This window comes from Cucumis sativus, chromosome 6 (genome assembly GCF_000004075.3).
Source record: "Cucumis sativus cultivar 9930 chromosome 6, Cucumber_9930_V3, whole genome shotgun sequence".
Classification (NCBI taxonomy): domain Eukaryota; kingdom Viridiplantae; phylum Streptophyta; class Magnoliopsida; order Cucurbitales; family Cucurbitaceae; genus Cucumis; species Cucumis sativus.
In genome coordinates this window covers 13,260,307-13,332,395 of record NC_026660.2, presented here as the reverse complement: position 1 = coordinate 13,332,395, position 72,089 = coordinate 13,260,307, and the positions used below count along the sequence as shown (strand labels likewise).

Genomic DNA, 72,089 nt, shown 5'->3' with positions numbered 1-72,089 from the left:
ATACATCACTAAGAGGGCTCACTGCATACTTTGTGCTCACCTTATCTTTCTGTACTGCGTAAGCAATTCTAGGCAATACGTCATGGGTCATGATTATAGAATGGAAATGCTCACAATGTACCTCTTTATCATGTGAAACCTAAGTCTACGTTCATTTCAAGTTTTTCTATTGCTTGCCCAAGTGCAAGCGAAACAGTAGGTTTTCTTGGGTGATCCAAAATCAAACACGGGGAATTATGTCAAGACATTAGTTCTAGCATCTACTTATCAGTTAGGCATTGTAATGATTGCTGTAAAAGAATGTAAGCAAAGAATTTGAACTATTTACACTTACGTAGAGATTCGTACAGGAGGATAAATTATGCTAAAATGGAGGATAAAGTGAACTAACTTGTGTTAAGAAGGTGGTTAAGGAAAGTTTCATGTTATCATGTGAGCAAGATCTATGACTACTTCACTGCGATATAACTCATCAAACTATCCTATGTTTAAGACGCGCTCGTTTCGAAGTCATTGATCGTCACAATTGGTTTTCTCTCAGAATCCAAATGACTAGGAATGGCCAAATGATTTGTATTTAGTAACTACAAGAAATAGGGTCTTCCCAAACGTAGCTCCACGTCAGCAAAAACCCCAAAGTGCGTCGGAGAAGGTTACCTCGACGTCTCAGTCGACGTCATCATGTACGTCAGGAAAAGCACGTGGAGATACTTTCCTCAATGCATATCACATCGACGATGGGGAAACGTTCACCGGCGCACATTGTCAACACATTGGGGAAGGGTTTCTGCGACGCCGCAGAACTCTTCCACAACGTCACGTCAAGGAAAGTCTAAACTTATTTTCTTTTCTTTTATGTTCTGTTTTCTTTTCTTTGTTTGTCATCATCATTGTCTTCTTCATCTTTTTCTTCTTCTAGCTTGTTACGTTCTATTTCAATTGCATACTTCTATTATTCTTGCAATTTCTTTGTGTTTTTTTTTTAATCTTTATATTTCAATGTGGCTATGGCTCTGGATTCTAACTCTGCTATGATTTGAAAGGTTATAGTTAAGTGAATAAGTTGAAATAGAAAAGAAAAAGAGAAGAAAAGAGGACACTCCTAGCGGTGGTGGCGGGAAAGATGGACGACGACGGCAGCACAACTCTTCTCCTCTCCCTATCTCTCAACCGATTTTGGGTTTATTTTCGTTTTGTATTTTGTTATGTGTTGAAGGGGGAATAAATAGTATGGACTTTTCCCGACATCTTGAAAAACGTCAAAGAAGATACATTTCATCAACGTATGAAGTATGCACGTCAAGGAAAGTTTAAATAATAAACTCATTATTTAAACTTTTTCCGACGTGTCCACTACCACACATTGAGGAAAGGTGACCATTGTCACTTCAATATGGACACTTTCCGCAAAATGCGACAGGTTGCACGTCGGAAAAAGTTTAAATTAAAAATCAATATTTAAACTTTTTATGAGATACAAAAATAAGACGTCACGAAAAGTCTAAAATTAAATTTAATGCGAACACTTTCTGCGATGTTTGACAAGGTGCACGTCGTGCAAAGTTTAAATTAAAAATCAATATTTAAACCTTCAACAACGCACACAATGTTACGTCGCGAAAAGTCTAAAATTTAATTTTCAACTTTTAGCGATGTCTTATTCTTGTACGTCTCGGAAAGAGGCTTTCTGCGACGTAACATTGCGTGCATCGACGAAAGGTGGTCAACAACGATGCACCTTTCACCGACATTGTTTCTAGCATCGCAATTATTTTGATTTCTTGTAGTGAGTAATACTTATTTATTCTACTTAGAGTACTTCTCATTTAAGGACAACAACCTCTTGACGTCTTGGTCCACACTTTTTTACCTTTCGAAATACAAATGAAGGAAGTTATCTTGCAAGGTTGAAAAAGTGCTTCCTTACATGTGTAGAATGTAGCTCAACTGACACACTAAACAATATAAATATATACTACTGAGTGAAAATACATCCTAGACCTAACTACAAATAACATAAAGATAGATGAACAGAGGAAATAAGATGAAACAAAAATTGGAGCCTAGAGGAAATAAGATGAAACAAAAATTGAAGCCTAGTGGAAATAAGATGAAACAAAAATTGAGGTCACAACAACCAGAAGAACTCTCAGAAATTCCAATCTAGAAGTATGGTGCAATTTGTGTGTTATAATTGTAATAAACTGGGCATTTAGCTAGAAACTATGAAACAAGAATCGTCTTGTTGTGTAGGAAAACCTGGTAGAAGAGGATTTAGTGCTATGATCACATAAATAAATGTGATCGGGGGTCTGAAGGTTGGTGGCTAGACACTAGTGCATCACATTAGGTTTGCCATGACCTTAATTTATTTAAAATATATAACGAAACTAAGGATAAAAATATTTTTCTGAAAAATCACTACACAACCATAGTAGCTAGCATCGGGGAAGTGGAGCTGAAGTTCACCTCCGGCAAGACACTCATTCTGAAAAAGTCCTGCACACTCCTGAAATTTGGAAGAACCTGGTCTTAGGCTATCTCCTCAACAAGGCGGGTTTCACTCAAACTATAGGATCTGATCTCTTTACTTTAACGAAGAATAATGTTTTTATGGGAAAGAGGTATGCAACAAATGGGAAGTTTAAATTAAATCTTAATATGAATAAAAAAGTATATTCTGCTTACATGTTGTCTTCCTTTAATGTTTGGCATGCTAGGCTTTGTCGTGTGAATAAAAAGTTATTTAGCCACATGAGTAGATTAAACATGATTCCAAAGTTATCTATGCATGAATTTGAAAATGTGCATGTTGTAGTCAAGCTAAAATAACTAAAGTTCGCATAAATCTATAACTAGGGTAGCTGAGCCTCTAGAGTTAATTCATTCTGATTTATATGAGTTTGATGGCATGTTGACTAGAAATAACAAAAGATATGTCCTAATGTTTATTGTTGGTTGTTCTGACTTCACCTTTATTTACTTGCTTAGAAATAAAAATGATGCCTTTGACATGTTTAGGGTGTTGGTAACTGAGGTAAAAAAACAGTCTAGTAAAAAGGTTAAGAGACTTCGTAGTGATAGGGAAACTGAATATGATTTAGTTGCCTTTAATAAGTTTTACAACTCGAAAGGAATAATTCATGAGAAAATTGCACCTTACTCTCTTAAAGTGAATCGAAAAGCTAAAAGAAAGAATAGAATTCTAACCAAATTAGTAGTTGTTATTCTTCTTGAGTTAGGAGTAGTACCATCCTAGTGGGGTGAAATAATTAAGACAGTAAACTATGTCCTTAATAGGATTCCCAAATCAAATAACTCAATCTCACCTTATGAAGTCCTTAAGAATAAAACATCAAACTTGTCTTATCTTAGAACTTGGGGTTGCCTAGCCTATGTTATAATTCCTAATCCTAAGAGAAAAAAGCTAGCCAGTATATGAGTGTGTCTTTATAAGATATTCTAAGTCTAGTAAATCCTATAGGTTCTATGACCTAAATAATATGGTAATCATATAATCAAATGATGCAGACTTCTTTGAGGATAGGTTTCCTTTTAAATCTAAGATTAATAAGGGTCTGGTTAGTCAAACTAGTGGGGGCTCAAGTTCTAGTAGCTTACCTTCAGTTAGGATCCAATCCCAAAACAAGGAATTAGATCTCAAACCTAAAAGAAGCAAGAGAGTAAGAATAGCCAACGACTTTAGAGAAGACTTTGAAATGTATAATGTGGAAGATCCAAAAGATCTTATCAAAGTTTTTTCCCCAGTTGATGCCAACTTATGGTAGGAAACGATTAATGATGAAATGGGCTCTCTTGAATCAAATGGAACTTGGCACTTAGTTGATCTTTCCCCTGGCTACAAAGCAATGGGCTGCAAGTGGATTTTAAGAAAGAAACTTTATCTTGATGAGTCAGTCGATAAGTATAAAGCTAGGCTAGTAGCAAAAGGTTCTTTGACATATTCTCCCTAGTAACTAGAATCACCTCAATTGGAGTCTTATTTGCAATTGTTGCCTTAAACAATATCTTAGTACATCAGATGAACGTTAAGACTACGTTCCTAAATAGTGATTTAGAAGAAGAGATCTACATGGAACAACCTGAAGGTTTCGTAGTCCATGGTCAAGAATCCAAGGTATGTATGCTAGATAAATCCTTTTATGACTTAAAACAAGCTCCTAAGCAATGGTATGAAAAAGTTGATAACCTAATCATGTGTAAAGTATTCAAAGTTAACGAAAGTGATAAGTGCATCTACTATAAGTTTGATAATGGCTTATGCACTATTGTATGCTTATATGTAGATGACATGTTAATCTTTAGATCAAATTTGCATGTCCTAAACAATGTAAAATCAATGTTATGTGCAAGTTTTGACATGAAAGACTTAGGAGAAGCTAATGTTATCCTGGGTATTAAGATCACTCGGTCTGAAATAGGAATTTCTTTGGATCAATCCTCTTACATAGAGAAAATTTTGAAGAAATATAACTACCTTGAAAGTAAACCAGCTTGTACACCTTATGATCCTAGTGTTAGTCGTAGAAAGAGTCATGAGATACCTTAAAAAAACTCAGAACCTAGGATTACATTACCGAAAGTTTCTCGTTGTTCTAGAAGGGTACAGTGATGCTGAATGAAACTCCCTCTCGGATGACTCAAAGGCTACAAGTGACTATATTTTTAATATATCAGGAAGGGTCGTTGCATGGAAATCCAAGAAACTGACTATTTTAGCACAGTCTACGATGGAGTCAGAGATGATCGCATTGGCTACTGCTAGTGAAGAAGCAAGCTGACTTCGAAGCTTGCTATTAGAGATTTCCACATGGGAAAGACCAATACCAGTTATACGGATCCATTACAATAGTATTGTAGCTATTGCAAAAGTTCAGAATCGTTATTACAAAGGGAAGAAAGGACAGATCTGTCATAAGCATAGTACCATTAGAGAGTTTCTCACTACTGGTGCAGTTATAGTGGATCACGTATAGACTAATGATAACTTGGTTGATTCTTTGACGAAAGGGCTAGCTAGAGAGAAGGTTTACAGAACCTCGGAAAGAATGGGACTCAAAACTAGAGAAAAAATGAATTGCTTGTGAGGCAAATCCAACTTGAAAGACTGAAGATCCCAAGAATCAAGTTCAATGGGTATAGCTGATCACAAGGGATATGAAGAGAATCATGTTAGAACACCAAGGAGTTCCATTTTTATGGTTACAATGACATCTTGAAGCGAAAGAAAGAGTTGAACTTAGTTCTTAATGAATTATATACTTCATATCAAGTGGGATACCTTGCTACATGAGTTCTCCTGATAGATTCACCTTTGTGGATGTCGAAGGGAGGGTCACTTCCTATGGAATTTTAGAAAAAATTTCTAGAGCATCCACTAAAGATATACGTGCGAGGCCTTAAAGCACGGACATTTTAGAACTTCACTCGAATAATGTTGTGTGTTCAATACTACTAGAGGTAAAGTTCAAAACCAAGTGTTACTTTATAATATTCTGACTTTTGTCACTACGTAAAGGTTCAAGTCGTAAGACACATTTTCTTAAACACAATATTACATAGATTGACATTACTTGATGAAAAACTTTTTATTTAAAATTTTTCAAGTGAGGGATTGTTGGTAAAAAATAATTTTAAAAAAAGGGAAATAATAATAAAAATAGGAAGTAGCCAAAAAAAAAGGAAGTAGTTGAGTCTTCATCAACTTAAAAAATGTGAAAGTCTCCATTATTTCATCTCCTTAAAATAGTGGGTAATTTATGGCCACATATTATTTTCTATTATTACTCCCTTACCTCTCACTATTCTCCTATAAAAACCCCATCTCTCCTCCTCTTTTTAACAGACAAGCCTTCTCTCATATTCTTCTTCTTAACAAAAAATATATTTTTTTTATTTCTTTATTCTTTCGAGTGCAATAAGTTTTCTTTCTTGAGTGTTGGTATTTTGGTGGGTCCCAGTATTATTTGCAGGAGATGACGAGATTGTAACAACTGCTAGGACCTAGAGCAGAGCCGAAAAACATCTTAAAGAAAGCAAGTTTCGCGACTCAGCCCAACAATTGACGAGCTTCTGTTTTGCAAGTTTTGTTGTTCTAACGAAGTGTACCAGTGAAGCAGTTTCAACACCATATAACAAAAACACCATTTGGATAGGCTCTCCAACAACCCTTTATAGGGCTATCACTATAAAAAAAATTATTATTCAGTGATGAAGTTTTAGTGACACAAGTAATTTTTGTCGGTAAAAATTTGTTTATAGTGACGCAAAAAAAATATATCACAAAGATCATATTAGCGACACATTTTTAATCTGCGTCACTAAAAGAATTAGTAACACACAACAATAATGTCACTAAAAATTAAATAGTTTTAGCAACAAACTTAAACGTTGCTAAACTTTCAAATTTTCCCCATTTTTTCATTTTTCCTCCAACTTTTCATTAAATAATTTATTAAATATATATTCCTTTTTATTTCTCCTTTCTCTTTACCATCTTCATGAAAAACCCTCCCAAAATCCCCAACTCAATCTTTTCTATCTCTATTGGTCGACCACACATCGACGGCAACCCATGACTGATTCGACCAACGACCCTGATTCGACCAATGACCCACAACCAAGGAAAAGCCCTCCTTTTTGCTAGCCACATATTCATCGTTTCAAACAGCTACACATATTTCAACGGAGACACACAACCATTTCTGTTAGTGACCCACCACCTCGAAGAAACCTTTTTGACCCACGACCATTTCCGTTTCGTTCGATGACCTACAACCACAAAAAAGTTTTTTCCCTTTCGACTGGCCCCACCACATTTCAAGTTTTCTTTCTCCTTAACCTCATGGTTTGTTCAAGTTTTTCCCCCTTTTTTCTTCGCTTTCTTACCATGTTTATACGACAAATTAATCTTTTATTCTTTGCACATTGGTCTGTTTATAATTTTTTAACTATCTCAATTTTGGCATTTCTTGAGTTGTAGCGATGTGTTTGATTCACTTGATTTTCACTTCTTGTGGTGTTTTGTTCTAGTATTGTAATTGTACTAAATTTTTTTGGTGCACTGGATAAGAGAAAAATGATGTGCATACAATCTTTAGCAGAAACCAAACGTCAAACTCTGCCATCCATTTGTTCAATATATTCAAACAGGCAGAAAACAAAGATGACCAACAATAATTATATTCTCAGAAAAAATAATAAAATATTTCTACCAAATAAATAGAATATATTTGACTAATTATAAATTCTAAAATAAATAAATAATTACGTAGTTGGAAATGGTAGAACTCTTGAAGAAGATGCAGAAATTTCAAGCAATAGCTTCATGAAAAGGCCTCTCCAAAATGATCAAATTTAAACCTCTGCAAATAGAAAGACAAAGAAAACCCTATTTGTTTTTCAAAATAATTGAGAAAAATAGAGATATTTTTTCTTTTTTACGATCTGTTTTTGTAGAAGAAAAAAAAATGGAGGAACATTCATGAAAGTTATCTATGGTTTTCTAGATGATTTGTGTCATTCCATTAACCATTGAATATTCATGCTTGTTTATGTTACTTGAGTCTATCATAGTAATTTTTGAATCAGAAAAACTCGCTTGAACTTTTTTATAGTGTCCTCGAGTTATGATGATCTTTCTATGATAAGATTTTGAGGTAAAAATGCCAATTTGGTCCTTGTTCTATGATAAGATTTTGAGTCTGCATGCATTCCACAATTTGTAAATATATTTCATGTTCTTTTTTATGAACTTTCTACCTACTTTTCCTTTATTGATGTTATCATGTTTTTTAGTTAATTTTTTGGTGGTGCTTGCTTCAACCCTACTATGGTGGTTGATTGGTTAGCCTTTGTATTTAGGTTTTACTTTTTTGACATTTTTTTTTTCTTTTAATTTTCTGTTTAGTTCCTCTACTCTTGGTTCTTTTTCTTTTTCTCTCTCTTTCCTCTCAGAGAGGGTTTTTTTTTTTTTTTTTTCCTTTTTCTATGTAATTGAAGATTTGAGTAAGTATGATTTACCCATAAATGTGTCGAACGGAAATCTTATTGTGAAAACTTACATACGTGTCCATCATGAGAGAAAGATAATTAGGTTTAATCATGCTCACTATAACAAATTTGTAGTTCTAACGCTTAGGTGAGCAATTTTTATCATACTTTTTGGTTTCTCATCATTATTAGATTTAGATCTCCATTTGTGATTCTTTACGTGATTCGCTTGCTTTATGGAAGTGTTGACTGTCGAAAGACTTGGTAAAATTTTAGATCTGAAGACTTTGTTTACTGTTGTTGTATTTTGTGTTGGTTTTGATATAGTATCTATAGATATGTTGTTGAAGCTTTAGGTTTTATGAAGATTTTTTAGATGATAAGAATCTTTGTTGCTTTTTTGTAGCTACACTAGTACAAAAGTGGTCTACTATGACAGTTGTATACATCCCAAATTGAAAGGAGAAAAGAAAAAATTGTCACAAAAGCTAAAAAATCGCGTTTTTGGTGGGAAAAGACGGAATTTTTTGGATTTTACTTTCTGCGACAGTTATTTGGTGTCATAAAAGATACAAAAAAATATTTTATTTAATTTATTAAAATAAAATTTATTTTAAATAAAAAATTTATTAAAATCAGATTTTTTCCTAATTCTAAAAATATTAAATAATTTATTTATTAAAATAAAACATTTCCAAAACTCTTTCTCTACCTCCTCCTCCTCCTCTTCTTCTTCTTCTCTTCTTCTTCTTCTTTGTGGAAGATCCACACGTCGCCCCTCTTTGATTTTTCCTCCCTTCTGCTATCCATCTCTCTCCCTCTCTCACACACGTCGGAAAAGACTAGACTTTTGGTCAACAACGCGTGAAATCCCTCTCTTTCTCTCCTTCAGCCGACGCAACCACTCAACACCCCTTGCACCGCTGAACTCACTGGTGAATCTCAACAATTATTTCTATTGTTTGTATTTATACAGTATATTAACTTCAAATGTTTTCATTTTACCCACAATGTGATATATTGATGGTTCTTTTTATGAAAAACATCCATCATGGTTTTGCTTTTATATGAGATATGTGTTTGTTTTGTCTACCATCATATTCAATATTGTTGTTTACAATCATTTTTCTAATTTGAATCGACATTTTTTCTTTTTGGTTGGTTATGTAATGAAACATTTTGGTAGTTTACAATGTGTTTGATGAAATGCCTCAATGAAGCATTTGGTTGATTTTTGATTGATTTTTGTTCGTTCAAATTAGGAAATCAAGGCCAAGGGAGATGTCATGGCTATGGGCTGAAGCTTTGAGAAAAAGAGAATGAAAAATGAAATGTGAGATTTTAAACTTTGATGGTGTGTAGGGTCTTTTTGTTTGTCTATGCATTTTCCCATTACATTTTGTTAAAGCAAATTTGATCTTTAATTATATGGCTAGGTTGATGAGTTTCCAATTTCAAAAGTCTACCTAAAGCTCTATTGTTTGTTTAACTCAAAGGTAAAAAAAAGTAAAGTATGTGGACTTGCACCGAATAGAGCCATGGTAAGTTTCCAATTTCAAAAGTTTACCTAAAGCTCTATTGTTTATTGATGAGTTTCCATAGAATTTTGAAGGTTTGAGAAGAGTTGTGGAAATTTGGGACAATACCACCCTCCTTACTTGTATTTATTCTCATTCTTATTAAGTTTTTCTAACTACGTTTCTTTGGTCCCTCAAGGATATGTCAAATTGTTCAACTTTAAGGACTACAAATTGTCATACATGTATTGTCGTAGTGTTTTTGTTGTAAGGACTAGGAACGACCCAACTTTAAGGACTACAAATGGTCATTTTGCTCTACTTTAAACATTGTGAACTTTTCATTGATGAAATTTGCATACCTTGGACATTTTCTTTTTGAAGTACCTTTCTTACCATGGACAACAGTGCAGTAAGCCTAGGGAGGAGGAAACTTCTTCTTTGGTCGGTCTCACATTTTTCAATGTAATAAGTTTTAACTTAAGAGTAGAGTATGTACAGATTCTCAGAGCTAGTATTTACAATGGGATAATAAACTAAATTTCATCGGAGAAGAGTTAACCAAAGAATAGCTAATGTTTGTTACTATATTTAATTTTGAGAGTTTTATTGCAAGAAACAGGGTGAGAGAGTGCTTTGCATTCTTATACTTGAAGCTTCGATCTCATCTCACTTCTCGCTTATCTGCTTGTCATGCTAAGCTTCGATCTCATCTCACTTCTTCCATCGTGTACATGTCTGAAGAAACCTCAACTCAAGTAACTAGGAAAAAATAGTTTGTGGGAATTACTTGTGAGAACAGGATTATATATTTCATGGTTGACATTTTGCACATACAAATGAACACCATCATTTCTATTCATGAAAAATATTCAAGAGTGGTTGTATATATATTGGTTTGATGTGCCCTAAACCTCAACCCTATCTAGTGCTTTATGCACACATACACACACACTTGAACTCTCTGTATTTGTCTCTTTTTGTCTCCATGAATAATGAGAAGCCAATACAAACAGATGAATTCTCTGTTTGGTTCTCTTTCTCTATCTCGATGTTGGGGAAAAGCTAAATATTTGAGGCATTGATTTCAGGAATTGGTGCAAGGATTTGATCAAGAGGCTGCTGCAGTTGTTGTGGCAAGATTAACTTCATAAAAAATGGAGATGGAGGTATTCTTAAATGCTTATATCCCTAAAAATGCTTATATCACTTATATTTATTCGTTTACGTCACCAATAATTCTCTTCAAACATTTTAAACTGCATTGTTTTGGCTTCGGAAACTTAAAAAAGAAATTGGGAGACGACTCCAAGGTTTAGGGAATTTTATATAGGATTCCTACCTTCAAAAAGTTTACTTTGTCATGTGTGCTGAAATTCATACGTTCCTCTATTATATTTATTCTAAGGTGTTCTTTTACAACATAAGCTCGCTCTATCTTGAATTAGTTTATAGATTTTGGTTGTTGATATTAAATTCTACAAACGCTCATCAAGTACATGGTTAGGAAATAAGTTCTTGATTAGAAACAAGATTCATAATATATATAATGTTTCTTTTACATTCAATTACTACATGGTAGTCCTCCATTTTCTTCTTTGTTGTGGTAATGTTGGTTCACAAATGTATGTGTTATGGATGCTTATATTCATGTTGTCTTTGTAGGTTCAACCGGAGTCGACAACTTCATGAGTTTTCTTTCAAAGAACATTTTCAGAGACGAACATTCTCGGTTGGTCGTTTATGCTTCTGCAAAAAATCTTGTTAGATGTATTCTAATGCTATTTAAAATATTTTTTGATTAAGGGTTGGGATTTTGTACTTGTAAATTGTTGACACTTGATTGGAAATGTACGAATATTATAAATTGTATTATATCGTATATATATTAAAGTGTTGGCTACTTTTTTCTATATGGGTGTCAATATTATAAATTCAAAATTTTCATTCTCAGCTACATTGTTGTCATTCAAATGGTTCGTGTAATGGTGGAGCGGCAAGGAGAACAGGAAAAAACTGTAGTAAATTGAGAAATTTGCAACATAAAATAAATGATGTAATAAATGAATTTGTGACAGTTATTAATTGTTGTCAATCCGAAAATGATGACAGTTGTTTAATAAAATAAATTGTCACGATTGCCCTATATGTGACAGGAAAAAAATGTCGTCAATAGCAAAACAATGACATTTTTATACAAAAAAACTGTCGCGATTAACATATTCATGACAATTAAAAAATGTCACAATAAATGAATTCGCGACATTTATTTAACTGTCGTTAATACACAAATGATGATAGTTATTTGTTGTCATAAAATAAAATATGACAGTTATTTGACGTCGTTGAATTTTATTAACGACATTTATTTCATGTCATAAAATAATTTATTGCGACAGTTTTTAAAAACTGTCATCGAAGGACTTTCCATGACCCCGCTTCTATGACTGAAAATAATTGTCGCGAATTTCGTTTACGACAGTAAATAACTGTCGTCGTAGACCACTTTTCTACTAGTGCTAATTTGCTGATTTAGTTGGGAGTTATTTGATTATGTTTAATATTTTTTTTATTGTTTGATGCTCTCCAAATCCTGAAAACAAATGGTTTGACTTTTTTTTTTATTGCTAGAAAATCAAAAATCTTAAGATCTGGAAACTTGTAAGTAGGTTTAGACTGTTATGCATAGACTACAATTCTGTTTCTTACTCTTTTATGTATGTATTAAAAGCAAATTGGCTATGGGGATTTTAGTGTTAGTTGTTGATTGTAGATGAGATTTTGAAGTGCAATCTTCTAAAGAATGAACTTACATGTAATTTGAGCTTGATATATTTTGGTTAATAATGGTTTTGATATAAAATATGTATATCTATATATCTATTGTTAAAGATGCATGTTTTATGACATTTTATAGATGCTAAGAATCTCTGTTGCCTTGCTTTTATTCGAAGAACATGATCTTAGACTTTAAAGTTAAAGTTCTTAATTTTAATGCTATTCTCATTTTGTTTGTAGATTTTAAAGAGTTGAAGATATCAATCGATGAGACTTTGAGTTTGGAGTTATCTGAGAGTTCTTTTAACTAAGGTAACTCTATCATTTGTTTCTTGATTGATTAATTATGATTTAATGGGTCTGCTAGTGATTTAGTATGCTACAAGATGAATACTTATTTGTTCTAAGTTTGCTCTAATTAATTGCTTATTTTTAACTTGACATGGTTGTATTTTGGTTTAGGTTGTGGAATCCAAGTTTGTACTTGAAGCCAAGTTCTACAAGGTCATTGAGTTTCAAGCTTCTTTAATTAAGTTTGTATTTCTTGAACTAGAATTGTAATGACCAATTATACTTATGTTTAGGATATATATGCAATTTGTTAGTTTGTTTACTTAAAGTTTAGGTTGATTCAAGAAACATAAATAGCTTAATTGACGGAAGGCTTAAATTATTGCTTATGTGTTGTTTGAGTTGATCATGGATGCAATATAATTATATTTGACATTTTATAACAGGTTTATATAAAAAATAATATCCAATTTATTACAGTGTCGGGCTATAATAAATTGATGTTTAAAAAAAACTGCATAAACTTTTAGTGGTGCACTTCAATATGTCGCAAAAGATGTTTGTAACAGTTCCAAATTAACTTTTAGCAACAATATTATTATTTGTCACTAAAACATCACCTTTACAACAAAAACATATGTTACTAAAAGTAAGATTTTAGTAACGCGAAAACATCACTAAAAGTATCTCTTTTGCGGCAGGTAATGTTGCGTCGCTAAAACTTTTAGCTACGCGAATACAATAACAATCCTAATGACGAACGGCTTTGTGTTGCTAATACTTTTAGCGATGTTTTTTTGCATTTTAATGACGTTTTTGGTGTGCCACTAAAAATGAAATTTCTTGTAGTGATACAGACACTTTTTGGCATTGCATCACACGAAACGGCTTTTTCTAGACCGTATACTGTATGGATTTTATTAAAATATATTAATGAATATTTTCTTCCCCAATTTGACATGGAACTTTGAAGAAAGGAAAAGTTAAAACCATTTTTTGGATGGATAAAAATATAATCAGTGATATATGAACCTGAAGATTCCTATAAATATCTAGGAATAATACAGGATGTATCAGAGTCACCAAAACATTTCACAACCACCTTCTTTCTTCTACTTTTTCTTCTTGCACTTTCATCTTCTTCAACGTGCAACTTGTGCATAAATGGCTAAAGCTCCTGGCATTTCAACCATGTTGTTCCTGCTTTTCTTCTGTGCTTTCTTCTTCCTTATCCATAACTCCACTCAGGCCAGAGTTCTGCCAAACAACCATGTCATTGCAGCACAAGTAATTCCACCGCAAACAAACCAACTTCTTCTTCATAAATTGTTGGCCTTTCACCTCCACAACATCCACCACCGGACCCAACGATCTCTCGTCGGCTCTGAGAGGATCGTCCCCGGTGGACCTGACCCCGAACACCATGCTTGAATTTGGAACAAACATGGTTTTTTTTTTTAAATAACTTTTAAATCAATGTCTCTCTTGCTCCCTACTGATCATCATAATAAAATGGAGGAAACTTTTTTAAGTTTGTTCCTATGCAAACTTTTTATCAACTTCTAAAATTAAATTCTACCACAAATTCCATCGTCTTTAGCTTTTTTTTTTTTTTTCCTATTTTTCTTTAATGTATTTTGGTTCATTGGATTACCATTACAAATACAACTAAAGTCTAACATTGGTTAAATAAAAGAAAAATACAAGCATCTAATACAAAAGATCTAAAATTAAATTTTACTCAATATCCCATTGTTCTTTTTCTAGAAGTACGCCGGTGGTGGGTTTTTTTTTTTATTATTTCTAATTATCAACCCATACAAAAAACTTAATTAATAAGAATAATTTAGGTATAAACCCAAATAATATAGGTAAGGTTTAAGATTTTAACGAATGGGTAAAATAGTTTTAAAAAAAGATTCTTCTCTTGACCACTTTTAAAGATAAATTTGTGTTTTTTTTCTTTGAAAAATGGATAAATATAATCGTGGATAACAAATTAAAATATCAAGTTACAAAATTCAAGGTCTTATTGGACTTGACTTCACAATTGACAATATATTGTATATCATTTTTTTACTCTCTTACATACAAAATTCAATATATTGTATATCATTTTTTTACTCTCTTACATACAAAATTCAATGGTTGTAATTATGTGTTACAAATTAAAAAAAAAAAAACTAAAAACATTATCGGACTTGATTTTACAAAATTGACATTACGTCTTTGTTTTTTTTTTATCCCATTACATGCACATCTTTGAGTCTTTCCTGACGTTACAAAATAGTAACAATACTCCAACATAAAATTAAGCAATGTTAGAATGGTATTAGATTTAAACAATTATAGAAATTATAAGGCTAAGAGTGAGTTGTAATGAGAAGAAATTTAAAGAAAGACTACGTAGAAGTGAATATTCAAACGTTTACAAGAAATTTATATTGTTGATAGAAATAGAAGTTGCAAAATGTTTTAAGTTTATATGAATTATTCTATAAATTTAACCATGGAAATAAAGTCATAGAATTTCCATGTTTTAATCTCTTTCATCTCTTAAAATTTTATAGGTTAAGAAGGGTTGGGAGACGTAATTAAAAGATAATAAATAATAAAATATTTTATGTTTTATGTTTTATGTTTTACTTTTAAATAATAGTAATTAAATCATTTACACTTTAAGGTAGTAAGATGATAAATTGGTACAAAACAAAAGTAATACTAAAATTGCATATTTTTCTTCAATAACTTTTTTTACAAATGAAATTTTTTTTATCCAACAAATTCATATCATAAAACTAACACCAAAGAAAAAACAATGAAATTTTCTTCTGTCGACTTTCCACCTATAATATAAATATATATTTTTTTAAAACAAGAAATTGAATATAAGATTGCAATACCTTGAATCAAAGTGATTTGATTCAATTCTTCTTTTGCTTACCAACAAAACTTCTTAGAAATATGTGAAATAGACGTAGGAGAGAAAATTGAAATGTTTATAAAAAATTTAAGAGAGTTCTTTATGTAGATTTAAAATATAAAAGTTACAAAAACTTTTTAAAATCTCATTATTAATATATATTTATAAATTTTGAAAATTAAATTATAAAAATAAATTAGAGAGATTATAACTTTTCATATTTTAGGCTTTAATAATAAGTTATGGCAGAGGTTGGAATTTGAAAAATTATAAATGATTAATGAGCATTATAATTTTTATATTAATTAAATAATCATAAATTTAAAATATATTAAATTGAGTTAATATTGTAAATTTAGAATGGGACAAAATAGAATCGAAAATGATTCATTCCTGAACCCAACTTTGAATATAGTATGATAAGATAATAGAAAAAAAGGTGTAGTAGAAGGTTTCAATTTTAAAGCAAAAATATATTTATCTTCTTAAAATAATAATAAAAAGAATAAAAAAGTAACACGATTGATGTAAAGGAACCACTTCACTTCTGTCCCTCACTCTTTTTAATTTCTTATTATGCTAATTAAGGCAAGAACCAAACTATCTAATTTCGATATACAAATAATATTTAAATAAGAAAAATCCAAAATCCTTTAATTAAATAAGAATATCCAACTTCAAAATGGGTTGGAAAAATTTTAGAAAAAAAAAAAGAGAAGAAGAAGAAAAGCATACGTAATCTAAGAACCCATATTCCACTCACTTCCTAAGATTAATTAAATATAATTGTAATTAGTGGCTTCCACACCCTCTTATACAATAAATACACACCAACATCTCTTGTAATTTCCACATAGCCCATTGCACCTATAAAAACTTCACTTCATTCATTATTTTATTCAAAATTAAATTAATAATCAACATATAACTATTTATTTTAATCCCCAAATCCAAGATTCATTCTTTTTTCTTTCATTAGTGCAAAAGAATCACTCTCAGTGCTTAATTCTAAATTTAGCCAACAATATTCTACTTTTGTGCACATCTAATCTTATTTTATTTCCTACACAACCATACTTTTGCCCATATATGTCCATAAACAATCTTATTTGCCTTTTTATATGAATTTTACGTATACATAATTCTTCTAATTTGTTTATAGATATTTGTGTAAAAGAAAAGAATATTTAATTTTCTGTACAACTATTATTATTCAGACATAAATCACGAGTAAGTTGGTTGAAGATGCAGTTTTTTCCTTTTTTGAAAATAAATTAGTGCAGGTTTTCACTTACCACTTTTCTACTTTCGTGGGATCCTGTTAGTTTCTGTTCCATTTAAATTTGATCACGTTATTTATTTTGAATAGGTCAAAACTCTGATCCCACTCATGTTAATGTTATTTAAATCTGGTGCCTTGTCCCGTAAATTTAAAATCAAAAGGTTTTGCATTTGAAACTAAACTCATGTTTAGACTTTTGGAATAAAATTCTTGAAAATAAGATTCCAAACTCAAGGATTTGAAATATGTTTTTTTTTTTTATTGAATGTCGTATACTTTAGAAAAGATTTCACTTCAACATCGTCAATGATCGTTGATGATCGTTGGCAACAAATGTTAGTCAATTTCATGATCAACTATGATGACTGATCCTGATCGATTGACGGGCACAACAACCAATCGTCTTAACCATCGACTTCAGATTATATCGTCAACTCTAAATCGTCTTAATCGTCAATGATCAGTCATTTTGACCGCTAATGACCTACAACTTTGAAAGTTATTGTCGTGGAACATTTTGATCAATGACAATCAATCATCTTAAAATTGATGATTGTTGACCATTTTCACCACTGATCAAAGATCATCTTTACCAAGACTTCTTACACTATTTTCCATAGAATAGTAAACACTCTTCAAACCCATGGATTACAAATTTTTTTCCTAATTCAATCTTGAAAATTCATTGACCAACTCCAAACATACCTCCCCTAGTGACTACTGTCGGTCGACCACTAAGTGTCATTTCTGACAACTCAGCCAACGAACTTTCGACCACCAACTTTTACAACCGCTATAAACCTTAAAAAATTAATACAAATAAATATTTTAAATTTTTTTTCTAGTCATTCCAAATACACCTTGAATTTAATTACAATGATATATTTTTAAAATATGCATTTTTGCATTCTTATATTTTCTTTAGTTTTTTTAATAACTATTATTATTAGATTATCTTTTTTAATTATCTCTTACTTTCTCTTCTTTATTTAAAATTAATATTTACTTCCGTTTAGAAGATTTTGTTTAGTTTGTTATTTTTTTCAAGGTGAAAATTGATGAGATATCTATTATGATGTCGAGTATAAATCAAATATTAATATATCGGTAAGATAGTGAAAATTGTAAATAGATATCACATATATACCACAGTTTATTTTTAGTTTAATAACATTTTTCTCTTTTTTTTTCGTTAGTCAATTTAACTAGAAGACTTATAACTTATTTTGATTGACATAAGAAAAAAGTTTTTTAAAAAAACTCATTTTTATTTAGACTTTTTTGATAAAAGTGGTTTAAAACACATTACATGCGTGTGTCATAGAAAGACAACCATAAATATGGCTAAATGCAAGTGTACTTGACTTTGGGTTTTGCATGATCATTTTGGTTATGCTTATTTTGAAACTTATTAGACATTTTTTACTGTTACTTAACTAGAATTTTCGTAAACATCATTCAATATATGTGGTTTTTTATATTTTTTTTGAATGATTTGTAATATTTCTAATTATATTATTTATGTTAATGTAACTGTAATCAAACTTTTTGATTTTACATTATTTTTTATTAAAATCAATGGAATCAAGAAATTGAATTAGAGATACAAAATAAAGTTTGAAGATACAAAATAAAGTTTGATTTTACATTAATTTTTATTAAAATCAATGGAATCAAGAAATTGAATTAGAGATACAAAGTATGAAAAACAAAATCAGTTAAAAGTTTGATACAAAATCAATTTATGACGTACAAATAATAGTATCTCAAATACAGACGTCAGAAATTTAGATTTTCAAATCTTGCAAATACATGTATTTGTAATTTTCAAACAGAATCCAATCAAATAAGTTTAAATATTCCATTAGAATTTTTTTCTGTAGGTTTATTTGATTTTATAATTAACTCTTACACGTTTTTTCTTTTTGTTTTTTTTAGTGAAGGAGTCTTTTCAGCTTGAACTTGATAGTTCATCTTTTTTTTAATCTTCATGTTACTCTTTAAAAAAAGTTATATCTTTTAATTGTTCTTTTTCCAGTTTCGAAAACGTAGTGGTGACTAATTGAAGAACTTCAAACTTAAATAGAGATAATAAATATTTCATTTATTTTAACATAGGATAACTCAAATTTCTACTTTACACATTGTTAGTTAGAAAATTCTTTAGCTACTTTTGCAAGAATAAATAGTAAAATAAAATAAATAAATAAAAGCAATCGAAATTAGGAATACAACGATGAATGTGGGAAAACTTCTAAGAAAAAGTGACTACCAACGGTTGTGTTCACACTTAGTAAAGATGTTTATAATATTCCCATTTTACAAAAGAAGTTCTAATTGAAGAAAAAACAACTCTGATTCAGACAAAATTTCATTATACAAAAGATTATTTATAAACTCACGTAATAATTCTCTCTACAAATCCTCGCTCACACGTTTGTTTAGTCGAGGATAATTATAATTTATGGTAATTTTAACAATAATAATTAAATATATAACAACATATAAAAAATTGTAAGTATAGCAAAATCTATCCCACTGTCAGTGATAGACTCTTATAGTCTTACAATGATAGATCATGTTGCAATCTAATCAGTGATAGATCAATATTTGCGACATGATCTGTTAGTGATAAAAACTTTTATCATTGATAGATTTTGACATATTTTACTATTTTTAAATTTTTTTAAAAAAAATATTGTTATATCTTTAATTATTTTGAATTTAATTGTTATATTCGTAACTATCTATTTAATTTACTCTCAAACTCAAGTTCTCAAGTTTGAGGTGTTTTCAGAATGAATTGAAATTAAATATATAAACTTCTTTTACCATGTTTCAAGCTTATAATTTCTTTATTTTTTTATTTGTGACGATTGCTTTTCTTAATATTTTACCAAATTTCAACAGATAACTAAATTGATATTAGTAAGCTAAAATACGAGCTAAGATGTATGTTTGAGTGAATATATTACACAATTAAAAAAGGAAAAATGCACTTTTAGTTCTCAAGATTTGGGGTTAGTGTCTATTTCGTATTGAAGTTTCAAAATGAACATTTTAAGTCTCTCAAGTTTACAAAAGGGTAATTATAATTTATGACCATTTTAGAAATAATAATTAAGGATATAACAACATTTTAAAAAAAATTGCAAATATAGCAAAACTATCGTTGATGTCTTGTATCGCTGATAGATTTATATGATCTATCAATGGTAGACCAATATTTACAACATGGTCTATCGATGATAGACTTCTATCATTGATAGAATTTGACAAATTTTGCTATATTTGTAATTTTTTTAAAATGTTGCTATATACTTAATTATTTTGCATATAATGGCTAAATTTGCAATTATCCCTTTATAAAATACTTTTAAATGGTCCATCTATCAATTTTACCGTTAACTGACTAACAAAAAGGTGAATTGGCAACTTTTAATAGAGGTGACAATTATTATTAATTTTAGATAGTTTTTCTTGATTATATGGTTTCTTTATATTTCTTCTTAATGTTATAATTTATGACCTAAAACTCGTAGATCGTAAATATAATTCATTGGCCGTTATTAATAAAGTGTTATTGTTATAATAAATGTTATTGATTATATTATTAGTTTTGTCTTAATAACTCAAATCTAATAAATTAACATCCTAAGTTATTTGATAAGTCTAGAACAGTATGTAGAAATATGTAGGAATCAATGTTTGAGATCAGCTTAAAGAATCTATAGTATAGGAATAAGGTTGGTCACCTTATTTTGGTAACACTATGGATATAACTCACTTTGTATTTGATACAAACGCAATGAGTTTAGCCAATTAATCTCATATCATTGTAGCTTTTGATCTATAGGTCCATTTGGTCCTCTTTCGAGATTGTAAAGGATAATGAGATTTATTTATATTGGTTGTAATTTGAAAAATGTTCAAATTTACATTAGAAATTAGTATAATGTATGATGATGCATTATAATATAAATTTTAATCAAATTTTATTATATAAATTTAATTTTGTATGATTCAAAATTAATTTATGAGAAATAAAATATTTGAATGAGTTCAAATATTAATTTAATATGAATTGGATTTATATTAAAATTATTGGTTATAAGAGAAATTTATATTTGAATATGATTCAAATTTAATTTAAGTTGAATGTAAGATATTTAATTGAAGAATTTGGAATTTTGGAATTCAATTTTGTAGTGATATTTTGAAATTTTCAAATTAAATTAATTGAATAATGGTTCTATAAAATATCCTAGTTTCTAGGGCTTTTATCCTTTTGCTTAATTTTTGTTTGTTCATTTTCCTCTCACTCTCCATTTCTCCTTGTGTGCAATTCACTTTGAAATTAGAATTTATCATTCTAATTTCCACTTAAGATTTGGTGAAAATCTTAACTAAATTAGTTTATCTTCATGAAAAACAAATCTAGTTAAAATTTGTTAGAATAACTTCTTTTCACTACTTCTTTAACTAGAATCTAAGGGTAGAAGTTATATATATTTTGTTTTTTTATCGAACTACTTTAAAAATCCTCCGGTGTTGCTTCTTCTTCTTCCTCTCTTCATCTTCAACAACTCACCATCTTTTAGCAAAAAAAAAAAAAAGAAACACGAAAACCTCCCATAAAACCAAATGAAAAGAGAGCAAAAGCTTGAGTCCTTTTTTTCTTAATTTTTCTGTAAAACCATTCTACAGAAAGTGAAAGGTAAAGGCAACGGAAAGAGAGAATTATACTTTTTACATGCAAAGTGGTGGCCACTTCCTGACCGTACACGTGGCAGCCTCAACAAATTGGTATCATAGCCTGCAAAGAAATTCAAGAAAGCTTCAAGATTCAGATTCTTGATTTCAAGAAACTCAATATGACAGTAGCAAGATATGATGTTGAGAAGTTTGATAGTAAGGGAGATTTTACCTTGTGAAAAGCAAAGATCAAAGCCATAGTCTGCTAGCAAAAGGTATTGGAAGCTCTCACAGATCTAAAAAAAGCTACCTAAAACAATGACTCAAGAAGACAAAGAAACTATAAAAAATACAGCCTGTGGTGCCATAGTACTAAACTTAAGTGACAATATCCTTAAGAAAAGTCATTGGTGAAGAAACAACTTATGTAATGTGGAATAAATTGGATGAACTCTATTAGTTCAAAGACTTACCTAATTGTGCATACATGAGGGAGAGGTTATTTACCTTCGAGATGAATTGTAACAAATCATTAATAGAGAATCTTGGAGAATTCAAGTTGTCTTCAGATTTCAAGAAATTGGGAGACAAGATTGGTGATGAAAATGAATTATTCATTTTACTCAACTCACTTTCGAAGCATATAAAGAAGTCAAAATGACTCTCAAATATGGAACGCAAAAAATCACCACATATGGTGTCATTTCAGCAATAAAAACCAGAGAACTAGAACTAAATTCACAGAGAAGAGATCAATCAAATGATGAAGATCTGTTCTAAAAAGGAAAGAGCAAAAGCAACTCAAAAGAATTCAAGAATCAAAAGAATAAATCAAAAATTGAATCCACCTTTTGCCACAGAAGGGGACACCTCAGACAAGATTGTTTCTTTCTAAAGAAAAAAACAAAATCAAAAGAAGGAAAAAGAAAAACAGCAAGAAGAACCAAAGGCAGAAGCATCAGTTGTAGATCAAGCTCCACATGTGTATTCAGATGCCTTAATCATCTTAGAAAACTCAATTAAAACAGAAGGCAATAAAGAAACTCAAGATTAGGTTTTGATTTAGGGTGTCCATTCCATATGACACCATTAAAGGGATGGTTTACAACATAACATACAAAGTTTGGGATGGAGGCCTAGTATACATGAAAAATAATGATCCTTATAAGATTGTAGGCATTGGATATGTTACTCTTAAATTCAAAGATGGGACAGCAACACTTCTTAGGGAATGTAAGGCATGTTCCATCCTTGAAAAGAAATCTAATTTCCCTACATGCTAGACTCCATAGGCTGTGAATACAAAGATTCTGCAGGAAGGTTTGAAATATTGAAAGACTAAAAGATCGTTCTTGTTGGTATAAAAATTAATGGTCTCTTTCTTATTAGAGAAGTGTCCATGAACTATGCTGCCCTAATTGCTTCTAATGGTAAGCTAATTGAAGAGGATTTGTGGCATAGAAGACTTTTCCATATAAGTGAAAAAAGATTGAAAATATTGTCAGAACAGGGCATTATTCCTAAAGGAGCTCTTGAAAAGCTCTCTTTTTATGAGCATTGTGTAGTTGGTAAGTCCACAAGGCAAAGTTTTCAAAATGCTGATCACAACACCAAAGACATCGTAGACTACATTCATTCTGATCTATGGGGATCCTCACAAACACCATCTTTAAATAATTTCAGGTATTTTTTAGCCTTTACTGATGATTATTCAAGAAAGACTTGGGTTTTTTTTTCAATCTAAAGACCAAACTCTAGGAAAGTTTAAAGAATGGAAAATCATGGTAGAAAAACAAACTTCTAAGCAAATTAAATGCCTAAGAACTGGTAATGGTTTAGAATTTTGTAGTGAGTAATTCAACAATTTTGGTAAAGAACATGAAATAATGAGACATAGGACTGTTAGATATACTCCTAACAAAATGGTGTTGCTGAAATATTAAATAGAACCATAATGGAGTTAGATGTTAAATGTCAAATGGTTTGATTCTAGAAAAATTATGGGCAGAAGTTGTTTCCTATAATGTTTACACTCTTAATAGGTGCCTTCATCACTCTACAAACTTCCTAACACATGCAGAAAAATGGTCTAAACACCCTCCTAATTTACAAAACCTTAGAATTTTTTGTTGTGTAGGGTTTGTCCATCAAAGTTAGGAAAAATTAAAACCTGGAGCTATAAAATGCATGTTCCTAGATTTTATAGAGGGAGTTAAAGGTTTAGATTGTAGCATCCTATGGTAAAAAAAATGTATAACTAGTAGAGATGTGGTTTTTAAGGAAGATATTATGTTTATATTTGATAAACCTAGTGAAACTTTTGATTCAAATTATAAACCAAATGAGATTGAGGTGAAGCACCCACCAAACCATGAATCAAATGAACTTCCTAGTACTATTGAGGAAGAAACAAAATCAAGTAGCTCTCTACCACCTACTCTTGAAGAAGGAGAAAAAGGTTCTCAAGAAGAAGACGGCTTATCAAACTATTCTTTGGCTAGAGATAGACAAAAAAGAACTACTATTCCTCTTTCTAGATACAGTGAGGCAGATTTTGTAAGTTGTGCCCTAAATGCTATGAATCGTCTAAATGATGATGAACCAAAAACATTTGATGAGGCAGTAAGTTGTCCTAATGCTAGACATTGGATAAATGCTATGAATGATGAAATGCAATCTCTCACTATTAATGATACATGGACTTTGGTCAAACTACCTAGAGATTGTAAGACCATATCTTGCAAATAAGAATTCTAGGCATTGACATCACTGGAGAAAGAACATAGAGGATTTTGACAATAGACCAAAGTAACTACTGCTATAAGGTACTTAAAAGGCTTAATATGTTAGATGCAAGCAAGTAATTCCTCTTGCACAACACTTTAAACTATCAGTTACTAACTATCCAAATCCAGAAGATCTCAACCATGTTAAGTACATGGCAAACATCCTCTACCACAAGTGGTAAATAGTATAATGTACCTAATGATTTTCACTAGGTTTGACCTATCTTATTCATTTAGTTTGATAAGCATGTACATGGCTAACCCAAGCAAAAGTCATTAGGAAGTAGCCAAATGGGACCTTTAGATATCTAAAGGGATCTATGAATGCTCAATTAATGTATAAAATATGTCCTAAAGAACTGTTTGAGCTTTATGGTTTTGTAGACTCTGACTTTATAGGAAATTTAGATAAGAGAATTTCACTGACAGGATGTTGTTTCCTAATTGAAGGCAACCTTCTAAGTTGGAAAACTTCACTACAACCAGCGGTGGTCCTATCTTCTACTAAAATTGAATACATATAGCTCTTTCAAAAGCTATTAAGGAAGCTGTTTGGCTAAAATGACTATTGAAAGACTTTGGCATATCACAGTAAATCTGCTACACCATTCATCTGTCCAAGAACCAACAATATCATAATAGAACTAAGCACATAAACATTAAATTTTACTTCATCAGAGAACAAATCGAAAAATAGGAAGTGAAAGTACTCAAAGTTCATACCAGTGAAAACACAGCTTATATGTTAACAAAGGTAGTCACTCAAACCAAGTTCCTCAAATGTCTTCAGACAATCGAGTTCCTAGAACCTAAGAAGGAGTGACTGCATCAAAAGCTTGGTAATCAAGACATACACAAATTTTTGCACTCTATGTCTTTTATGGTGGAGATTTGTGGAAATCTTAACTAAATTAGTTTATCTTCATGTAAAAGAAATCTAGTTAAAATTTATTAGAATAATTTCTTTTGACTACTTCTTTAACTGGAGTCTAAGGGTAGAAGTTATATATACCTTATATCATTTAGAAAGAAAACATATTGAATAATAATCTTGATCTCAAAGCACAGTGGATGTAGGTTTTTTTTTTTTTTTTTTGAAAAGGTTATGATAATATTATACAACAAGAAACGCTCACATTGAGAATATAAGTAAAAACCAAAAGACAGGCAACAGGACTAAACATCCAAATGGATCCAAAAAACAACATATCCTAAAGATAGCGAAAAAAAAAAAGAAAAAACCCCACAGGGGACAAGCACAAAAACAAAAAATCAACTAAGAATATGAAAGAGCATCACGAACAAAATAAAAATTAAGTGTCTAGAACACGACACAAGCCATATCAAATAGAATAAGAGAAGAAAAAGCCAAACCAAACAAAATAACGATGATAATAAAAGATAAAATTCCACAGTCTAGGGACAAGCAAAAATTAAACGCACACTAAATAAAACCATGAACATCTTTGGACTAAGAAGCAGCACGAGCCCAAATGCACGACCGGATGAGCTGAAAAGTAATCATAGGTTCACGAACCTGGCCTCCATGAAGACGATGATTACGCTCCTGCCAAATGAAGTAAATCGTAGCACACCAGAGAATAAGCCACAACTTTTTCCTCACCCCCTTCCCTATGCCCTAATGACAAATCCAAACAACTCAACCCCCCAATACCCCTATGAGAAGAGAACATGAACGTAAGGATCCTAGACCATATTTCTCACCCAAAAGGACAAGAAAAAAACAAATGATCACGAGACTCATAGTTCCCCCCACAAAGAATACAAGACATAAGAATCGACCTATCCCACCGACTCAACCTATCCCTAGTACCTAATCTATCCCTGATAGCCAACCAAGCATAAAATGAATGCTTAGGAATATTTCCCTCACACCACAATAAACCCGACCAACCAACCCAATTCTATGAGGACGAATAGTATCCCACGCACTAGTAATTGAATACCCATCATGACTACCCGGCAACCAGACCCACCTATCCTTAACACTAGGACACGACCTAACTCTCTGAATCCTATCCCAAATGTCCATCAAATCCATTGAAACACGCGGCCACCTCCATTCACCATCCAAACCAATGAAATCTGCAAGCCTCGCATCTTGCAGGCTACCTGCATCATAAATCACCCTCTCCCCAAGCTGCTGAATGATCGGACCACCATGTAACCACAGATCCAACAACACTCTGCACCTCTTGCCATCACCCACCTCCATCTTAACATGATCTTTAAGGAAATTTCGCTTCCGCAAGATGGTCCTAAAACACCAAGATAGACCAACCCCAGCATCAATCTCCCTTTAAAAAATTCTCCAGTGTTTGGTTTGCAAAGAGAGCAAAATCTTGAGTTCTTTCTTCCTTAATATTTTTGCAAAACCATTATGCAGAAAGTGAAAGGTCGCAGAGGAAAAAGAAACTTTACTTTTTACATAAAAAGTGGTAGCCACTTCTTGACTATAGACATGGCAGCCTCAACATATTTCAACACCTTTAAAGATTAATCTGGTATCCATGTCCTTTAATTTTTAGTTTCTTCATTTTATTCATTCCACTCCAACTTCATCTCACTGGACCCTCTCCTCGTTGATTACTGTAATGGTGGTCTGAAAATGATGCTAGGTACTTCCAAACAAAGGTTAACTTGGTTAATACATGGTTTGCAGTTGTGATTATATCGCACAAGAATATAAGATGATTTCAAGTTTATATCTTCTCATCTTGTGATTACACTTAAATTATGACATCTTTTTTATATATAAAAAGATCTTAATTTTTTTTGTTACGAGGATAAATTAATTAAAAATTGTCGGCTAAGAGTCAAGGTTGTTGAAAGTTTCAAAAAAGGAAAAAGAAAGGCTTTCCACCACGACATTTAATGAGAAGTAGTTAGATTTGGAGGGTTACCGATCGATAAGATACAAGGAAATTAAGAAACAAAGGGAGGAAAAGAGGGATTAAAAGAAAATATAAAAAATGAAAATGAAAATGAAAAAAAATATAAAAAGCTACCCAATAAAATTAATAATATAATCGAAACTTAAAATTAATAATATAATTGAAACTTAAAATTAATAATATAATTGAAACTTAGAATTAATAATATAATTGAAACTTGAATTCAAATTTGTTAAGATAATATGTAAATGTCAATTCAGTAAAGTAAGATGTAGGGGTGAAATCAGATTGGGTTGGAAGACATTTTCAACCCAACCCATATTTTTGCTCATATTTTGGGTTATTTGAGTTTGCAACTAGAATAACCCAAATTTTCAATTCAACCCAACCCGTAAAATATGGGTTGAGTTGAATTGTCAACCCGGCTGAGTTAGATGGTTAGATTATGTAATTTATTTTTATGTTGGTAGTTCTAATGGTTTTTTTTCTAAATTCTAGTTTCTAATGCGACCCATGATTTGAAAAACTGGTATTCTTCTTTTTTTTTCTTAAAGATACAAACAAGTATTTTTCTCTTTTTTTTTTTTTCTCTTAAAGATAAAAACAAGTATTCTTCTTTTTTTTTGTTAAGGATACAAACAAGTATTGTTCTCTTTTTTCACAAAGATACAAACAAGTACATGCCAAGTATTAAAACTTGAAAGCATAAGAGAAAACATCTTTAAGAATTAACCTCAAATTTTCTAGACATATCATCAAACACCTTGTGAGCATAAATCAAATACCCACCATCCGAGTCCCCCATCCTTCAAATCTCTTCACACAAAAACACCATATACCAATAACGGAAATTCAAACTATATCTAAGAAACACAGAAAACAAAAACAAAAAAAAACAGCTTAAAAATTAGCCCTAAGTAAAAGAAAAATTGAAAGAGGTTAAATAAATATTTGAAGTCTGTCAGACCTCCTTGAAAGATTGAGATGAGGGAGATGAAGAAGATGAACAGAGAAGATGAAGGTGTGCGAAGCTATAAAATTAAACTGCGAATAGAGAAGACAAGGAGACGGAGAAAACAAAGAAGCCGAGGATTGAGGAGAGGAGAGTGGCACAAGCGTATAAAATTTAACCTAATCCTCATATTTTATTAAAAACAATAAAAGAATATATATATATTAATTCGGGTCGGGTGTGTTGAACCGAATTTTCAACCCTTCAACCTGAGACCCAATCCAACCCGAAAAATTCTAATTTCTTTTAACCCAACCATTATAAGTTGAGTATTCTGAATTATTCAAGTTAAACCCATATTTTTACGCCTCTAGTAAAATGGACTAAGTGACCACTTAAAAACATTTTCCTAACCTAAGGGACTGAAAGAATTCTTTTTTAAATTTGAAAGACTAAATACTAGGAGTTAAAAAACGATGAAGACTGAAAAAAAGAGAGTAAAGACTTCAAAACTAAAATAGGAAAATAATTAAATTTTAGAAAAGTTTACACAAACTACCTAAATCTGCTGGAAATTTTCATAAATGTACTAAATTATTATTTATTTTTTTATTAGATTTTTGTAAATTTGGAGGACAATTATAACCCTATAATACTTATTAATTATATATAATTTTTGAGTTTAAATCAAAATAATTTTTTTATTTATATTATACTAAATTAATGAGGTAAATAACAACTTTTTTTTTTACCTAATAATTAATGTATAAATTTAACAATGAAATTAATTAGAAATATTTTATTAGTTCAATATAAAATCAAATCTTCTTTAATATGAAAAAAAATTAATGATTAAATATAACATTATACCATTTTTGCATTACCCATGAACATTTTGAAAAAACAAGTTTGGCGCCCGCGAGTTTTCTTCATAAATCAATTTATGTCGTTTCTTTCATCAATTTCGTCGTTATCAATAACGTTCTTCATTTTGGTTCTTCAATTTTGTTCGAAATTTCATTTTATTGACAACTTTCGGTTAGTTGGCTTCCTCAATTACTTTTACTTTCTTCAAATTACAATCAATTACTTTCGTTTTCATTTTCTTCAAATTTCGTACTTTACCTAGATGATCATTGCACACATATATCAGATCATATACACAATATGACATATATAATTATGTACAGTAAAGAGTTCGAATTTTTTCTTACTTTCATCCCACAAAATTTGTGTTTAAATTATATGTTTATATAATAAATATTACAAAAACAGTAGCAAAATATATTATCACACATACATAGTTATACTTTATAAATGTATTTTAATAATCTGTAATATATAACAATTATGTTATGTGATCTAATATATATACCTCATATTATATATAATAATACTTTATACATAATTTCTATAGATTTTGTGTTAAATTATATGTTTATAAAGTAAATATTACTAAAAGAGTAGTAGACGAGATGATCATACATACATAGTTTTCCTTAACAAATGTATTTTATTCCTTTATAAATGTAGTGTAATATATCCGCAATCTACCAATATTATATACCATAACACTTTATACATAATTCCGACAGAATTTGTGTTTAAATTAGTAAATATTACTAAAACAGTAGTAAACTATATATATTTTCTTTATAAATATATTTTAATATATCTGTAACCTATAATAGTTATATTATATGATTTAGTATATATATACACCATATTATATACAATAATACTATACAGTGACATATAGTAAATCTACACAAAGTAAATTTTTGTTACGTATTTAAATGACAATGTAAGTTAAATATACCCATAGTATACTTTCGTTAAGCCCTAAAATGTATCACAATGCAATAATTTTTTTAACTGTGAATCTCAATAAACTGTAAAATGTATTACATTCAAAACTATATGTTCATTTGTTTGACTATTTAATCGAATATTTAAAATATACCTAATATACACTAGTAACTTCCAAATTTATACCCACATTATGTCTTTATAGGTCGTTGAAAGTTTCCTTCTTCACCGTCAAAATCTCAATAGACCCTAGAATGATTCACATTCAAAACGTTTGATTGCCTATTTAATTGAATATCTAAAATATTTAATTGAATGTCTTATTCTTCATCTCCAAACTCTCTAAAAGTTTTGTGTAAAAATTGTAATCCACGTTGGAAGGAGTAGATGGTCGTTTTTATTGAAGGAAAGCATTAAATAGTTTTCCATTTCTTTTTAAAATTGTATTTCATAATTTTTTTATTTTCGATATTTGTTATAAATCAATTAAATAATAGAAATGTGTATTAAAGTAAGGTGAATGATATATTTATAATTTAGGCCATAAATTTTAATTTGCAAAGTGAGTGGGCTTGGGCCGGAGTTTGGGCTTGGGGTTGAGTTAATTATGCCCTAAAATTCTCGCCGTAATTGACGGAAGCATTTAAACGGCAAATTTATTTCGTTCAGTAGCTTCAAGAAATAATCTTCTTCCCTTTTTTTTAATACTCGACGCGCACTACTTATCAAAATTCCTTTGAAAATTCATAAACCAGAGTCCCCGCCATTGATCCATTAATTATCTGCCCCTTCATTTTACGCGCCGGAATATTTCTTCCACCATTCGCCCGTGCGTTACACTTCCCACACTAACGCACGCGTAAACTTTCCACAGCCCCTCTCCATGCCGTCCTTACTCGTCATATAATACGCTGCGGGCCACGATCATCGTTTCAGCCGTACACCTGAACCTCACGACGTCGTTAAGGCGGTGAATTTTAGACACCGGCTGGTGTTTTTTCCTCTTTCTCAACAACGACGGAGCCAGATCTGGCCGGAAATTCGGTTTCTCCGACCTACAAACCCTAACTTCTTTTTTCTTCTTTGATGTTCTGTTATTGGATCCTTTGTGAACCCATGAAATCGGTTTATTTGATTTATATGTAAATTTTGTTTCGTTTAATTTGTTGAACGGCGTCGGCGTCGGCGTTTAATTTTCTGTAGATTTGAGTTTCTTGCGGTGTTTTGTTTTGGTTTGTTTTGTTTCATTATTATTATTATTTTTTGTTTGGGTGAAGAGAAACCCTAGGTACGGATAATTCGACTTTTTTAGGGTAGAAAGAGGGTTTTAGGGTTTTGGGTGTTCTGATTATTTGTATGGCTTCAGCGCCTATAGCTGGAGGAGAAGATGAAGGTAGAATTAAGCAGAGGTGTTCAGAGTATAAGGTTTACAGAAGGAAAACGTTCAGAGGTGTGAAGAACCAGAATACACCCAGTGTTACCCCCAGCATCACTGTGTCTACTACCACCACCGACAAGGATCCAAACATCAGGAATGAGAATGCCACCATCGCCAAATTCAACAATGTTAAAGATTTCAATAACAATTCGGACCAGGCAGTGCCGCGTTCATCAGAAGCGTCAGAAGAGGCAAATCTATATCAGCAGCAGCCTTTACAGGACGCTGCTTCTGAAGATGACGATCTGACAAGGCTAGATGGACAGGTATCTGTTGGGCCAGCGGTGGAGGAGGCAAACCAGGACCTGCCTTCTGTTAATGGTGGTGTCATTAAGTCGGGTTTCGATGATCATAATCGGGTCGATAGTGCATCAAAGCCAAAGCAGGAAATGCAAGAGCTTCGGCGGAAATTCGAGAGTGAGCTTGAAGTTGTGAGAAATTTGGTGAAGAGGATTGAAGCCATACAAGGGCAGTTAAATAGCGGGCATACCCATTCTCACGTTTCAACAATGGAAATATCTGATAATTGTCGTGGAGCGTATCCTGTACATTCAGAAGTCGGTTCTGTTGGTGTTCCTACAGAAAATTCCAGGGCACTGCGTCAGTTAAGCTTATCGGTTATGGAGAACGGTAAAGGGGTCCATGATTTCATGGAAAGGGAGAAGAGGACCCCAAAAGCGAACCAGTTCTATAGAGATTCTGAATTCTTACTTGCAAAGGATAGGATTCCTCCAGCTGAAAGCAATAAGAAATCGAAATTGAATGGCAAAAAGCGTAGCAGGCAAAAATTTAATTACGGTTTTGGCATGGGTACTAAGATCTTCAATGCTTGTGTTTCTCTACTTGAGAAACTGATGAAGCACAAGCATGGATGGGTGTTTAATACTCCGGTCGATGTAGAGGGGCTTTGTTTGCACGATTATTTTAGCATTATCAGACACCCAATGGACCTGGGTACTGTGAAAACGAGGCTAAACAAAAACTGGTACAAGTCTCCAAAAGAATTTGCAGAGGACGTGAGACTTACCTTTCAGAATGCTATGACTTATAACCCAAAAGGCCAAGATGTTCACATAATGGCAGAACAGTTACTGAAAATCTTTGAGGACAGGTGGGTTGTAATAGAATCAAATTATTATCAGGAGATGAGGCTAGGAATGGAATATGGGGCTCCTCTTCCATCTTCTAATTCAGTTAGAGGTCATCCCAGACCAGTTCCTCTTGACATGAGAAAGATTCTACGAAGGTCAGATTCATTGATAAACCCAGCTGATTCCAGGACACAACCGATGAGTGTGACTCCATCAGCACGGACACCTTCACTGAAGAAACCCAAGGCAAAAGATGTCTTCAAAAGGGATATGACTTACAATGAAAAGAAAAAACTCAGTACGAACCTTCAGAATTTGCCCTCTGAGAAGCTAGATGCCATTCTACAGATAATCAAAAAGAGAAACTTTGAACTTCTTCAACAAGATGATGAAATAGAAGTAGACATAGATAGTGTTGACACTGAGACTCTGTGGGAGCTTGATAGACTTGTTATGAATTACAGGAAGAGTTTGAGCAAGAATAAGAGGAAGGCTGAACTTGCCATTTTGAAGGCTCGAGCAGAAGCTGAGCGTAATGACCAAGCGAATGTAAGCCCTGCATATAATTTTTCAATTTAGTTACTCTTGAATTCATCTTTTTTATGTGAATTAACGCTCTGTATCTGTGCATCTGCTTGTGTCCCAAACTGTTTAAAGTTACTCAGAGAAACAAGAGCAGGTAAGTCTGTCAGCTAAATTTGGTTGGTGTTACTTTCTTAGTTGTCAGGTGAAGTGTAACTAAAGATTATAGTATAATCTTATGCAGATGAAAATACTATTTCCTCTTCATCACCCACCCGAGGGGATCATTCAAGTAAGTCCAGCAGCTCAGGTAGCTCTAGCAGTGATTCTGGATCTTCTTCTAGTGGTAAGTAGCTAGATGTGCTTATAAAAATGGTTTGCCGTTCATTTTGTTGATAATTTGTTTTACCGTTCTTTTTCATTTTCATGTTGCAGATTCTGATAGCGACAGCTCTTCAGCATCAGGATCTGATGCTTGATCACCAATGCATTGATTTTCTATTCAGGTAATAATTCATGGAACTAAGTTTATACATTCAATGGTTTTCTTTTTCTTTCTTTTTTTTTTGACAGATAACCATGTTATTTTTCCAAGTTTTCTTTATTTGAAGAATTTCACTTTAGTTGATGATTGTGAATAACTATGTAGACATAAACATTATCTAACATTGGTCCCTTTGTTTATTAGTTGGATTATGTAAAATACCCTGAGGTTAGGTTTCGATTATCTTCCTAGACTAGAATCTTTTTTATTTTTTTCTCTAAAATTAAAATTTGTTCCAAAATGTACCATGGCACTTTCAAATTATTCAACAAAATTAGAAACCATATGCTGTATTATTTACTATATGGAAGATTAAGACTGGTCTTTCATCCCTAAAGATATTGTTAAAAGCACTTACATAATAAAATTTTATCAATTAGCTGTGTTGATTTAGGTGGATGATGTGTAAATGATGTCATGTATGTGTTCTAATTTTTACACGTTAGCCTACGCTTCAATTTTTTTCTTATTTTAACGAAAAAATTCTAGTGTTTCTTTAAAAACAAATTTCAAGTTCAGGGGTAAAAGTGAACTTTTCAAAGTCTAGAGTGCAGTTTAACTTAACCTATTTATTATAAAGATTCTTTTGCATATTTTTAAATTTATGTCATTAGTTAATATGTTGTAGTCTAGAAAACTGTCAATATACACATGGACAATTTTATGAGATTTTATTTAAACTATAGAGACGGAACTGAAAATAAAGCTCAAACTATTTAGGAGCAATTGGAATTTTAAGAGCTACACAAGTTTTAAATTGGAGTCTGAAACTAATATCCAAACTGTAAGGAATCAAATTTATCAAATTTGTAAAGTAACTTTAAAATCGATTAACTATTGTTTATGTTTGATATGGTCGTTATATGTGTGTGTGTATTGGTAAGTTACAAGACTTGTGCTTTGGGATATATGAAATTGTTCTGTGGTGTATTTTAACTTATGCCTATACCAACACAACACTAGACTACTTCCGTTGAATCTTCATATGTGATCTATCGAAACTTTTAATTAGAATTATATATTTTCATATAACTGTCTTTTTTTTCTGTCTGCTTTTTATAATCAAGAAATGAATTACCTTAATAAAAGGTAAACAGTCCCAGCACAGGTGAAATAAGAATAACCAACAAAAAAAGGGAAAACTTCTGACTCAAAAGAAAAAGACCCAGTAAAAATGTACCATAACAGCATACTGAATTACTAACCAGCTAAAACAAATCGAAAGCCAAAGACAAGTCCCAATGAAGTATAAAAATCAAGCAGTGAAGAGGCTAACCAAAGAACCACTCCCAAATAGCCGGGAGCAATTTTGTCGTCGGGCTTGGTAGGAGCATAGTAGATGCTGATTTGAGCTAAATAATTTGACAAGCCCATATCATCATAGTGAAAGGGGGGAAGATATTTGATATCCCTCTTGTAAACCCCTGGGCAGTACCTCTTTTATCAAGAGAAGGTAAGCGGTCCTCATCCTCAATAAAAAAGAGCTAAAGCCTTTGTCAAGATATTCCCATATATTCTGGCTTTGAATCCTCCTTCCTCAGTTATATTTTCCCATCCATCAAATTCAGAACTGCTATAATACTAATGTTGCCATCTCATTTTCCTGCAAAGAAATAACTTCCAAAGGAGGAGTTTAAGAAAAAAAAGAAAAGAAATTCTCATCATTATAGAGCGTGTCAACCCTAGAGACAAACTTCCACTGGGAAGATCACCACTTAAGTGGAAATTGAAGCTTGCCCTATAACATCCCTATTTAAGCAAGAATCAAACCATTTGAGAGGAGGATCCTTTCTTTTTCTCTTTTAATGTGTCAAAGTTACTTAGCAAGAACATTGAATATTGTTCTGTGGTGTAATTTGTGCTCCTTCGTACTCCCACTTGACTTTTGAATCCACTCTCCATTGAATCTCATGTAGATTTTGTCTCGCTTGTGTACTTTGTTAGGTGCAATTTTCTTGACGTTCAAAGTCCCTTCGTTTATGTTAATGAATAATATTGAACTGCTGAGGATTCAAGTCATAGCTTCATTTATTATTTTCTTAGGGTATTGTTATGGTTGTTACTCTTTGTTTAAATAATGATTTTGTAGGTTTAAATCTCATTGAGCTTTTGACGATTTTAGTTACTCTAGTTTATAGTTATAGTTTTGACGATTTTAGTTATTCAAGTCAGAGCTTCCAAACAAGTTTTGGACTAATATTGTTTGGTTTTTAGTTACTCTAGTTTATAACTTTGGGTACTAAAATGGAACAGAACAGACTTGAAACTTCCAAAGACTAAAATATATTCTTAAAAGCTGCCTGGAAATGAGATATTTCGAGTCTCATTAACTGCCTGGAAATGATTATCAAAGTTAGAGGAAATTATTGCGATTGAATTTGATTTGATAGATGGTTTGGATTCTTTCCTTGTGTAGGTGGCTTCCTTCTAAGATCCCAATCTTCTTATTGATAAAGTTTCTTAAATCCATGAATCCTTTTTGTCGGAACAGGCTGAGAAATTTTTCCAAGGCTCGAGTGGTTCAGATCCAAACTTGGTTAATATTTGGCGTGTGGAGAGGTTGAATTTGAGTATGTCGACATGTTCTCAGAATTCAGGTTCGGTGTGTATGGCCGCAGAAGAAGCTGAGGTTCATTTTCTGCAAACTGAAGCAGACGCAAGAGATCTTAATTTAAACTTGGTGCCTAATCAAACCCTAATGGGCTTGACTAATGAATTGAGCTTTTTTGATTTAAAAGGGCAAGGTGTTCTTGTGGATGAAGTTAGTGCTCAAAAGCCCATCCACATTAAAAGCCAACCTAGGATAATTATTAGAGATATTTCTCAAGCCCTTGTGTAGACCACCCCCATTCCAGAAAATTTCCAAGCCCAAATATATTAAGTTTGCAAAAAAGGATGAGATTTGGCCCTTCTTAAAATTAAGTGTGATTTGTACCATAAGCTTCTTTTCTCTTCCTAGGAGGATGGAAATCTAGAGAACTGGTGGAAGGTGGTTAATATCTTCCTTATGGGAGCCGGTCTTTCCCTTAACAAAGCTAAAACATCCCTGGTTGGCATTAACCTTAGCAATGATGACTTAGCTCCTTTTAGTGAATCTACGGGATGCTCGGTTGATAATCTTCCCTTTAAATATTTGGGCTTCTCTATTGGAAGGGGTCATAATAGAAAAGAGATGTGGAACAATCTTGAAGAGAGATTCAGACACAAATTTGATAGGTGGAGGAATGTATCCCTCTCCAAAGGGGGTAGACTAACTCTGGTGCAATCAGTTCTCAACAGCCTCCCTTGTTATCTCTTCTCCCTTGCTCAAGCTCCAGTTGGCATTATTAATAGATTGGAACAGATGATCAGGAAGTTTGTTTGGACAGGTGGATCTACGAATCCAATTGCTCATCTCGTCAACTGGGAATGCACTTCCGCCCCAACTTGTTACGGTGGTCTTGGGATTGGCTCTTTTAGGCAAAAGAATATTGCTCTTCTCACTAAGTGGTTTTGGAGGTTTAGCAAGGAAGAAACCTCTTTATGGAGGCGATTAATTGTGGCCATCTATGGTTTAGATGAGAATGGGTGGTCTACCAAAAATCCAAACAGGGGAAAATCTCATAGATTATGGGCTGGTATTTTAAAGCATAAGGAGATATTCTTCAATTTTTCTGCTTTTGTTTTGGGAGAAGGAACAAAAATCAAATTTTGGAAGGATAAATGGTGTGTCGCGGAAACCCTTGCAGAAAAATTCCCTAACTTATTCTCTTTGGCGCTAAATAAGGAAGCTTATGTGGCTGATTGCTGGTGTACTGCTACTCATTCTTGGAATTTGGGCCTTAGAAGAAATATGCTCGACAACGAGATTGCCAATGCAGCCTCAGCTTTAGAAATTCTTCACTCGTGGGCCCCCACTGAAAGGAATGATAGTCTTAAATGGATTCCTAACATAAATGGCAACTTCACTACAAAATCTACTTTTCTTAACTTAACTAAGAGATCTCCCAACATTGCTGTTCCCTTGATTCGTCAGATTTGGAAGAATAAAATCCCGAAGAAGGTGAAGTTTTTCTTATGGTCGCTTGCTTACAGAAGCCTCAACACCCATGAGAAACTACAAAAAAAAATTCAGAACACTTTGCTTAGCCCCTCGATGTGTTGCCTATGCGCTAAAGATGAGGAAACGTTGGATCATTTATTTCTACATTGTCCCTTCACAAGAAAAGCTTGGTACACTCTGTTTGGTATTTTCGATTTGGAGCTTTGCCTTCCTAGCAAGATTGATAGATGGATGATTGAAGGTCTTAACTTTAGAGGTTACAGCCCTAAAGGAAACATCTTATGGAAATGCGCGACGCGTTCCCTTTTGTGGAGCATTTGGAAAGAAAGGAATAGCAGAATCTTTGACGATAGATTTAATTCTTTTGATTCTTTTTGGACTGTGGTTCAACACACAACCTCTTGGTGGAGTACGAATTACACCAAACACTTTTGTAATTATAGCCTTTCTATGATTTTCAACAATTGGAAGGCCATTATGTCTTAGTTCCTTAGCTTCTTCCGGGGAGGGCCCTCTCATCCCTCGCCCTTAGGTTGTTCTGTTTTGTTATATGAATATACTTGTCTCTTATAAAAAAAAAAAGTGTGATTTGTACCACAAAACAAAATGTAGGCCCTTCAACTTCGACGTCTTGCTCAGTTCGCATCCATGATGAAATCGACCCAATTTCAGACGTTTCTATCACCAATCCTGGCAGCCTCATCTCTGAAAATAAATTTGCCCCATATGAAGTTGATGATTAGTGACACATCCCTGATTCTTTTACCGACTGCCATACTCTTCCACGATGAAAGTTCCATGAAAAGAATTAGAGAAGAGGGCCTTCAGCTAGTAGCTTTAGAGGAAAACACCAATCATCCATTGCCCATTGAAGAGACAACTAAAATTGAAAGTGTAATAGAATTAGAACCAGCAGCCTCTATGCAAAATCCTTTTCTGTTGAGCAAGGAAGTGGTAGCAACTCTTCTTGAATATGATTTATGCATTTGGGCTGTGACTAGGAAAGGGAAACCGCAGAGAAAGGGTGGGGCCTCCTCGAATAGCAACGAGAAGCTCACTAGAGAAGTTAAAGCTTTGTTAGGTAGTTGGGAAAGGGAGGTTCAAGCGGCAAAAGCTATTAATTTCTAGGGCTCCAATGGTGATCTTTGTTAATTCTCTCTTGGAATGTAAGGGGTCTTAATGCTCGCCCCAAAAGAGTGGTTGTGAAAGATTTGCTTGTGAAGTTCAATCCAGATGTGGTTATTCTCCCAGAGTCTAAAGTTAGGACTGTTGATTTTCATGTGGTAAAGTCAGTTTGGAGTAGTCGTATTGTTTGGGTGGACACATTTATAGGCTTATGGTTCTTCGAGTGGTATCCTTATAATGTGGAAAGAGGGCTCTATCACAGTGGTTAACTCTATTCAAGGTCAGTTCTCTATTTCTATTCAAAGTTTAACGCTGGCTTCTCTGGTTGAATCATATGTGTGTACGGTCCTTCATCTTATATACTAGACCAATTTTGTGGGAGCTTTCTGGCTTATATGGTCCGTGCAATGAGAACTGGTGTGTTAGGGGTGATTTCAATGTAGTCAGATGGTTAAATAAGAAGAGCTTCGACGTTTGTTCTACTAGAAGTATGCTTCATTTTAATAATTTGATTGAGGAGATGAATCTGGTGGCTATCCCCTTTCAAAATGGCCTGTTCTCTTGGTCCCATTCGGGGATTAGGTCGGTTGCATCAAAACCCAATAGATTTCTTCTATCCAAGCCCTGGGTTGATTTCTTTAGAGAAGTTAGTGTGGGAAGACTTGGTCGTACCACCTTGTGGATCACTTTTCGATTCTTCTGAAATTGGGGGCGCAGTCCTATGGTCCTACCCCATTTAGATTTGAAAATGCTTGGTTGGATCATCATCTATTTCTAAAAAACTTTGAGAATTGATGGGGTGGTTTTGATTGTTGATGGTTGGCCTATTTTTTCCTTCATGGAAAAATTAAAAGGTCTAAAAGTCCTCTTAAAGGGTTGGAATAAGGAGAGATTCGACAACATTATCTCCCAGAAATAGATGCAGATTGATAAGATTAACTCTTGATTTTCGCTTGGAGAGTCGGGCTTTTTCAATGAGGAAAATGCGGCGGAAAGAGATGTTTGTAGAGGGGCTTTGCTTGATCTGATTGTTAGAGAGCATAAATTATGGATGCAGAAATTAAAGCTTCATTGGCTAGAGAGGGGGAGGAGAACTCAAGCTTCTTCTACTAATGGGTTTTGGCACATAAAATTAGAAGTCCTATTTCTTATTTGGTAAGCATCGATGGGAAGACTCTTGTTACATAGAAGGAGATTGTGGGTGAGATCCTTAGTTGCTTTTCCAACTTACATGGCACAAGGATCTCTTCTCGTTTATTTGTGACAGTCTCAATTGGAAAGGCCTTAGCTTACATGATTCTAGCTTACTTGAGGCCTCCTTTATCAAAAATGAAATTAGAGAAGTTGTTTTTGAGATGGGTTGTCTTAAATCCCTAGTCTTGATGGCATTACCAGAAAGTTCTATAAAAAATCTTGGAACATTATGAAGTCCGACCTAGTAAGGGTGTTTCAAGATTTTCTTAAAAATGGAATTATTAATAGAATATGTAATGAGACTTATGTTTGCCTCATCCCCAAAAAAGAAGGAGGTGGTTGTGTCAGTGATTTCAGACTTATAAGCTTAGTTACCTTCTTGTATAAAGTTATTTCCAAGGCGCTCGCAACAAGACATAAAAAAGTCCTTCCTTCGATGATTAATGATTCTCAAACGGCCTTTGTGAAGGGGAATGTAAATTCTTGATGCTATTTTGATTGCTTCTGAGGCTGTTGATGCTTTAAAAGGCGTTTTTTTGAAGCTTGATCTAGAGAAAGCTTATGACAAGGTGAATTGATCTTTTCTTGATATGACCATGAAACTTATAGGCTTTGGTAAGAGATGGAGGAGATGCATTTGGGGTTGTTTGTCGACAACTAATTTCTCCATCATTGTCAATGGTAGGACCAGAGGAAAGATACTTGCTAAAAGGGGCATTTGTCGGGATGATCCTCTTGCCCCTTTTCTTTTTACGATTGTGGGAGATGCTCTAAGCTGCCTTATTCTCACTACTGTAATGAGAAAATGAGTTTAAAAGGCTTCCCTTTTGGGAACTTGTCAGATGATTTAACTCACCTTTGGTATACAAATGACACTTTTTTTTCTTCTTGGTAGGATAGAAATTTGGAGAATTGGTGGAAGTGATCAATATCTTTCTTTTGGGAGTTGGTTTATCCCTTAACAGATCCAAAATGTCTTTGATCGGTATTAACTTGAACAATGATGACTTGGCTCCTTGTATTAACTCTCTAGGTTGTTCGATTGATAGTCTTCCCTTTAATTACTTGGGCTTTACTATTGGAGGGGGTCGTAATAGAAAAGAGATGTGGAACGCCCTTGAAGAGCGATTTAGATATAAAATTGATAGGTGGAGGATTGTGTCCCTCTCCAAAGGGGTAGGTTAACTCTTGTGCAATCAGTTCTCAAGAGTCTTCCTTGTTATTTATTCTCCCTTACTCAAGCTTTGGTTGGAGTATTATCAATAGATTGGAAAAGATGATTAGGAATTTTGTTTGAACAGGAGGGCCTACTAATTTAGTTGCCCACCTTGTCAAATGGGATTGTACTTCTCGCTTGATTTATTATGGTGGCCTTGGGATTGGCTTGTTTAGGAAAAAGAACACTCCCTTCTCACTAAATGGTTTTGGAGGTTTAGCTAGGAAGAAACCTCTTTATGGAGGCGCTTAATTGTGACCATTTATGGCTTAAAGGAGAATGGGTGGTTTGCTAAAGATCCAAACAGGGGAAAGTCTTGCAGACTATGGGTTGGTATTTTGAAGCACAACGAGACCTTTAAATTCTCAGCTAAACCTCTTTATGGAGGCACTTAATTGTGACCATTTACGGCTTAGAGGAGAATGGGTGGTTTACTAAAGATTCGAACAGGGGAAAGTCTTGCAGACAATGGGTTGGTATTTTGAAGCACAACGAGACCTTTAAATTCTCAGCTTTTGTGCTGGGAAAAGAAACTAAAATCAGATTTTGGAAGGACAATGGAATATGGTGTGGAGCCACTTGCACAAAAAATTCCTAATTTGTTCTCCTTGTCATTGAATAAGGATGCTTATGTGGTTGACTATTGGTGTATTGTTACTCATTCGTGGAACTTAGGCCTTGGAGAAATATGTTCGATAATGAGCTTGACAATTTGGCCTTAATGCTGAAAATTCTTCATTCTTGGACCCCCTAGATGGTGGTGATAGTCTTGAATGGACTCCTAATGTTATTGATACTATGAAGTCTACTTTTCTTAGTTTAACCAAGAGATCCACTTCCATTGTTATTCCTTTAATTTGCCCATATGGAAGACTTAAATCCCAAAAAATGGTCGCTCGCTTACCAAAGCCTTTAACACTCATGAGAAACTACAAAAAAAATTTCAGTGCACTATGCTCAACCCCTTATGTGTTTTTGTTTCAAAGAAGAGGAGACTCTGGACCACTTATTTTTGCGCTCTCTTTACTAGGAAATCTTGGAACACTTTGTTTAGAATTTTTGATTTGGAACTTTGTCTTTCTAGTAAGGTTGATAGTTGGTTGATTGAAGGGCTCAACATTAGAGGTTATAGCTCGAAAGGAAACATCTTATGGAGATGTGCTACCTAGTCTCTTTTGTTCTGCATTTGGAAAGAAAAGAATAGTAGAATTTTTGAAGATAGCTATAATTCTTCTTATTCTTTTTGGATTGTTACAACACAGCTTCTTGGTTGAGTACGAATTATCACAACTTTGTAATTATAGCCTTTCTATAATATTCAACAATTAGAAGACATCATTTTTTTAGTTTCTTTTGGGGAGGGCACTCGTGTCCCTTGTCCTTAATTTCTCTTATGTTATATGAATATACTTGTTTCTTATAGAAAAAGAAAAGCTCGTGATAAGAACAAGATAAAAATAAAATTAACGGCTGCTCAATACTTCTTTTTTTTTTCTTTTTTCTGTCAAATGATGCTCCCTTGTTGCACTATGATTGAGTTGTGCATCTTACCTAAATATTTTTGGCCCCATATGTGATAGATTTTACAGCGATGATATCCAAAACAAGTTTGTATCATCAGGTTGAACAACGCTTGCTCAAGATATTTATGGATTCTGTGATTGGTGTACAGTGAAAATGTTCCGAAGCATGGAGTAGTCGTTTTGAATGGCAAACTATTTCACGAAGGTGATGGTGGTAGATGTTGAGAGTTAAGTCTCTGTAATTGTAATAATTTTTGTAATATATGGATAGAATTTTGGTTAGAAACTAGATGGATGTAGTTTTGTCGTACAAAATATGCATATTGGTTTGGTTACTTCCATTACTCATGCAATTTACAGCATGCGACATTCTACTTTTTTTTTTTTTTTCCCTTTTCTAGCAATTCTGTAGTTTGCCTCAAGAGTCTTGAACCCTCAATCTCTGTCAGTATATTTATCTGTAGCTTTTTCTTCTCTTCTAAAATTAAAGCCTTGCAGCATATGATAAATACAGAAATTTGTTGAAATTTCAGATTGTCTCTCTGTATTTAATCTGAGCAGTTAATCTCTTCTTGTATTTAGTGTAAGTTGATTGATTTTAAATTTAATTTGAGTTGTGTTGGGCTCTTGTATTAAAAAAAGAAAATTCAAGTTAAAAAGTCTCATTGAATTGTAGGCGTAAAATTTTGAATGTTTGAATGGTTAGTGCTGTTTTGATAAGAAAACTCATAATGTGGAAGAGCACGGAGTTGGGATCACACCATTGTAGGGTATGTTTACTACAATGGTGTCAAGTTGTAGGTTGTTTTTATCGTGTTTATCGTAGTCGTCTTGCGATTTGATTAGATTGAGGCTGCTTTCACAATTTGAAAATATTAACTATGATTTTCAAGCTTAATCTGATTGATTGTTAATTGCACTGGTTGGCATTTGCCGAGTCTAGGAGAAGAGTCCTTCAATAATTTGGCAATCCCAGTTTTTTTCTGGTTTTATTGTTAATACCAAGCGCCACATAAACCAAAAACATAAATCTTTCTAATAAAAGTTGAAATATTCCCTTCTTTTATCGAACCAACCCTCATTCCACTGGGAATTAACTTCTAATTCGTTGTCTGATTCTTCTCCGTACGAAGGATGGGTTTTCCTAGGAATAAATTGTTATTTCTCAAGATTTATGTAAACAAAATTTAGAACAGCAGAGTATGAATAGTAATAATTCCTCCTTGCTTCATATTTAACTTTCATCTCTACACCAACTATACACAATAACAAAATTGATCCAACTCAAAAGCACAAAAAGAAAAAGTCACACAAACTCAAATATTTATTCACCTCACATAAACAGAAACATCAAAACACATAAGCTTCAAAAAAAAAAAAAAAAAACCCGTTCTTAACTTTCTATCAGCCTCTCTGTTCCTTCCTTGTATCTGTTTCATATTGCTCTTCCTCCCCAATCTCATAGCCTAATTTACTCTGTTTTCCACTTTCATCACCACCCCCAATCACTATCTCCTTCGTTGTTTGTGCAATCTCATATATGGTCTCCCCAATTGCCCCCAATATCCCACCATCATCCACTCTCTTCTCGTCTCCTCTTCCCTTCAGTTCTTCTTTCCCTCCTTCAAAAGTTTCTTTGGTTTTTTCATACATGGCTTCTTTTTCACCTGTCTTGTACATGGCTTCTTTTTCACCTGTCTTGTACATGGCTTCTCTCTCTGCTTCTTCTTTCTTCCTTGCTGTGTACTCCTTCACACTCTCCCCTGTTGATTCAGCCACACTCTTTGCAGCAGACAATGGCTTCCCTGCTATGGCTCCAGCATACTCTGCAGCTTCCTTCACGAGCCTTGCCGCCGCTTTCGTCCCTTCCACCGCTGTGTCACATGAGTAATGAGCTGTGCTCCACCCTGCAACCACTGCCTTATCCTTCAAATCCTCTGCTGCTTTTCCTGCATATTCAGCTGCTACTTTCCCGCTTTCTACTGCAACATCTTTTGCTGCTACTGCCTTCTCTTCAAGGTAATGAGCTGTTTTTTGTCCTGCGGAAACTGCAACGTCCTTGGCTTCTATTGCCTTTTGAACTGTGTAACCTTTGGCCTTCTCTGCTATTGGTACGGTGTAATCTTTTGCTGTCTTGGTAGCACTAGTTAATGTTTCTTTAACTGTCTCTAAACCTGTCCATTCACCTCCTCCTTCAACTGTATTCTCTTCACCTTCTTCTGTCTCTCGCTGTTCTAATTCCTCCGTTTTGCCTCTAACTCCTTGGTTGAGTGATTCTCTGTTGGCCTTTTCATAGCGTTCTTTAGCCGCTCGTATTGCCTCATTAGATCTCTCCTGTGATATAGCTCTGTAATTTGAAATTTCTTCAAGAGATGGTTTATTTTGACGGGTTCCTATCTCACCTTCTTTCTCTTTTGCTTGTTCTGAATCCCTCTGTTTTGAAACTATCTGCTCATTCTCACGAGCTTGTCTCTGCCTTTCATTTTCAGTATCAGTCTCTCTGTTGTCTCTTACTTTTTGAGCAAGTGACTCAAATTGAGAAGCCAATTCATGAGTCTCAATTGGCTTTCCACCTTCACCTTCAAATCTATGTCTTTCCACCTCTTTTCCAGGAAGTTCCCTCTTAGCAATGCTGGTACCATGGGCTTCTTTTCTCCCTTCACTTGCACCACTCCTCTGTTTCTCTTCTGTTTTCTCTGGAATTGTAGCTTTCCCCTGCCCTGCTATAGCTTCAAAATGGCTTGTCAACTGTGGAACTCTTTCTTTCTCCACTTGAATCTCTGTTTCCTTTGTAGTGTTGTCTCTACGGCTTAGTTGCTCAGATGCCATGTTTGTGGGGTTTGTATTGGAAAAAGATTTTGATGTGGGGAAATGGAAATGGATGGATGTTGGTGTTAAATAAGAGAGAGAGGCGGTTTTTGGGAGAAATGGAGGTGGACATGTGGGAGTGGATGGCCAGGTGGAATTGAAGTAGAGGACTGAGGGAGATGACTAAGCAACTCAGTGGCAAGTTTTATTAATCTTTGTTGACAGGTGGAGTTTTTGTTCATTTGCCACGTTTGTTTTGAGGATAGAATCTCATGAACATCCTCCCTTTTATGCTTCTAGGATTTTCTTCATTTCTTCTTACAGCTCCATGTTTCCTTTTATCCTTTTTATTGTAAGGTTAGAGTTTTGGTTACTGTCGGTTTTCTATGCCGGTCGATGACGCAGAACAGCCGTACGTAATCGAATGTCCGCCATTAAAGACTCGTTTTTATACAAGTGCTTATCTTTAACATATAAAACGGAAACATAATCTAGTAAAAGAAAAACACACAAAGATGGTATTATAAGGTGTATAAAGAATTAGAGTGAAACTATTTGCCAATACTCTTCTGCTTGGCCAAAAGGCATTTTAAAATCTTCATAACTCATTAATATTTTCACCTAACAATTAATTAATAAACTCTTTGTTGCACAACCAAAACATGAGAATCAAGTAAATATAACATTAAAATAAATAAAATATTTATAAACAATTTGTCTAGTATTTTCAAAACACGTGATAATGTAGATGGATGCGGAGGAAGTGACACACGACATGCTAACACTAAAAACAATGGACATCTATTTAATAATATTTATCGTTTCCCTTTCAATGTCCATTACGTATATAAAATATATCTCTTTAAAATCATACTAGAAAAACCTAATGAAAACAAATACAGGGAAGAAAAAAGAGTACATATTTCATATATTTTATATATTTACAAAATACAATTTACTTCCCTCATGAAAACATCTGGGTTGTCACATTCTAGTGGTGTGCAACAATTTTTCAAAGGTAGGTAATGATTTTGTAAATAAGTCTGTCAGCTTATCTTTCGAACAAATTTATTGTATTATGATGTCACTTTTTTATTCAAGATCATGAATGTAGAAAAGCTTCGGTGAAATATGCTTTGTTCTATATCCTTAAGTATAACTTTGAGTTATACATGTCATGTTATCTTAGTATAGTATCATTAGAAGATTTACTAGAAGACAAGCCACATGTTTCACAAATGTGCTGAGTATTTACTTAACCATACAATATTCCCTACTTGCCTATTGCATTGCAAGAATTTCAATATGATTTGAGCAGCTGATTGATATGTTATGTCTCATTGGTTGACATGATATAACAGTTCCTCCATATGTGAATGACTACAAGAAATATTGTCTACGGCGACAAATATTTTTTGTCATAAATAAAATTCGTGATAATTTTTTATAGTCATAGGATCGCCTGTAAAGGAAAGACTTATGATAATGTTAAAAAACTGTCACAATAAACATTTTGATAATGTTATGAATTTGTCACATATGTAGTATTATTGACACAATAACTGCCATTATTTTATATTTTATGACAAAAAATAACTCTCATTAACTCATATTATTAGAGTAATTATGTCATCGTTTGCACTTACCACATTGGTGCAACTTCCACTATCAATTACTAAGGTACAAGAAGTTCCTTCAATCAAGCATCTTGTATGAAAAAAGTCCTCCCTTTGATCTCTGACATTTTCTTCCTTGATTTGTACGTTAAATACTCGTCTTACAACTAAAGATATGGAGCAGCCTCCTTACATTATCATGTGCATCATATTTTTCCTCAAATGGTGCATCATGCTCATCATATTCGTCTTTCAAATTAATTATCACATTTATTATTTTCATGACTTTTTTATTAACACAATCTTTGCTCATGTGTCCAAACCCTTTGCACTTCCAACATTGAATGGAACTAGACTTCTTCTTTACCTCTTTTGAAGCTTCATTCTTTTTAGTGTTGGAGGTCTCGGGTTTCGTTCTCTTGGCAACCGCAAACTTTCCTTTTGCTTCACTCCTATTTACAAAACCATCCGTGTTCCAAATGATAGAAATTAAAAAGGTATTAGACTTAGAACTATATATCTCTTGGAATGCTCCTTTTCTTGTTTCAATTGTTCATCAATGTTAATTGCACAATGATAAATATCTTCCAATTAAATATGTGAACTTCTATCAATAGGATGAACAATTTCTCGATTCAAACCTCCAAGAAATCTAGACATAATGTCTTGTAACAACCCAACTATTAAGCTAAGGTCATTACTACTAAAATAAATAAAGTTTTTCTTATAAAAAATAAAAGAGGACACTGAATTTTCAATGAAAAGATCAAATACTCATTTATAAATCATAAATAAAATATATAGAAATAAAAATAAAAAGAAAAACCTTAGTTCAGACCCTATCTAATTTTTCGTGTCCTTTTGAGTGTGAAATTTGGTTTAGGGTCCTCCAAGTTAGCTTCCTCTCACATGATTGAGTATTGGGGGTTAAGTTATCTTGGATTTTTCATCTGGGTATTGGGAAGAGTGTGAGGAGGAAGTTGTGTCGTGTTCTCTGGTGTGCTACAATTTACTTTATCTAGAAGGAGCGTAATCATCGATTCCATGGTGATCAGGCTTGTGAGCCTATGGTTCTGTTTCAGCTCATTCGTTCTTGTATCCGTGCTTGTGTTGCTTCTTTGTGTGAGAATGCTCAATATCTTATTTGGTTTTCCTTTTGTATTTTCTTTCTTTGCTTGTCTCCGGACTGTGGAGTTGTTATTTCTTATGTTTGGTTACTTTCTTTGTTTTGTGGTGTTGTTTTGCCTTCTTATGTTTGCTATTGTTCTTAATTTTGTTGCTTTGATTGGAGTTCTTTCTTTTCGTTATTTGCTTTCTTCATGTCTATATGAGCGTTATCCACTCTTGTGCCTTGGCCTCAGGCTATGAAGTCCTCCTTGTTGTTGTATAATAATATTACCTTTTCAAAAAATAAGTTTGTTGCACATACACACTTGGTTGCCATTTTGGGTCTTGAAGTGCTTTTTTTTTTAAATTCCTATTGAAATTTTTGGTAGGTTATAAGTGATGAACTTATGCTTAAGAAACGTTAGATCGTTTCAAAAGTTTAAGTGATACTTACACACCTTTTGAACACTTCTTAAGTTTGTTTGAGACAAAATTTGTTGCACTTCTACACTTGGTTGCCACTTTTGGTTATCAAGTACTTTTTCCGCACTTCTTTTTTTTTAACTTTTTGGCTATTATGATTTACGAACATACACTTAGGCTTTGTTAGGATTTTCTCAAAGTTCAAATGATACTTAGACACGACTTCAACACTTTTTAGGTTTGTTTGAAACTAAGTTTGTTTCACTTACATACTTTGTTTTCATTTTGGTTCTTGAAGTGCTTTTCTCACACCTCATATGCTTTTTGGTAGGTTATGAGTTACAAACTTACACTGAAGCATTGTGCTAGGTCGTTTTGAACACTTTTTAGGTTTGTTTAAAACTATATTTGTTGCACTCACAAACTTGGTTGATATGTTGGGTCATGATGTGCTTTTTTCACACTTTTTAAAATTTCGGTAGGTTGTGAGTTACAACATACACTTGAGCATTTTTTGGTCATTTTGAAAGCTTAGACTCGTTTTTGAATAGGTTTTTGATTGGACTGAAACCGTGTTTGCCGCACTTACGCACTTGATTGGCAGTATAAGTCTTGAAGTGCTGCTTTTTCGACGTTTTGAACTTTTTTGATTGGTCATAAGTTACGAACTTACACTTAAGCATTTTTGGGTCCTTTTGAAAATTCAAGTGATACTTAGACACGTTTTCAAAGCTCTTTAGGATGGTTTGACGATAAGTTTGCTGCACTTACGCACTAGGTTTCCATTTCTTGTCTTGAAGTGTTTTCTTTAACTCTTATTTAAATTTTTTTGTAGGTTATGAGTTACGAAATTAAGCTTAAGCAAAGTTAGGTCATTTTGAAAGTTCAAGTGGTTATGCACATTTTCAAAACCTTTTAGGTTTGTTTGAGACTAATGTTTGTTGCATTTGCACACTTGATTGCCACTTTGGGTCATGAAGTGCCTTTTTCACACTCTTTGAACTTTTTAGTGGGTTATAAGTTACAAACATGTACTTAAGCTTTGTTAGATTGCTTTCAAAGTTCAAGTGATACTTAGAAACAATTTCAATATTTTTTAGGTTGGTTTGAGACTAAGTTCGTTGCACATACATACTTTGTTGCCAATTTTGGTCTTGAAGTGCTTTTTTCACACTTCTTATACTTTTTGGTGGGCTATAAGTTATGAACTTATCCTTCAGCATTGTTAAGTCATTTTAAACACTTTTTAGGTGTTTTTGAAACTAAGTTTGTTGCACTTACACACTTGGTTTACATGTTGTATCATGAAGTGCTTTTTTCACACTTTTAAAATTTTTGGTAGGTTGAGTCACAACTTACACTAAGGCATTGTTTCGTCCTTTTGAAAGCTTAGACACGTTTCAAAAAATGTTTTGGTTAGTTTGAAAATTTGTCGCATTGGACACTTGTTTGGCAGTGTAGGCCTCGAAGTGCTTTTTTCGCACTTTTTGAACCTTTTGGTAGGTTATGAGTTATGAATATATGCTCGAGCATTGTTAGGTTGCTTAGAAAGTTCAGGTGATACTTAGACAAGTTCAAAACTTTTTAGGTTGGCTTGAATGTTGCACATACACACTTGGTTGCCATTTTGGGTCTCAGAGTGCTTTTTTCTTTTTAACTTCCGTTGAAATTTTTGGTAGGTTTTAAGTTATAAACGTACGCTTAGGAAACGTTAGATCCTTTTGAAAGTTCATGATAAGGCAATCCTAATCCTCAATCCAAAGATCTAAGGTACTAACGTAGCAAGAACCTTTGAAGTAAGAAACTAACACCTCCTTCTACTAATTTAGATCAATCAATAGAAATTAAAGTTAGGATTAAATTACATCTTCGATCGAAGATCTAGAAGCAAGATTTGGAAATCTTGTTCTAAATTGAGTCACTCCACAATCAAACTGGATCAAGTTTAGATTGAATGACTCGCATGCATTCTATCACAAGAATTGCAAATTAAGGAAAAACTCTAAAAAATGAGATTCAAATTGCATTCATCAAAAGTCTTGTGTTTACAAATGAAAGGATAAAGGCATTATATAGTCTTGTAGAGGTTCTATCATAATTAATGAAAATACCAAAAGTCTTTAAAACATTAACTAATCTTTTTATCTTCCAACCATCATCTTTAATACTAAGCTATTAATGGTAGTTACCCTAACTTGTTAAATTAAAACAAACGAAAATACAATTTTAAAAAATGGTCTTCAAATTGCCGGCTTCAAGAAAGCTTAATGTCTACCCCATAGTTCACTTCAATCAAGAAAACATTGACCTTCAAATCTCCAAATGGTTCTTCATCTCTTGTATTAGTATGTGGTTCATGAAATTCATGGTGAACAAATCCTATCCATTCTTGTACATGAAGAATGAATGATTGTTGAATCTTTGATGCTTTAGATCTTGTAATTGGTCCTTCCGAAACAAGTGGAACACCATGATTCACATCATTTTCCCCCTCTTCAAAAGGATTCGTCCTTGAATCAAGAAATTCATCATCTACATCAAAGGACTCAAGTCAGCAATATTGAAAGTAGAACTTATCGAATATTCTCCTGGAACGTTAATTTTTTATGCATTGTAACTTTTTCAAGAAGTTGGAAAGGTCCATCCCCTCTTGGATGTAACTTTGTTTTCATTTGAGACGAAAATAGCTCCTTGCGAAAATGCACCCAAACCCAATCTCCTGGTTTAAAAATAAGTTCTCTTCTTCCTTTGTTAACTCTTGAAGCTACTTTGGAGTTATTTTTTCAATCCTCTCTTTCACTTTCTTGTACAACGTCTTGGTCAACTCTACTTTGTTTGTTGCTGCATCACTTACAAACACATTAGAAGGAAAAGACAGAAAATCAAGAGGTGTAATTGCGTTAAACTCATTAACAACTTCAAAAGGAGAACTATGAATCGCTCTATTATATGCAAATTCAACAAATGGTAAAGAATCCTTCCAAGACTTAACGTTCTTTGAAGTAATTGCTCGAAGTAAAGAACCCAAGGTTCTATTAACTTTGGTTTGCCCATCAATTTGAGGATGACATGTAGTTGAAAACAACAACTTTGTCCCCAACTTACCCCACAACACTTTTCAAAAATATCTTAAGAACTTTACATCTCTATCACTAACAATAGTTTTAGGAACTCCATGCAACCTTACAACCTCTCTAAAGAACAAGTCAACCACATGCTTAGCATCATCGATTTTGTTACATGGTATAAAATGTGTCATTTTACTAAATCTATCCATAACAACCACTACAAGAGAGTGGGGTTTTTTCGACGCGCTACAGCGTCGGGATATAATGCCTGAAACATCGGGGAAGGGTCTTCTGACGTATTTTGCAACGTCGGAGGATGCGTCGGGACAACCGTGTTGGGAGACCCATCTTCGACGCACCATAAATGTACGTTGGCGATTCATATTTCCCGACGTCATTTCCAAAGACGTATTTTATTTGTCGGCTTACCCACTTGGATCTTTCGACGTTGATATTGCGTCGGGACAACCGTGTTGGGAGACCCATCTTCGACGCACCATAAACGTACGTTGGCGATTCATATTTCCCGACGTCATTTCCAAAGACGTATTTTATTTGTCGGCTTACCCACTTGGATCTTTCGACGTTGATATTGCGTCGGGAGACAACATGTCGGGAAACAAGCGTCTGACGCAAGTTGTATGCGTCGAAAATAGACCTGTTTCCCGACCTTTTGCCCGACACATGTTCTGCGTTGGAAATAGTTTTTTATTTTTTAAATATTATTATTATTATTAAAATATTATTATTGTTATTATTAATTTTTTTTAGTTTTTTTTGTTCCATTTGTAAATTAAAGTAAAACTGAACAACCAAAATTTCGAAACTGAAATTGTATTATAATGACATAAATGTCAGATAGTCTTAAATTCAAAAAATGAAATTAAAACAAGAAAGCAAGAAAGTCGCAGACACCTCACGATCCTCCATGTGTCAGACTCAATTCTTCAATCTTCTTCATCATTTCTTCCATTTGTCTAGACGGCATCTCGGAGAACTTTCTCTACTCTTCAATCATGCGTCTAGTTTCTTGAATCTCTAGTCGTTGTTGCTCAATGAGGATTGCATTAGCTTCTTCGACCGCTGTAGAATGAGAAAAAGTGGTCTAAGAACTGCTACCTGAACTTTTGCGGGACTTGGGCCTAGGTTCCCAACCAAGACCTTTTGAGTAGCTTGGACGTTTACCAAACCATCTCACAAATATCATCATCAAAGAGTGGCTGAGAACCCTCTTGGGTAGTCTGGGACTGAAGTGCCAGCATTGACTCTACAAGAAATAAAATTTTATGTAAGTTATGAATTAGAGAAGGGTTAAGTACATAATTTAGAACAAATCAAGTTTAAACTAACATCTGTATCCGCAGCTGCAGGCGAAATGAATTCTCCACTCCGAGCATGGGTTTCTCTGAATAATTCAAGTCGGTGGACTGGTATACCTCGTTCTTCAGCAAGGTCATGTTGTCATTGTAGAAACGACATCGACCCACTACTATGACAGTAAGGCGACCCACTACTATGACAATAAGGCTGCTTCTGCATGAAAATATGTTTGTTAAGAGTACACACGCCCGTTAAGAAAATTAAGTAAAATAACACATATAATTGAAATTCACAAATCTCACCTGAAATACACGACTCATATAGTGATCACAAAGGAAGTGCCAATCTTCAATACGACCCACCAATATGTTAGGTGGGTTGGCACGTGCCTGTTCTGGGTTGTTGAACCGTTTGAAATGTCGGTGACTGTCACCCCTGAACTCTTTAAAAGATGTGAGCGTCTGATGCTCAACAAATTTAGTAAGTGGTTGATCGTTGAAATCAAGCACGAAAAAGTGCTACGAACGAAAAAAATCACACATTAGTTTTCTTTATATAATGAGGTGTATGTTTCTACAAAAAAAACTAATGCAATTTTGAATTTACCTACAGGTCGCCCTTGACGACCTCAATGTATTCTCTCCTAACATCAGTCCACTTAAGACAATGGGATTGAAAATGTATTTCTCACACACACACCAATGGTGTTGCTGAACCAGACAACGTGTGGAGATATTGGCTTCTTCGCTCCTAGAGCTATGGTAATTGGAATTTTACCATTTCTGTGAACGTACCTCTCTAACTCCAAGTTTCGAGACTATTGACGCCTCCTGGGAGTCGGAGTAGGTTGAGACACATGATCTGCTGTATAAATGAGGAAAGTTACGTTATCGTGATAAAAAATTGTTCGTAACTAACACTCACATGATGTGTCACCCACTGAGGACGTCGTCGGTCCCACGTTGTGCAAATCATCGCCGTCAAAAGTAAGAAATAGAGCATATGTGTCCACAAAATTAGTATTTGGGAATGAAGAAGACATAATACCTGGACACATATAATTCAAAATTAATCAAACAAATTAAATATGAGTACATGAAACTAAATGCATAAAATAATGAAATATGTGGATACGTGGTTCAACATCATTCGTCATCACTAGATTCACTTTGATGGGACAATTGATCATCCTCATCGTCTATGAAGTCGTCAACAATAACGTTCAAATGAATCGATCTTTCAACAATAGTAGGATCAGCGTCAGGTCTGCACAGAGTGTTAGCCTCAACTGTCTCTCCGACGTGATGTCCGTCGTCAACGATTTTCGCTATATTTAGTTGTTCATTGTCAACATCATCGACTTCTGGCACATCCAAAATCCGTTTATTCTGGACCACTTGAACAACCCTACAATTTGTACCATTTTTTTTGTGCTCTATGAAAAATACTAGGTGTCCTTGCGTTGCAAGGATGACTGGTTCGTCGGCAAACCAGAAACGGAACGTGTTGATTGATTTGTAACCTAACTCTGCATGTGTCCTATGACTTTTGCTGTTGTCTGTGTGATACCACCGACACTTAAGTAGCCATACACGCCGTCCCATGAGATAATGAACGTCCAACACTTCATCGATAACATCGTGGAAGTTATTATTCTCAGCACCGACTACCATTACTCTACTTTTTGAGTAATGCGTCTGGAATCTCGTTCTACCGTGTGAATTCTCACGCCACTTACAATGCATCCACTATAAGACCGAACGTCAGTTGCTAGTCCCATTGCAAGCGAAAATAAATCAGCGGAAATGTTTTCTCTCTTTTGCATTGAAATGTTTTCTCTCTTACGCATTTCTATGACCTGATTTTTGAACCATTCAGGAAATGCTCGTTGGTGTCTTCTGTTAACTCTCGAGCGTTTTGAACTTGTGGACGTATCAATCGCAAGTGTCTCCTAATAACGAAATGTTATATAATGAAGACATAAAACATCAATTAGAAGATGAGATAAGTGAAAGGTTGTAAATGCTTACTTGCGGTACTCCGATATTTCACCTACATTGTTGAGAATGTACTAGTGAAATAGACGTTTCTCTTCTTGTGATAGAGAGCGAATGCTTGATGCCCCTAATGGTCTTACTTTTTGAATGAAGACTTCGAACTCACCCATCACCTCATCATTCGGATTGTTATCATCGTTCTGTTCATCTCTAGTGAATCACGTCTCGATTCCACTTAGGTATCGTGAACAAAAGGTTTCTGATTCATTCATCAGATATCATTCTGAAATAGACCCCTTAGGACGTGCTTTATTACGCACATACTGTTTTAATGTGTGTAAACTTCTTTCAATTGGATACATTCAACTGTAATAAACTGGTCCAAAAATGTTGGCTTTGTATGGTAGATGAACGACAAGATGTACCATTACGCTAAAGAAGGCAGGTGGAAATATTCTTTCCAATTTACAAAGTATGAGTATAATATCTGTTTGTAGTCTGTCCAACTCACTTACTCGTATTGTTCTGGCACACAAATCATGAAAGAAGTTACACAGTTCAGTAACAGCGGTGTATACATTTTTTTGGTAAGAAAGCTCGAGCACCAATAGGTAGAAGTCGCTGTAGCAAAACGTGACAGTCGTGCGTTTTGAAACCTGAAATTTTCCCTTCTTTGTCATGCACACATCGAGAAATATTAGAAATGAATCCATAGGGAAACTTCACCGATTTCAAGAACTTGCAAAACCCAACTCGCTCTCTACTAGTTAACGTGTAACTCGCATGTGGCTTCACCAATCGGTCACCAACTTCTATGAGATGTAAATTCTTTCTAATTTTCAAATCTTGTAGGTCCAATCATGCATTCGTGGTGTCTTTGGTTTTTCCTTCAATATTCAACAACGTACCAATCAAGTTGTCGCAGACGTTCTTTTCAATGTGCATTACATCTAGTTTGTGACGTAATAATAATCTTGACCAGTAAGGAAGTTCGAAGAAAATGCTTCGCTTAGTCCAATTCTCTTTGGTCTTTAATATCATTTTCTTTAACTTGAGCACTAAAAAGTCTTCTTGTAACACGTGTCAATTTACTCCCATCTTCTAGTTCTTCTTTATTTACTTTAATTGCTTCTTGAATTAGCTCATCTTCCTCACTTTCATTTTCATCAGTGACAACTTCACCATTTTTAATGATCATGGTTCTTTTGCTTGGACAATCACGAGCAATATTCCAATTCCTTGGCATTTCCAACATTTTATGTCTCGACTCTTTTCTCGAACCTCCTTCGATCCATCCAATTTTTCTTTTCCCTTGGAGCTCTCATCCTTATCTTTCTTTTCAAACTCAATCTTTTCTTTAGGCTTGAAATCTAGCTTTCCACTATTTGAATTCTTTAGCCAAGTAGTAGTAGGAAAAGAAGTAGATTTAGAAGAAACGTTCCTCTTAAAGTGCATCTTCTCCCAAGCTAATTGCCCTTCAATTTCGATAGCAAGATGTAACAACTTTTTCATGTCAAAGTAAGTTTGTCTATCTACTTGGTTGGCCAATTCTAAACCATTCCTCCAAGGAATCTTGCCATTGTATCCTCTTCAACTTCATCAATATTGGTTCTATTCATAAGGGTTTGCATTTCCTTATAATAGTCATCCACACTTTTGGATCCTTGTTGTAAAGAGTAAAGCTTTTGCTTGAGTTCTCGAATGTAGTGCTTAGGAATGTACCTCATTCGCATTAAGGTTTTCAATTCCTCCCAAGTTTCAATTGACTCTTCATAGTTCCTTCTCCATTCAAGTTTCAATGATGTCCACCAAACACTCACATAGTCCACAAATTCAGTTACAACAAGCTTCATTTTCCTTTCTTCACTAAAATTATGACAATAAAAAACATGCTCAATTTTGCTCTCATATTGCAAATATTCCTCCGAATCCGTTGTCCTGTGAAATGTAGAAATTTTGAGCTTCACTCCTTCTATCCCTCTTTAATCTCTTCTTTCATTTTGGTGCTCCACTTCAACCCTTCTTTCTGGTAACATGCCCCTTACGTCTCTTCTTTCTCTTCTTCTACCTTGGCCTAACACTCTCCTCCCTCTTGGATTTTGTCCGGCTAAAAAGGTTTCATTATCCTCATCCTCTTCATTTTCAACTCCTTCGTTCAAGACTTCCCCTTGGTGATGATTCCTTAATGCCACCTCCATCCTATCTAATCGATTTGTTAGGTCATTAATTACTTGAGTTAAACGAACAATTGCTCCTCCTTGTGCTTCTATCCTCTTTGCTTCACTAATCTTTCCATCATTTTTCGCTTTTTTATTCATAGTAAATAGATTAAAACGGACCTCACACACTCAAATCACTAATTTTTCACTTGAAACACTCGTGTTTACACATAAAAGGTAGGCTATTTGGGAAAGTAGCTAAATTATGAGATTGGGTATACCTATACAATCCTTGAAATAGTGAGCTATTCAATATAAGCAAGACAAGATAATTATGAAGCTCACCCCAAAAAGAACAAAAGAAAAAAAAAATGAAAGGTTCAAACAAATAAGGAAGTTCACAATTTTTGGATGAAACTGAACACAAAAATTGATTTGAGAATAGAAAGATTTTAAGAAATGAATTTGACAAACTACCCTTTTTTGTAGGTTAAGATAAGAGGTTGATCTAAAAGTTTGTTGAAGGGCATGAAGTGAAATTCGATAATTTACAAGCAGAAAGAAAATGAAAGATGAGAACGAAGTTTGAAAGTCATAGATTTGAAAGTCTTTAATAATTAATGATAAGAAGCTGGAAAAACATTCAAATGATCATGCAATTGACTTAGGGAATGGAAGAAACATGCGAAGAGTTAATGTAATAACTCAACTATGCAAATTTTGATTCCAAATAAATATTTAATAATTGCAAGAACATTTTTTTCTCCTTGTTTTTTTGCACTTTTCTTCACAACCTTCTTTTTCTTCTTCTTCTTCTTTTTTTCAATATGTATGACGTAATAAGATTGAGGTAAGATAAAGATATGAAGAACGATCGATGAAAAGATAATAATTGATAAGATGAAACTAAACACAAGAATCAAAAGTTTGTGATAAAGAAAGATAGAATCAATCCTAGAGTAGGCCACAAAGATGCAATCTATGCTCTGATACCAAATGATAAGACAATCATAATCCTCAATCCAAAAATTCAACCTATTTACGTAGCAGGAACCTTTGAAATAAGAAACTAACACCTCCTTATACTAATTTAGATCAACCAAGAGAAAGTTAGGATTAGATGACGTTTTAGATTGAAGATCTAGAAGCAAGATTTGGAAATCTTGTTCTAAATTGAGTCACTCCACAATCAAACTTGATCAAGGTTAGATTGAATGGCTCACATGCATTATGTCACAAGAATTGCAAATTAGCATGCATTCTATCACAAGAATTGCAAATTAAGGGAAAACTCTAAAAAAGGAGATTCAAATTGCATTCATCAAAAGTCTTGTGTTTACAAATGAACGGATAAATACATTATATAGCCTTGTAGAGGTTCTATCCTAATTAATGAAAATACCAAAAGTCTTTAAAACATTAGCTAATCTTTTTATCTTCCAAAAACTAATTTTCAACCACCATCTTTAATACTAAGTTATTAATGGTAGTTACCCTAGCTTGTTAAATTAAAACAAATGAAAATACAATAAAAAAAAAATGGTCTTCAAATTGCTGGCTTCAAGAAAGCTTAATATCCGCCCCATAGTCCACTTCAATCAAGAACATTCACCTTCAAATCTCCAAATGGTCCTTCGTCTCTTGTATTAGTATGTGGCACATGGAATTTACAATGAACAGATCCTATCCATTCTTGTACATGAAGAATGAATGATTGTTGAATCTTTGATGCTCTTGTAATTGGTCCTTTCGGAAGAAGTGGAACACCATGATTCACATCACTCTTTGCATTTAAAACATTGATTACAAACCCTATGAACATCATGTTTCATTTTAGCCCAAAAGAAATGTTCATGTTACATGTCATAGGTTTTTTGAATTCCAAAATGCCCCATTAATCCACCCCCAATGAGCTTCTTTAACAAGTAATTCTCTTACGGAATAATTAGGAACACAAAGTTAACTTTTCTTGAACAAAAAATCACGAAACATATAATAATTATCAACAACTTTTTCATCCAGACAAGATGAATAATTCCAAAATCAGTGCCATCTCTATATAATTCCTTAACATGTTCAAATCCAATAATTTTTGTACTAAGAGAAGTAAAGAGATTGTAACTTCTTGATAAAGCATCAACTACTACATTGTCTTTACCTTGCTTATATTTGATTACATAGGGAAATGTCTCAATGAACTCAATCCACTTTGCATGCCTACGGTTCAGTTTGGTTTGTCCCTTAAGGTACTTCAAGCTTTCATGATCAGTGTGAATTACAAATTCTCTTAGCCATAGGTAATGTTGCCATACCTGTAAGTCACGAGCTAAAAGCAAACAATTCCTTATCATAGGGTAGTTCATACTTGCCCCACTTAGTTTTTCACTAAAATACATTAAAGGCTTCCCATCTTGCATCAAAACAACACCTATGTTCAACTCACTTGCATCACACTCAATTTTGAATGTTTATCAAAATTAGGCAAAACAAGTAATGGTGCATTCGTTAATTTTTCTTTAAGTTGCTTAAGTTAGCATAAAGCCTCTCCTGTCTAAGTGTAATTAAAATTGCCCTAACATGCTTCTCATGATCAATCAAAGTATTTGAATAAATCAAAATGTCATCAAAGTAAACAACAACAAATTTTCCAAAAAAATCTCTTAAAACATGGTATATCAAATGCATAAATGTACTAGGAGCATTAATTAAACCAAAAGGCATAACAAGTCATTCATACAAACCAAATTTAGTTTTGAAGGCAGTTTTCCATTCATCCCCTTCATGCATTCTAATTTGATGATATCCAAACTTCAAATCAATCTTTGTAAAGAAACATGAACCATGCAATTCATCAAGCATATCATCTAGCCTAGGAATATGATGACAATAATTTACAGTGATTTTGTTCATGGCCCTACAGTCTTGATTTCTCATGAAGTGCCTTTTTCGCACTCTTTGAACTTTTTAGTGGGTCATAAGTTACGAACATGCACTTAAGCTCTGTTAGATTGCTTTCAAAGTTCAAGTGATACTTAGATACAGTTTCAACATTTTTTAGGTAGTTTGAAACTATGTTCGTTGCACATACATACTTTGTTGCCAATTTTGGTCTTGAAGTGCCTTTTTCACACTTCTTATACTTTTTGGTGGGTTATAAGTTGTGAACTTATACTTCAGCATTGTTAGGTCATTTTAAACACTTTTTAGGTGTGTTTGAAATTAAGTTTGTTACACTTACACACTTGATGTACATGTATCATGAAGTGCTTTTTTCACACTTTTTTAAATTTTAGTAGGCTGTGGGTTACAACTTACACTGAGGCATTGTTTTGTCATTTCTAAAAGCTTAGACAAGTTCTGAACAATGTTTTGGTTGGTTAGAAACTACGTTTGTCGCATTAGGCACTTGGTTGGCAGTGTAGGTCTTGAAGTCCTTTTTTCGCACTTTTTGAACCTTTTGATAGGTTATAAGTTACGAATATATGCTCGAGATGGAAGTAGGAGGTGTAATAAGGAGATTAAGAGGTGGATTAAGCAAGGAGGAGGTGCCAATTCATTTTCATGCAAGGTTCTCTATAAATAGGCAACTTCACTAAATGATTTCTTAATTAGTCTCAAAAGTTCCAAAATTGTGTCTAGTTTATTGAAAAGGGCTACTGAGAAATTTATGGAAGGAAGGTTGACGTTTTGATTAAGAATAGGCGAGAAGGTCATTCTTAAAGGAAAATTTAGCTAGGTGTGTTTTTAGAAGGCTACACGACTTGTCTTTTGGATTTTGGTTATGAGATTTTGAGGTAAAACCATTAGGAAATTTTAGAGCAACTTGGTAGAAGAAAATCTTGTCAGAGGAGTTATGTATTTTATGTTATGACTTTTCAAACTTGGGTAATGTTTCTAGAGAAAAAATGAGGTTATGGGCAGTGACGAGTTGTGCGTAATTTTATTTTATAGAGGTTATTTTGGGTTTTTTATAATGCACATGGCAAGGTCATGGCACAGCTGAGCAACATTGCATGCACTCATGTTGCGCGTATGACCTCGCGAGAAGAGGTTAGCATGCAAGTCTATACGCACAACACAAAGCACGTAAGGCACACAGTAGGCGCACATGGTAGGTGGTCAGGATGCGCGTAGCATCCCTCACTGTGAGGTTAGCACGTGCTGCACAACTCAGCGAGGTTAGCACGCGACAAGACTCCAAGCCATGCGCGCACCCAAGCCCCATTCACCATGTCATTGAGCACTTAAAGGCCTTTCTTTTTTATTATTGTTTTGGGTTGTTTTGGTATTTTTTTAGAATCTTATGAAAATTTTTGGATAATTTCATGTCCAGAGGATTAATTAAGGGTTAAATATGACTTTTTTAGATCAATGAGATTTTAGTGAAATTTTCAGACAAAGGATCCGTTCAAGTGCTATGAGTAACACATTAATTTGAAAACTACTTAGTAAACATGGTTTCAAGCTACACAAGCAATAACTTCTAAAATGATTTATAAAACATGATTTTCAAGTTATTGTTCAAAGATATGATTTACGATAAATGTTTATTGAACTAGTGTTTCAAGCTATAGTATGTTTGAATGATTTACTGATGAAAGCAAAGGAAATATTTCAATATTTTCAATATGTTTTCTCCTAGCTTGAATATTCAAGCTTGTGCTCGAGGTGGGATATACATGATTACCTTATCGTAAGTAATCGAGCACACTTTATAGAATCTATTGTTGTAAGTAATAAGATATGTTTTATAAATTATTTCTATGGATGAATATGAATATTCTCTTAAAGATAATTTATGAATGATTGTGAATGACGAATCGAATTTCGAACGTAATTTCTAAACTTGATCGTCGTTCTGGGAAAAGTGATGTTCTCTAAATGTTCTATGTTGAGTATTCTTCATTATGTAGTTGTGTTTATAAGATCCTTTACTAAATATGTGATAATCCATGCTAAGGGTGAAGCGGTAAGCTATTGCTCCCTTATCGTATTTGCATGGTTGTGTGAGTAAGATAGTGATGAGATGGTGGTTGAGCATGACTTCTAGATTTAAAGATGAATGAATGTTGCAGGACACTGGTGAGAGTGAATTCCAAGTCTAGGCGAGGGGAGAATTCCAAGTCTCACAGCCAAGCTTGTTATAAAATGAATCCAACATAGGATGTTGTAGCGCTCACTATATAAAGTCCAAGTAAGATGGTAATAGGACACTGTTTCAACGTTACTCCCAAATTCGAAGATGAATGAATGTGGCAAGGCGCTAATGAAAATCTCAGGTAACTCACATGATACTGGTGAGAGCGAATCCCAGGTCTAGGCAAGGGGAGAATCTTAGGTTTCAAAGTTGAGCTTGTTGCGAAATGGTTCCAGCGTATGGCACTTAGCGCTCGCTGTATGGTTGATAAGAAGCCCCTATGCATATGATCTAAGAATCATGTTAAACAACAAGAATCAAAGAACACAACTCCAACAGCTTCGAAACTGATTTGATTTCAACCCCTAAGAAAGGCTAGATTCAAGTTACTTAGATGATCTAAGAAACCAAGGATCAGACAAAGTTTTGAAACTTCCATCAACCCTCGATCTTCAAAGCACTCACAAGCATGACAGATCAATCCCCAATTGAATGCTCCAAATATTCTTGCATTCTATCACAATAACACACAAGACCAAAATTCCACATTTTAGAATTTTCAGATTTCATTCATCCAAATTCCTCTTCTTTTTTTAAAATGTGGAAATTACAACCATATTTATACTAATTAAAATATGAAATGAAAGGTCACAACATTTAATTTCATGCCTTTTCAACTGCAATAATAAATGAAAAACACATAAATACATAATTCCTTAAACATTTAATATTATGACTTTTGGGTTACCAAAATAACTCTCCAACTTCCAAACATCGCATCTCTTCAACTTCTTCATTTTATTCAATTATGATTTCTTGATCCATATCAGTAGTTGTTTGAATTGTTATGGATTATGCAATGTGTAATACTATTTGACGCAACGTACTTTGTCTGTTGTGGATTTGTTATTAACATTTGTGGATTCTATGTGTTTTCCCAAAAAAGTTTTCTTAAAACCCGTCTCTCACTATTTGTTTGACTTATGTTTTAAGTGTTCCCCCTCCCCCTCCCATGTAAAACCTAGATTCAGAAAAGAAAGTTTTGTTGAAAAGTTTATATTGGCCAAGTATAGAAGAGATGTTAAGCCAAGAAGGTTGTATTGAGACTAGATTGCTTAAAGTGTGGCAACACGAGAAGAAGCTTGCATTTAACCTAGAAGTTATGTTGTACCGCGAGGAAGAAAACTCAGGCGTTAAGAGTTGACCATCCCAAAAAGATAGGTTTAGCATTTCAAGGAAAATATCTAATTCAGAGTTGATAACTGGTTACATGTTAAGGCTAAGTTATTTGCATGGTCTAAGTAGTAGAAAGCTTACACGTATAAAGGTAAAGATAATTCACTACGTTGAAAGATTTCTATAAATAGAATTGAAGGGTTCAGAAAAGGTTTTGTTATTATGAGAATTTCACTAAGTATCGAGCTGCTTGTTGAAGAGTACTAAATGAGAAGAGGAAGGAACTAGGCGTTATAAGGAAAATCCCAAGTATTTTCGTGATTTATCTTTTGTTTTATGAGTGACCTTTACAAGTAAAATGAATGTATTGTGAGTAACTTTTATAAGATGTTTGTGAATGGTTTTATAAATGAAAGTCCTGTCTTGAAAGCATTACTTTTGAGTTTGTCGTTATGCATAACATGCCTTGTATATTTATATCTTGATGTTATTGATGTTTTTGTTGGTGTGTTATTTGAAAAGAGAATATTATTGACTTATATGTGATGCTTGTGTATGTGTAAACCATTGACCTTATTCCTATCAAGTGAGTAGCTATTATATGGTATGCACATAATCCGTCGAGGTGTTGTGTGAACGTCTGATGCAACAAGAAATGAATCAGGGAAGTTTTCAAATGCTTGGATGGAGTGAACATCACAGTAGTCTAAACGCAAGATGCTGGCGAGAGAGAATCCCAGTAGGCTTGGTGTAGGGATGATTCATATTCTTGGGTGGAAAGGAAAAGTGATTTATGTGATTGTAGTGTGTTCCCCAAAAAGGTATTTATGAACTCTCACTCACTAGGTCTTCGACTTACATTTTATGTTTCCTTTCTTCAGGTGTTCAAGCTTTGAGGCCAAGTAAAGAAAAGGGTAAGGTGAGTTGCAATGCGTTGAGGCAAGCAAGCTAAGTGTTGAGTTGGAAAAGTTGTGCTAGCGCTAAAGGCTTAAAGTTTATGTTTAAGTTTTGTTGTAAAGAAAGTTTGAGTTCTATTTGTACTTGGTGTAAAGCGCTAAGTTAATAAGAGAAGTTTGTGGTCATTTCCATTGCATTATCTTGTGCCTGTAGCATAGTAATTAAAGGGTAAAGTTAAGCTTGTGTTTTTCTGCTGCATTATGATAAGTAGGCTTAGAGTTTAATTTTGGTAGAGAATCTATTCCACTTGCCAAGTTGAAAGATTTCTATAAAAAGGAAAGAAGGATGTGAGAATACCATACTTGGTTTATTTTCAAGTAAAGTAAAATTGTAACTTGTAAATTTGTACTTAGGTAAGCTTTAAGCTATAAAGATGACTGACCACGTTGAAAGATTTCTATAAATAGGAAAGAAGAAGGATGTGAGAATACCATAGTTGATTTATTTTCATGCAAAGTAAAATTGTAACCTGTAAATTTGTACTTATGTAAAACATTAAGCTAATAAAAAGAAGTTTTAAGTTATTCCGCTGTGATTATTTCTTGAGTTGTTTTCACTCCAAAAGATGTGAATGTGTTTGGCTCAAATGGAAAAGCTTTGTGATAAGAGACGAAAAAGAGTTGTTCGGCTTACTAGGTGTCTAACGTGTCTTCTAGCTGGAGGTATGTGTTGAATGTCTAGGTGGCATGCTCTGCATTTGGTCACAAGGTGTGACATTTGGAGCGGGGCGTGACATCTTAGAACTTTTCCACTACAACAAAAACTATATACTACGACAGTTGTTTACATTAAAAAAATGGAAGGAAAAAAAACTGTTACAAAAGGTAAAAATACGCGTTTTTTGCATAAAAATATGAAAATTTTCAAATAACATTTTTCGTAACAGTTGGTAGAAGATACATAAAATAATTTATTTAAATTAAATTAAATGAAAATAAAAATTAAAGGGTTTTAAGGCTTTTCCCAAATTGAAATTTCCCCCAAATTAAAAACCCTCATTCCTCCCACGAAGAAGCCATCTCCAAATGCGAAGAAGCCATCTCCAGACGTGAAGAAGGCAATCTCTGGACGATGCCCGTTCCCGTCACCGCCCTCTCATTCTCGTCTCTTCACTTTAGCGCCACCGCAACCTTCTCTACCGGACGACAAAACCTCTTCTATTCTAACCTATTCAATTCGTGTCTGTCATCTCCAATCTGTCGCAATCTCTTCAATGTTCAAATTGTTGCCGTCACCTCCTCTGCCGGTAAGTCATATGTTCCCTTTATCTTTCTCTCTCCATGAAGTTTTATTCAATACTCTTTCTTATTTGTAACTTGTTCCATTTTATTTGGATTTTTAATTACAAGTTCTTTTGAAAATTGTTTATTTATCTAACAATGTTGAGAATATATTCGCCACATTTTTTATGATTGAAATTTTGGTGTGTGTGTTTTTTTCTTTTTTTTTCTTTTGCTTCTTTCACTCTCTGGGAGAAGAAAAAGGAAGAAGTAAAACATTTTATGTTTCACTAAAATTGCTTTTTAACAAGAGTATTACATAAATGTAACAAGAGTAATTTAGTGGGAAAAAATTTGTGTATGGAATGTGTCTGTGAAAATGCATGAGAGAGAAAAACAGCGTTTTTTAGGGATGTGGACTGTAGCTCTAGTTTATACAATTTTTTCTCTAAGCATATTTTGACTGTGGAAGTGGAAATGGACTTTTGGAATCCAACCCATTTGCTTTAAAGGCGCAAAGGTGGTTATTGATTCAAATTCAGGTCCTTCAAAAGGTTATGGCTTCAGGTTTGGTGATGAAAATGAAAGGACAAGGGCTATGACTGAAATGAATGAGATATATTGTTCAAGTAGACCCATGCACATTGGCGTTGCAACACCATCATTGTTGGGTGGTGTTTCTAAGAAAATTGAATATCTAGAAATCATCATATCTTATGGACTTCATGAATGAATGAGCTCATGTACCCACCCTAGCACACACACCTAACAAAAAGGCAGTAAAAATGCAGAACCTAAAAATACACACACAATTTACCATTCAAAATGGTCTTGTTTTGAAGCAACAGATTAATAAATGAAAAGATGATGGTTATTATAGAAGTTTGTCATGTACAACAGTAGAATTCTTTGCGATGGTACTTTGACAATTTATTACTTTGTTCTTCTAGTTTTATGGAATTACTTTAGCCACTAAAGGGTTGATGGTACTGGCGCTAGGGTCTTACCTTATTTATGTATTTTCTGAAATTCTGTATTCCATTGATATATCTTTAGCAATTGAGATATCTTTGCAATACAAGTTTAACACTTTTAGAATATGAAATCTCTTATATTATCACTTTTCAGAATTTTTCATTATTTATCTGGTGCTTCTTTTTTCCACTAAAACTTCACCTCTACGTGTTGAACCATCTCAACATTTTTTATTTTCGAGTCCATTTGATGAATATATTATTCTGTTGGTCTGGTCATGCTTTTTGGCACATTATTCTTTATTTTTGGAAATCTATGTTGGATTTTATAGTAACTTTTATGGTACTGGTTTTTCTTGGATGGAGATTTTTCTTTTCCTTTTATCTTTTCCCTCCTGCTGCAATGATAAGTGAAGCGTCATTTTCCAAGAAGTTTAGTGAACCAGTCTACTGGTCAGTATTAATGTTGTTGGTTGTTTGCCAACTAGGAGAAGGAGACTAGAACTAGAAGTGATTGATGTTTTCCATTGGCAGGAGGAGGAACTTGATCATCTTTTGTGGGATGGGACTTGGCAGTTTATTTATTCCTCGTGGAGCTTTTAAAGCCTAAAGATTTGGCGTTATGATGGGTAATAGGAATTATTGCTCTAGCCTCTATGTTGGAAGAGACACTGATGAACTCTTCCTTTCTTGATAAAGGAAGAGTCCTTTGACATGCTTGCACTTTTTCTATTTTTTGGGGAGTATGACTTGAGAAGAATAGTAGAGTTTTTAGAAAGATCGAGAGGTCTTTCGAGAAGGTGTGGGAGGTTGTGAGGCTTACTAATGTGTTCATAAATTAGTCTTTATGTAGTTTTCAGCATGCTGTTGTTTTCCGAATTGAAGTCTGTTTATGTAGTTGTTAAGGACTACTTTTGCAGCCTTGTTTTTCTTTTTTTTCTTCTTTTTTTTTGTATGCAGTTATAAATTACTTCATTTCTCTCCATGAAAACTTGGTTTTTCTATCTAGAAAAAGGTTTGATATTTTAATATGATACAGGCATGGTTGTTTAGGCATCTGCCCCAATAATATTTTCTTTTTCACAAATGGATTTTAGACATAAGCGTAAGGAACATGGATCAGGCTTCTACTTCTTGTGGAGAAGATGTTCTACTAATTTATTGTGAAGTTATATGGTGTAAATTTTTTTGTTGTTGAAGGAAACGGGCCTCTTTATTGATGTAAGGTGTAAATGTTATTAAAAGGTAATTTTTGGGTTTTCATTTTGTATGTTAGATGGGTGGTTGAATCTGATGCCAATTTTTGTCTTCTTTTATTTTTATTTTATTTTATTTAGCTTTGGTACTGGACGGTGGACATCCCAATGGCATGGTTGTTCAGGGTTCACAATCAGATAGCGAGTTAAACAACATGACTATTAGTTTATCCCTCCCGTCTCATGTTAGTTTTCTTTCTTCCAATGCATACTTAACCAACTTGTGATACCTCAGATATTTGTTGGTGGTCTCGATTATGATGTTAGTGATGAAGATTTAAAGCAAGCTTTCTCTAAATTTGGTGACGTTGTCTCTGTGAAAATTCCAATTGGAAAAGGATGTGAATTTTTGCAATTTACTAACAGGTATTTTTATTCTTTTTCTGTCGTCAAACATGCAGCTGCCAGCTAATCTTTATATCTTAAAAGTAATTAGTGGATACAAAATGAGAAGGTCACTGCTCAAGCACAAGTTGGATTGACCCATGAAATAGCGGTTAGTTTTGGCTTGCCGTAGTAGTTGGCAATATTGGCTCTAAGATTTATGACCTATGTGCCTGTGACTCTTGGGATATTTCGATTAGGTAACTTGCTTTTCTAGAAAATTTGTAGGCATGTACTTGTTTTATTATAATAGAGGCAATATTACAATAGTACTATGAACACTTTTCAACGTAAACAATCATTTACATTTGAAACGATGTAGTACATTGTTCTACAACAGAAACATTTTTTAACACTACCAAAACACAACATCATATACCAAAAGACACAAAAAAGTGCATATTGTTGTTAAAAACTCTTTCTTAACCGAACAAATTTTATCAATGCTTTTAACTCATTCGTCTTTCACTTGTTCAAGGAATTATGTAATGATGATTTGATGTAAATCCTTACCAAATATGAATCTGTAAATCCTTACCAAATATGAATCTTGGTTGCAATCTTCTTGGCTTGACATTCAACTAAGTCAAAGTTAATTGTAAAATCTTCATTTCTTTTCTTTAGAGTTCTCTTGCCGTATGTGTTTTTAAATATCTCTTATCTTTTCTTCTTTGAGTTCTATACACTGGTTTTTTCTCCATTGATAGTGTTTCCTTTTCTTAACAAGCTATTTCGATAATATAGTTATATATATATTGTTGAGAATAGCTTTTATCTTTCCTTCTCTGATTTTTATACATTGTTTTCTTAGATGGTGAAGGAGTAGTTTTGCTTTCCACTCTCTTATTATGGATTGGAAACTTCATTTTAGCAGTAGCGTAACCCAAGTAATCTAGCAGTAGTGGCCATGTTCTTCTAAAAGTAAGTAATGCAACAGTAGTGCAATCTAAGTTGGAAACTTCATTTTCTTGGCGATCTAGTTGCATTCAATGATATATGTACATTTGGAATTAAATCTTCTTATGTCATGTTTCAATGAAAATAAATATTTTATTAACTCTAATTTTCAATGCAGTAAACTCTTAGTATCAGCTTATTCAATGCAGTAAATTTTTGCTTGTTAACTGGTATGTCACTCATAACATATTATATGTGTGCTATTGGTTGCTGCATCATTCAAAACTTGGGAGAACTCGGGATATAGCTATGTTCCATTTCTTAAGTGGGTTTTCATTTCTGTCATTCATTTTTTTTTCTAATGTGCTGAACGTGGAGGATTGAGACTGTGGATTGTTGTAGCTACAATATGGATAAACATTTATTAGTTGTGTTATGAATGACTTACTTCATGTTTTCCCTTAAAAATTACATTTTAGGGTAAATTACATAGTCCTAAGTTTATGTTTAATGTCTATTTGATCAAACAAAAAAATTTAGCCCCTGTGGTTTGAAAATTAATTCTAAATGGTCCCTAGGGCAGTTCACCAATTGGAAATTCCACGTCATGTTGAAGTGCTATGACATTCATTATTGTTTGTTTGCATCATTATTGTAGTTGACCTATTGCATCTTTAGTTTAGTTTATATGTTTGTTTGCTACCATTCATTATTGTAGTTTTTCACCATTCTTCACTTGTGGATGGTCTGTGGATGGTTTGGTCGGAAGTTTTGTGGGATGATCCTTTGTTGGGATGACTAGGTGATTGTTAGGACAATTCTTATGCAATTTTTGTATGCATAAGCAACCTTTGATATAGGGGTGTTGTAATTTTGAAGGTTGTGTGTGTGATTGAGATTGTATTATGTTTTTGTGGGGGTATTTTTAGAGATGAAGATCGAAGATTGGTATGCAGATTGTATTATGTTTTTTTGGTATGCAGATTGTATTATGTTTTTTTGGTATGCACAACCATAATATTTACTTCCTTATATTCATGTTGTCTTTGTAGGTTCTAATGAAGCCGGCAAAGTTCATGAAATTTCCTTCAAAGAAGCTGTACAAGGCCATCAAAATACACTGGCAGTTTTAGAAATGAAGGATTTGACCATGATTCAAGCAACAAAGAATATTTTCAGAGGTGAAGGATTATCGGTTGGTTGTTTATGCTTGTACAGAAAATCATGTTATATGTATTATGATGGTATTGACTCTGGTTTTGATTAAGAGTTGTAATTTCATACTTGTAAATTGTTCAAACTTGATTGAAAATGTACAATATTACAGAGTATATTATAGCGTATATATATTAAAGTGTCAACCATTTGTTTCTATATGAGTGTTATGTATTATAACATTATTGTCATTCAAATGATCCATGTAATGATGGAGCGACAAGGAGAACAGAGAAAAACGGTAGTAATTGATGAATTTACAACCGAAAATAAATGTCATAATATATGAATTCATTACACTCCATAATTGTCGTCAATATCAAAACAATGACATTTTTATTATAAAAAAATTGTCACGATTGTCTTATATTTGATCGGAAAAAAATGTCGTCAATAGCAAAATAATGGCATTTAATTTTCTAAAAAAATCACGATTGACATATTCTTGGCATTTAAAAAATGTCATAATAAACGAATTTGCGACATTTTTTTTAACTGTCTTAATATGCAAATGATGACAGTTATTGTTGTCATAAAATAATAATTAACGACATTTATTTTTTGTCATGAAAAAACGTATTGCGACAGTTTTCAAAAACTGTAATGGAAGGACTTTTCATGACTCTCGATACTATGACTGTAAATAGTTATCACGGATTTTATTCGTGATAGAATATAACTGCCGTCGTAGACCATTTATGTTGTAGTGTTCTAACTAGTTTGGATTCAGAAATCCTTTCTCCAAGAGCAAATGATTCATTAACAATATCCAAGACTCTAATATTAAATTCTACAATGGATTCATCCTCCATCATTCTCAGAGATTCATATTCATTCTCAGAGATTCATATTAATTGCAAACGCGATGTCTTTACTTTTGAAGTTCCTTCATAAGCAACTTCAAAAAAACTTATTAATTTAAACACATATTGGTCAACACTATTGTAGATAGCATTAAGAGCATGAGAGTTTCCAAGAGAATCTTGATCTTCAGCATCAATCCATTCTACTTCTTGTTTGATTGTTGTTTTTTCATCAATAATAATAGTAGATGGTTCCCATCCATTGATAACAAATTTCCAAGTTTTAGTGTCGACTAACTTGAGATAGGCTCTTATATGATCGAGCTTCCAATATGCATAATTTATGTCATCAAGAACAAGTGTTTATGTAGTAGATTCTCCTTGTTTAATTATATCCATCTAAGCAAAACCCGCTCTAAAACCAATTGAAAGTGTAAAAATAGTATAATAATTTACCATTAGTTGTTACTTAGCTTTAGTTAATAACTAACGAAATAACTAAGGGAATAAAAAGATAAAATAACACAGTAACTTTGATAATCCAGTTCGGTGAAAATTCACTTACTTCTGAAGAGCTTTTACAAATCAGGTAAGAAAATTTTATTAAGATTCAAATGAGTATAACACTTTGACAATCTAGAAAACACTCCCTTTAGATCTAGTACTCTTTTTAGTTTTTTCCGTAAACTAAAAATAATCATGCTCTACCTAAATTGTGATTTGAATCTAATAAAAATGGTCAAGCTCCCCCTGAAGAAATAATTGAATTTATCTCAATTTACTAAGTCTTCTTTAAATATCTTATCACGGATACACCTATTGTTTTTGAAGATATCAAGCAATCTTCATAAGACAACTAAGAAGGTAGCAATTTACCTTCACAAAGATTCTTGAGCGAATAGGAGTCTTGAAAGTG

General features: G+C 33.4%; 3 protein-coding genes and 1 long non-coding RNA gene across 6 annotated transcripts; 3 read left to right on the top strand and 1 right to left on the bottom strand.

The window, feature by feature from the left end:
* The first annotated feature begins 9,257 nt into the window (after positions 1-9,257).
* Positions 9,258-11,246, top strand: LOC116404598. Its single transcript, XR_004217541.1, has 4 exons — positions 9,258-9,346; positions 9,450-9,554; positions 10,622-10,699; positions 11,196-11,246. It is a non-coding gene; the product is annotated as an uncharacterized LOC116404598 (long non-coding RNA).
* Positions 11,247-30,638: 19,392 nt separating this feature from the next.
* LOC101217541 (transcription factor GTE4) lies at positions 30,639-43,188 on the top strand. 3 transcript variants are annotated; one of them, XM_011658894.2, is made up of 5 exons: positions 30,639-33,039; positions 33,148-33,169; positions 33,257-33,358; positions 33,448-33,518; positions 42,806-43,188. In XM_011658894.2, the coding sequence occupies exons 1-4, from the start codon at positions 31,318-31,320 to the stop codon at positions 33,489-33,491; spliced, it is 1,890 nt and encodes a 629-aa protein (XP_011657196.1). In that variant the 5' UTR covers positions 30,639-31,317; the 3' UTR covers positions 33,492-33,518; positions 42,806-43,188. The 3 variants fall into 3 exon arrangements, with proteins under 3 accessions (XP_011657196.1, XP_011657194.1, XP_011657195.1); XM_011658892.2 differs by having other exon boundaries at positions 42,755-43,188; XM_011658893.2 differs by having other exon boundaries at positions 42,714-43,188.
* Positions 43,189-43,835: 647 nt separating this feature from the next.
* On the bottom strand, positions 43,836-45,620 carry LOC101210050 (seed biotin-containing protein SBP65). Its single transcript, XM_011660125.2, has one exon. It carries the CDS (start codon positions 45,483-45,485, stop codon positions 44,061-44,063), a length of 1,425 nt encoding a protein of 474 aa, XP_011658427.2. The 5' UTR covers positions 45,486-45,620; the 3' UTR covers positions 43,836-44,060.
* Positions 45,621-65,010: 19,390 nt separating this feature from the next.
* LOC101217312 lies at positions 65,011-70,529 on the top strand. Its single transcript, XM_031886604.1, has 4 exons — positions 65,011-65,086; positions 65,381-65,670; positions 68,110-68,240; positions 70,208-70,529. The coding sequence occupies exons 1-4, from the start codon at positions 65,011-65,013 to the stop codon at positions 70,212-70,214; spliced, it is 504 nt and encodes a 167-aa protein (XP_031742464.1). The 3' UTR covers positions 70,215-70,529.
* Positions 70,530-72,089: the final 1,560 nt, after the last annotated feature.

Excerpts from the sequence above, each read along its gene's own strand:
- LOC101217541 (XM_011658894.2), top strand. The coding sequence starts at position 31,318 with ATGGCTTCAGCGCCTATAGCTGGAGGAGAAGATGAAGGTAGAATTAAG. Across the intron at positions 33,040-33,147 it reads AGCGTAATGACCAAGCGAAT|TTACTCAGAGAAACAAGAGC; the intron begins GTAAGCCCTGCA and ends AACTGTTTAAAG. Across the intron at positions 33,170-33,256 it reads ACTCAGAGAAACAAGAGCAG|ATGAAAATACTATTTCCTCT; the intron begins GTAAGTCTGTCA and ends AATCTTATGCAG.
- LOC101217312 (XM_031886604.1), top strand. The coding sequence starts at position 65,011 with ATGGAAAAGCTTTGTGATAAGAGACGAAAAAGAGTTGTTCGGCTTACT. Across the intron at positions 65,087-65,380 it reads AACGTGTCTTCTAGCTGGAG|GCTTTTCCCAAATTGAAATT; the intron begins GTATGTGTTGAA and ends AAGGGTTTTAAG. Across the intron at positions 65,671-68,109 it reads TGCCGTCACCTCCTCTGCCG|ATATTTGTTGGTGGTCTCGA; the intron begins GTAAGTCATATG and ends GTGATACCTCAG.
- LOC101210050 (XM_011660125.2), bottom strand. The coding sequence starts at position 45,485 with ATGGCATCTGAGCAACTAAGCCGTAGAGACAACACTACAAAGGAAACA.